Here is a 60948-nt window from a genome sequence, read left to right as displayed (position 1 = left end):
ACGGCGTCGTTTTTACTGAAAACGACGCTGTTTTAACTATAAAAAAAAAAATTTGTTCGAAAGGCCGTTAACGGCATATTCGTTATGAAATTATGAATATACAGTTATGACATTATGAATGTACAGTTATAGAATTATGAATGTACAGTTATGGAATTATGAACTTACAATTATGAACATAGAGCTTCGAAAATTATGAATGTTCGGTATGGAATTATGAATATACAGTATGGAATTATGAATGTACAGTTATGGAATTATGAATGTACAGTTATGAAATTATGAACATAGAACTCTAACATTATGAACTTACAATTATGAACATAGAGCTTCGAAAATTATGAATTTACAGTTATTGAATTATGAATGTACAGTTACGGAATTATGAATGTATAGTTATGGAATTATGAATGTACAGTTATGAAATTATGAACACAAGCTGTGAATATATGCACCTATAACGAAGCGGTCTAAAATTATTAAAAAAAAAAAAGGAAGATAACGGTGCCTGACGGCACCGTTACCGGTGCCCATGATACACGCTGGGCACGAGTCCACAGCATAACGACTCACTCTCGTCATTTATGAAAAAAATTTATTTATTAAAAAAAAAATAGGGAAGAAATAGAAATTTTGATGATGGTATACCTATTGTTAAAATTTAAAAAACTCGAAAATAGTGGGAACAACAAAAAAAACTGAAAATAGAGAATAAAAGTCCTTAATTAATTCTATCCTTAAAGTTTGTAACGAAATTTTAGGATCCATGAATAGGAATCGGAAACATCTAAAGCCGAAGGATTGATTAACTTTGAAAACTTATTAAGGTTTCGGTTTCTTTCCGCAAAGCTCCTTCATTGATGAGTAACAATGAAGAGTCAATGTTATCTTCAAGAAACAATGAAGGGTCAATGTTTCTTTTATATATTATTTTTAGAGTGAATTCTATTTTTGGTCATATTGTTATATGGGTGTTTTCAATTTTAGTCCACTTTAATTTTTTTGTCACTTTATGACCACTATTATTGAATGTGTTCCACTTTTAGTTCACCGTTAGTATTTTCATCAAGAGGCCGTGTAATCTAGGGGTATTTTGATCTTTCTTCTCATCCAAGACTATGTTTGACTAAAGAAATGAGAACATTAAACCTAAAACCTAAGAAACCTCGCCGGCCCACGTTGGAACGAACGAAAAGATGTAGCTTTGGCTTCCCATTCTCGTTGTTCGAAGAGCCATCTTCGAATATTGGAGGAGGACGAAGCGCCTGGATTAAAAGAGAAGAGACAACCATAAAAGACCAAAATACCCTTGAATTATACGGCCTCTTGACGAAAATATTAACGGTGGACTAAAAGTGAAACACATTCAATAATAGTGGTTGTAAAGTGACAAAAAAAATTAAGGTGGACTAAAATTGGAAACGCCCCTATAACAATAGGACCAAAAATGAAATTCACTCTTATTTTTATTTCCATTATATTCTAATACTATACACACGATACATACATTCTTTAAAATATTTCTATTTGATATAAATATAGTCTAACATTGATTTAACAAAAAATTAATTACCAGAAACCTAACCTCGTAGTAATGAAAGCGGAAACGATGTTGATCTTCAACTATAATGTTACATCTTGAACGATAGTACTAGTTGTGTTGCCTCTTGAACGGTAATATCGTGTTGTATGTTCTGTATCCCATATATTGTATGTACTCGTAATAGAAATTTTACTCCGTAAATTACCCCGACCATTTTTAATTATATTTCACCAGCAATTGGTTACAAAAATTAAAAAATATTAATTTAAATTCTGACTTTATTTTTTCTCACCAAATTACAATTTCTTTTTCCCATAATTCTTTCATTCGAATCAAATGCCCTGTAAGCATACAGATAGTGGAACGATTTCATCCTGTGTGCTGCCATGGTGCCATGTGTGTTGCTGCTTAAGGGCATCCTCAAAAGTTAGGGTTTTCCCCTAGTTTTTTGTGAGCCCCAACATCCACATCATCATTCACTATCTCACTCAATCATAAAAATCCTTCTCCATATTAGTTTGAAATTTTCTCAGTTTTTTATGGACCCACTAATTTACTATCCTATATTTATTTATTTATTATCGTTCTAAAAATTATATTTGTAATTATAATTATAAAATTGATCAAATGTTATTGATAATTATAAATTTAATAATAGTATTATTGATAATTATGAAAATTTAATTTAATTAATAATTATAAATTGAATAAATAAAAATAAAAAATAAAAATGAAAATATATTTAATAAAAGTGTATGTTAAATTAAATTTTAAAAAATAAAATAAAATAAAAAAAATAAATTGGCCGTTGCATTTTGCATGCAACGGCCCGTTGCCCAGTTCATTGAAGTAAAAGAAATAAATAAAACAAAGACGACATTCATTTTAGAGTGGTCGTCAATTGAAACGTTCCTGCAGGCACGTGTGTTTTGCAGTGAGACGCGTTTCTCACTGATGTTTTGTTTGTTTGTTTGTTTTTTTTTTTTTTTTGTAAGAGGACCCAACTTTCAAAAATTCCACCTCCACATTTGTTAAAAACTTCCCTCCCTAATTTTTACTATTCCAAAAACCAAAAACAATCTCCTAATGAGAATGCTCTAAAAACTTACTTTAATAGGTCCACATTCTACTTTAATTTATTTGGGTTGTTCTTCTTCAAAAAAAAAATTTTTTTTTTTTATTTGGATTGTCAACATTTCTAGTTGTGCCTTTTATATCCACTAGCTAATCAAGTACTTTAATTTTGTCCTTAGTTTCAACTAATATTTCATGATGATTATTGCTAGCTAGATGAGTTATATATAGCTTCATCAAGTACTTTAATGATGTAGAAAGAAAACTCCCATGCCAATCACCTTGTTTTGTACTCAGTTGACACATCTACAATAAATAGAGAAATATAAAACAGATACTACCTTGTAATACAATAAATAGTACTAAAAAAAAAAAAAAAACTCCCATATGTTGGAGATATATACCCTTATAAATTATAACATGGATTCCACTACTTTGAATTAGAGCCGTTAAAACGGACTTAGCCCATCCCGCCCCGCCAAAAGGACAGGGCGGGCTCGTGTTTTAAAAGCCCGTATTAAAAACGGGTTTTTTGCTCGCCCCCTCCTAGCCCGCCTTTTTAAAAAAAAATTAAAAAAATAAAATAAAATTGAATATAAAAACTAAAAGTCTAACTAAAAGCCCTAATCAGTAAACCTAAATTCCTAATTTTTTGTCCCTCCAGTAGTCCAGTAGTCCAGTAGTCCAGGTCCAGGTCATTTATTTTCCTTTTTTTTTTCTTTGTTTTTCATTTAATTAATTTTATAGTGTACATATGATTATATGAATGCTATGATTAGTAGTTAACATATGAATATATTATATATGAATATATGATTACAGACAGTTCCTAATTAGTGTATATAATTACTGTACTAATTTAGCAGTGTACTAACTACTAAATTAGCATTTTAGTGTAGTATGGCTTATGAACTTATGTAGTATGGTGTATTGGTTATTTGGACTCTATGGTGTTATTATATTGTTGTCATTATGTGATGAACTAATTTGTGTTATTTACATTTTTTAATGATTTGTGAACTTTTTATAACTATATACACATTAGAGTTTAGACTTTAGACACATGGTAAATAATTAAATCAAATAAATATAATAAAAACAAAAAACAAAAATTAACGGGCTTTGGCGGGGCCCACAGGCCTAAGGGGACATGTAATTTTCATCTTTGCTGGGATGGCAAATTATGCCCTGGACCCGTGTCCACACTGAATTGTGGACACGGGCCCAAAACGACGTCGTTTTTCAAAAAAAACGCGTCATTTAGTTAAAAAAAAAAAATTTCGCGCGCGTTTTGCCGTTAACGACATTATTATTATTATTTTTTTGGATTATGAATGTACAGTTATGCCGTTATGAATGTACAGTTATACAATTATGAAATTATGAACACAGAGCTCTAACATTATGAACTTACAATTATGAACATATATAGTGATAAAATTATGACCATGGAGCTTTAAAATTGTGAATATAGAGTTTCGAAGATTATGAATGTACAGTTATGGAGTTATGAATGTACAGTTATAGAGTTATGAATCTACAGTTATGGAGTTATGAATCTACAGATATGAGATTATGAAACTACAGTTATGGAATTATGAATGTACAGTTATTGATCGAATTATGAACAAACAGCTCTAACATTATGAACTTACAATTATGAACATATAGTGATAAAATTGTGAACATAGAGCTTCGAAAATTATGAATGTACAATTATGGAGTTATGAATGTACAGTTATGGAGTTATGAATGTACAGTTATGGAGTTATGAATGTACAGTTATAGAGTTATGAACGTACAGTTATGGAGTTATGAATGTACAGTTATTAACATATAGTAATAAAATTATGAACATATACTCCTATAACGAAGCGGTCTGAAATTTAAAAAAAAAAAAAGAAAAAAAAAAGAGATAACAGTGCCTAACGGCACTGTTACCCGTGTCCAGCAAGCATGCTGGACACGGGTCCAACGCATAACGATTGGCTGGGATTACCCCTGCAATTTTCATCTTTGCAAGCTGACATGGCTTGTAGTTTTCTTTTTCTTTTTATTTTTTTTATATGATGACAAGCTGAGGTGGAATGCAAATTTGCACTGCGTGCAAATTTGCAAAGTACAAAAAAGGCTGCCAAATTGCAGCCTTTTTGTACTTTAGTAATTCAAGGCAGCAAGGTTGCCGTCCTTTGCTTTATCATTTTATTATTATATATATAATATAAAATGAAAGTAGGACCCATTTTTGAGAGTGAGAGATATTTGTAGGGATGTAACGTGAATAGTAGATGATTTGTAAATGGAATGATATGGAAGTGAGACCCATTTTTGAGAGTGGGAGATATTTGCAGGGATAAGGAGAGTCTAATTATTTGACAGCTCTGAATCCCCATCAAAGGACATGTAATATCATGCAGATTTAATTTTATTTGGTGGAGCTTTATGTAATTATTTGATATTTTAATTCCCTTATCTTGTTGCTGTATATGTGCATGCATTGATATATTTAATCAGCACGAGACCATATTTTTATTTTTATTATTTGGATAACAAAAAAAAAATTCGTAGTCATTATCTGAAGATATGCACTAAGTAATAATTTTATTCTAATGTAATTTGTAATTTTTTTTTGGGAAAAATCTCTGACAAACAAAAATCACAGATCCGACACGGTTCACAAATACGAGACAATACACAATATCCCAAAATAAATGTCAACACAAAAGACACACGATTTACGTAGAGAACTCCAAAATCACGGGGTAAAATCACTGGACCACCACAACCAAAATATTTTACTATAATAAATATTGGGAGAAAATTTCAATTTTGGTCATATGACTATAGGGGCTTTGTTAATTTCAGCACATGACTTTTAAAAGTGTCAATTTAGTACCTTAACTATGTAATTTTTGTCAATTTTGGTCACTCCGGCCAAATTTCGTCGAAAAATTTTAATAGTAAAAATAATGAGGGTATTTTGGTCATTTCACACATCTTTTCTTCTTCTTCGGCGAATCTATCTTTTCCACCATTTTCTGGCGAGAACCAATTCTTTTGCTAAATAATATTTGACATTCTAGTTTAAATAATCATTCTATTTACTATTGTTTGGACGGGAAATTAAGTAAATAGGACTTTGTTTTTAATTATAGTATAGAAATATAGATTTGTAATATGTATATGCATGCTAGTGAAATGAAACTATAATTTTTCTCCCTATCAGTTTTGTCTTTACTCTCTATGTATAATTACCATAGTAAGATTAAAGTGTTAAATACAGGTTTGTAATATTGACGTAATATGTGTTAAATAAAGGTTGTCAAACTCATAATTACATAATACCATATAAAGAATACATGTTAATTCAAAAAATGTAAACGTTAATGCCTAATGCATTAATTAGTCTATATTCATAATATTCCATGTAATGTTAACTAATTTTTGAATATATATATATATATATATATATATATATATATATATATATATTACATAATACCATATAAGAAATACGCGTTAATTATTTCCTAATTCAAAAAATGTACACGCTAATAATATTTTCATAATTTATTCAATTGAATTAGTTATCGATTCCGTGTAATATTATCATAATAATATTTCCATAATTAATTAGTTTATATTTTGTCATAATTAAAATATTTTTTATTCAATTGACTCATTTATTATTTGGTTAAACCAATTCCGTGTAATATAACCATAATAATATTTTCATAATTAATTAGTCTATATTCTGTAATATTTAAAATATTTTTTATTCAATTGATTCATTTATGATTTGGTTCAAACAATTTCGTGTAATATTATCATAATAATATTTCATAATTAATTACTCTATATTATGCCTTATATAAAATATTTTTATACAATTAATATAGACATGCACAATTAGGCTCTTCCCATTCTTGTAATATGTCACGGAGCGTAATTAATTAATTAATACTTAATAAAATTTATTGTTAATTTGACTATTCATATTAGAAAATTATATAAATAATCTATATTATTAACTAGACCGTGTAACGCTGATGTGAGCATAATTAATATATTTTTTATTCTACAACAATATCATAAATTAATATTATGCTAATTAATAATTAATAATTAATAAAATTTATTATTAATTTGACTATTAATATAGATTGTATAAATATTTGTTATTCAATTGACTCATTTATGAATTGGTTCAATGAATTCCGTGTAATATTTATAAAATCGGAACTATATTGTTCAACGAATTCTGTGTAATAATATTTCTATAATTAATTAGTTTATATTTTGTAGTATTTAAAATATTATTTATTCAATTGATTCATTTACGATTTGGTTCAAACAATTCCGTGTAATATTATCATAATAATATTTCATAATTAATTAGTCTATATTATGTCATATTTAAAATATTTTTATACAATTAATATAGACATGCACAATTAGGCTCCTCCCATTCTTGTAGTATGTCACAGAGCGTAATTAATTAATTAATACTTAATAAAATTTATTATTAATTTGACTATTAATATTAGAAAATTATATAAATAATCTATATTATTAATTAGACCGTGTAACGCTGATGTGAGCATATTTAATATATTTTTTATTCTACAACAATATCATAAATTAATATTATGCTAATTAATAATTAATAATTAATAAAATTTATTATTAATTTGACTATTAATATAGATTGTATAAATATTTGTTATTCAATTGACTCATTTATGAATTGGTTCAATGAATTCTGTGTAATATTCATAAAATCGGAACTATATTGTTCAACGAATTCTGTGTAATAATATTTCCATAATTAATTAGTTTATATTTTGTAGTATTTAAAATATTTTTTATTCAATTGATTCATTTATGATTTGGTTCAAACAATTCCATGTAATATTATTATAATAATATATCATAATTAATTAGTCTATATTATGTCATATTAAAATATTTTTATTCAATTAATATAGACATGCACAACTAGGCTCCTCCAGTTCTTGTAGTATGTTACGGAGCACAATTAACTAATTAATACTTAATAAAATTTATTATTAATTTAACTATTAATATTAGGCCTTTATATAAATAATCTATATTATTAATTAGACCGTGCAACTCTGATGTGAGCATAAGTAATATATTTTTTATTCTACAACAATATCATAAATTAATATTATGCTAATTAATAATTAATAAAAATTTATTATTAATTTGACTATTAATATAGATTTGTATAAATATTTGTTATTCAATTGACTCATTTATGAATTGGTTCAATGAATTTCGTGTAATATTTACAAAATCGGAACTATATTGTTCAACGAATTTTGTGTAATATTAACAAAATCGGAGCTATATTGTTAAAATTGTATTTTTAAAATATTAAATAAATTATAAAAATTAAATTTGATTAAATTGTTTAATTATACATAGCAAAAATGCTAGTACCGGACCTTCGAAATTAAAAACATAGTGCATAATAGAGGACTTTCTCGACCTATTGAAACACAAAAAGTCAATAACACATTCACTAAGGTTCAATCTCATGACCTCCCATATTGGAGAGGTCACTACATGTCATCTGAGCACAAGGTGCTTGACTAGTAGTTTTGTTTCTATACTCATTATAAACCAACTCAAATCTATTAATTCGATAAACTTTGTCTTTTTTAAAAATTTTTGAGCCACTTTTCAACATACATTCGAGTAGGGGTGGAAATAGGCTAGGCCGAGCCGGGCTATAGAAAATTAAGCCTGGGCCTATTAGGAAAATCTAAAGCCTAAGTTTGGGCCTAGGCCTGTATGTAGGCCTAAGCCTGAGCCTGCAGTTGGTCTGGCCTTGCCTGAAGCCTTTTTAAAAGCCTATTTAATAAATAGGCTTTTAAAAATGCTTCAAAGGTAGGTCCTAAATAGGCTTTGAGCCTATGTAAGGCCTACATTTTAAAGCCTTTTAATATATACCTGTTAAAAATAATCATATTATTAAATTACAATCAACCCGGTTAGGTAATTATATATACTTGGAGTTATATTGTAAATATAAAAATATATTAGGTATAAAATAGAATATATAATAATAATAATAATAATAATAATAATAATAATAATAATAATAATAATAATAATATTATTATTATTATTATTATTATTATTATTATTATTATTATTATTATTATTATTATTATTAAGGTTCAAGATGAGTGGAGGTTCAACAAAAATATAGTGGATATAAAATAGGCTTGGTCCAAATATGGGCTGTTTTTCACATAGCGAATTGAAGCCCAACCCAACAAACCCCCCTCCCGACTATGTGGAAAATATCACCATCCCGACGATACAACAACAAACCACTGCTCCCTTTCATAGGACAAACTCAGACTTGAAGTGCCTAATCCCAGAACCCACTTCACAGCATCCCAATATTCTCTTCCTGGATTTGAGATAAATCTGCAAACAACACCTATTGCATGAGCAATATCAAGTCTTCTACATACCATGTCAAATATGTCCAATCAACAACCTTAGGCTCTAATACCACTTTGTTGGAAAAAATCCCACATCCTGTTACAAACGAAAATCACAAACCCGACACGGTTCACAAATACAAGACAATACACAATAGCCCAAAATAAATGTCAACACAAAAAGACACACGATTTACGTAGAAAATCCTAAAATCACGGGGAAAAACCACGGGACCACCACAACCAAAATATTCAACTATAACAAATGTTGGGTACAAAGTTTCAGGATACCACACGAGCCAAATATCCAAAAATCATCAAATACAATAACTCTAGACCAAAGACTTCTATTATGTTTCATAGGCTTAAAAAGGAATACTAACTCGTACTTAAAATATTCAACCACCTAAATACACGATGAAAGTGAATACAAATATTACGAGATTATCCAAAAATGCCTGGAACAAACAAGTTGACCTCTACAAAATATCGAAGATAACACCCAAAAACCTCGACAAACACTGCACGCTGCCGTCAAAAATAGTGGAGAATTGAATGAACAAAAGAAACGAAGAGAAGTTTTCTCGCATTCGCCTGGACTGGTTGCTCTGGCTGGTCAGTCGTATTCCATCTATAATCTCTCATATATATAATGACAATCAAACAAGAAAAGGAAAAGGTTTCCTTTCATAATTTAGCAGAAGAATTGGTTTCCTTTCACTACTGCCGCCTCAACTTCTTTGTATATAAATCCATTCCACTTCCATAATATATATTATATTATATATAAATAATAATAATAATAATAATAATAATAATAATAATAATAATAATAATAATAATAATTAGGGTTCAAGATGAGTGGAGGTCCAACAAAAATAATGGATACAAAATAGGTTTGGTCCAAATTAAATATGGGCTATTTTCCACATAAGAGTGAAGTTCAACCCAACACTTTTTAATACAATAATCATATTTTACTCATTTCGTCACCTTTTCGGGACTGGAATGAAACCATATTAGACAATATACATGCCATTTCAAGCAAACATGATTGTGGTGGGTGACAATCGCAAATTATGCCGTGGAAACGTGTTCACCATGCTTTGTGAACACGTTTCAAAACGACGTCGTTTTTACGAGAATTTTTTTTTTTAGTTAATGTGCTGTTAACGACGTTTTGCATTCTATGTTCAGATTATGAATTAACATTTATTAAATTATGAATTTTCTGTTATGAGATTATGAATTTACAGTTATGTAATTATGAATTTTCTGTAAATTCATAATCTCATAACAGAAAATTCATAATCTCATAACAGAAAATTCATAATCTCAAAAAAGAAAATTCATAATTTCATAACTGCACATTCATAAATCCATGCATGCACATTCATAATTTATGAGTGTTGAAGAAACTTGCGCGAAAAGGAAGTGAAACCGCAAAATGTGAAAATGAAGAAGAAAAGTTGCGCTGTTAATTAAAAAAAAAAGATTGGTGGAAGATAATGGTGCCACTTACGGGCACCGTTACCGTTTGAGACCGTGTTCACCATGAATGGTGAACACGGTACCATGGCATAACGATTGGGTGACAATATATGTTAGGATTTGAATTAAGAATAAACATTGGTAGGACCTACTTTTACCCAAAAGCGAAAGCTAGCAAATGTATACAAATATATACTCTCTCCGTTTCATTTTATGTATCTGGTTCGATTAACGAGGTTTGACTGAAGTTATTTTTAATTCTTTTTTTGAAAAGAGCCTGTGCGGCATTTATTGAAAGTAAGTTGAAATAGAATCTGGCGGGCCAGAGTCCGAATACATAGCAGCTGAGAATTAAAAGCAGAAGTTGCTAAAGTGTGAGCTAAGTAATTATCTGATCTAGGAATAAAACGGAGTGAACAATAATCAAAGGAAACCATTCGGTTTCTGCAGCTATCAATAGCATAGCCAAGGCATGAGCGAGGCGAAGCCTTCGCATGTGATAAATATTGTTGAAGTGTCAAGCAGTCTGTTAAGAGGTCGACCGATCGTTCTCCATGGTCCCATAGCCAAGACAAAACTTCTTTGCATGCAAACGCTTCTGCCATAAGAGGGGAGAAGCAGTCTATCATCGGTGCCTGTAGAGCTGAGATATACAATCCTTGTCTGTCAAGGAGGATAGCCCCGTCGCTTTGCTCGTGTTGTGGTAGTATGCCGCATCAAAGTAGCATCGGTTCCGCATGCCTCCATGGCTTACGGATGAGGGGATGGGAGTGTGACTTCCGGTGGCCAAGGCAGCTGGCATTCGGTTTGGAAGCCGAACAGTAGCAGGTTGGGCGATAGCCCCTTGGGCTTGTTCGGTATTGACCGTGGCAGTCCCTCCATCGGTCGGCTGCGTACGGTCCGGGTGTGCAAGTTGCCACGCCCGGATTGCTGTGGTTACAGTAGCAATCATCTTCTGTGGTCTGGGTAAGCATGCATCCCATACAACCCCATTCCTCGCTCGCCATATATAATATAATAGGGCCACTGCATAAACAATTCCATCATCATCTAGAACATTCAATATTTCATTAAACCAAACATGAAAAATATATGTGACACTATTGGGGATTGGAAGGTGAGATTGAGCCCAAATGTTCATTGTATAATCACATCTGACTAAAGATTGCATAGTATCCTCATGCATGATCCCACACATAGCACATGTTGGGTCAATTTCCACTCTCTTTATAATCAGGTTCTTTGTAGTGGGCAATATATCATTTAAGGCTCTCCATAAAAATGTCTTCCATCTTGGGGGTACTTTGAGCTTCCATAATTTGGGCCATTTATCAAACATCCCAGTTGTTTGAACATAGTTCCCCACTATTCGCCTGTAACCACTTTTGACCGAGTATTCACCTGTTATGTCTCCATACCAATACCACACATCCTCAAAATCCGGTGACACAGGTATTTCCAATATTCGTGTCACATCCGCTGGAATAAAAAAATCTGTTAAAATGTCATGATCCCATGATCCCGTTTCCTGATCCATTAAACCTATAACTGTTGCCTGCGCCAATTGTGGTGGTTTTTCAGTAATTATTTTCGCATTGTGCTCATCCTGAAGCCATGGATGATCCCATATCAGGGTTGCACTTCCATTCCCAATCCTGCGCCTAACTCCTCCACAAATTAATTCCTGCGCAGACATGATACTACGCCAACAGAAACTTGGGTTATTCCCTAAACAAGCATCAAAGAAAGACCCTTTAGGATAATACCTGGCTTTAAATATTCTTGACACCAACGACTCAGGTTTTGTGAGTAAACGTCAGGCCTGTTTCCCCAACATGGCTAAATTAAAGGCACGCAATTCCTTAAAGCCCAATCCCCCATACTTCTTAGGGATACACAACTTATCCCACGCTTTCCAGTGGATGCCCTGGTCATCTTTAGATCTCCACCAGTAACGGTTCATAGTTCTCTCAATAGCTGTGCAAACATTCATAGGTAGTAAAAAGACACTCATTGAAAAGGTGGGCATAGATTGTGCCACACTTTTCAATAAAACCTCCTTACCTGCTTGTGATAGTAACTTCTTATTCCATGACCCAATTCTTTGTCTAATTTTGTCCTCAATATATGAGAAAACTGCTTTCCTATTCCTGCCCACAAATGATGGAAGCCCTAGATACTTCCCAAAATTTGGAGCCTGCACAACTCCTAAGATATTGGCAACCTCCTCCCTGTCCTCATCTCGTGTGTTTTTACTATAGCAAATACTTGACTTATAATAATTCAATGCTTGCCCAGACATTTCCTCATACACTGACAAACACTGTTTAACCACTTCAGCCTCCTGGACATTTGCTCTAAAAAAGAGTAAACTGTCATCTGCAAAGAACAAGTGGGATATAGGGGGGGGGGGGGGGGGGGGGGGGCTCCTCTAGCTACTCTGCAACCTTGTAATTCTCCCCTTAACTGCGCCTGTTATAGAAATAATGAAAGTCCATCAGCACAAATAATAAAGAGATAGGGCGACAGGGGGTCACCCTGCCTCAAACCTCGAGCTGGATTGATTTGCTCACTTCGTGTCCCATTAACCAATATACTATATGAGACTGAGGTTACACATAACATTATTAACTCCACCCACCTTTCATCAAATCCCAACGCTAGCATCATATTACGTAAAAAGGGCCATTCCATCCGATCATAGGCTTTCGCCATGTCCAGTTTCAAAGCCCCCCATCCTGTGATTCCACATTGCTTCCTGTTTAAAAAATGACCAACTTCGGCAGCAATCAAAATATTATCTGTTATTAGTCTGTCAGATATAAAAGCGCTCTGGGTGTCAGATATAATATCCCCCATCAGTGGCTTCATTCTGGCAGTTATGACTTTAGCCATAATCCTGTAGATCACATTACTTAACGCTATTGGTCTATAGTCTGAGACCAATTCAGGATTTTTCTTCTTGGGGATCAGGATTATGTTCGTATCATTTAGGCTAGCAGGAAAAGAACGAGCATTAAGACAATTCACAATATAGGTCGACACATCACCACCCACTACATCCCAGAAATGCTGGTAGAAACCTGGATTCATTCCATCTGGTCCTGGTGCTTTGTCAGGAAACATAGAAAATAGAGCATTCTTTACCTCAATAACATCAAAGGGTCGCAAGAGTGTCTCATTCTGTACATGTGTTACCCGAGAGCCTATATTTCCAAAGAACTCCTCATTATCATTAGGAGAGCCGGAGCCGAAGATATTCCGATAATAGTTCAAGATAATATTCTTCATGGCCTCTCCTTCAACCCAATCCCCACTATCATTCATAATTTTAATAATAGTATTCTTTTTCTTGCGATGAGATGCATACCTGTGATAAAATTTTGTGTTTGCATCCGCGTCCTTAAGCCAATGCTGCTTGGCCCTCTGCCTCCAGTATGCATCTTCCTGAGCTTCAATACGATTCAGGCACTCCTCTAATCGTTGAAATTCAGCCAACGATGTTGGGTTACTACATCCCCTCAGACGTAACTGCTCCTTCCGTAGGTTCCTTATTCGTTCACCAAACTTATGAAACTGATCTCCTCCCCAGCGCGCTAAACGATTTCCACAATAAGAAATACATTCCTGCAAATTCCTTCCTCCACCTTCATTCCATGACTTTTCCACCACTTCTCTACATCCTTCATCATGCAGCCATGCCATTTCAAAACGAAACCCTCTTTTCAAACCACCCCTCCTTTCACGAAGATTCAGAATCCCAAGGAAAAGAGCAGAATGATCCGACTTTCGGGTCAATATATTCTGCACACTAGCATCCGGCACTTTCTCACGCCAACTGATGGACAATTTAATTAAGTCCTCGCAAGTGCACGAGTCACGGTTTGTAATAGCGTGCAAAGGCAAGAGTCGATCCCACAGGGAATTGTATGATGCAATTTAATAACTTGAAAGTAATTGGAAGGAATAAACTTAAAGGGTTTAATAAAAAGTCGTCAAAAACTAAGAAACAAAAGGAAATCGCATGCAACTTGATAAGTAAAAATCTAGAAACACGAATCAACTACAATTACTAGTTCGCATTTTGGTTTAACTTTGCTAACCATTCACATGTGCTTAATTAAAGCTACGGCCACACTATATCAATTTGAATTGAAATTGCAGAAATAAACTCCTAATTAACTTTCAAAGACTAAACACAAATTAAATTAGCAATAAAGAAATAAAAGAGATTAAAGATGAAAATTTGCAACTGCGAAAGAAAAATTCATGTATTGTGTACAGAACAAATTAAATGTTGATCTTGGAAGCTAAACAATATCTTTGAATTATAGCAAAGGAGAATGAACAAAAGGAGCAGAATTCTAAAAGCTAGATAATAAATAAATAAAGAAATAGAGATGAAATTAGTGTTGCTATTGAGATAAGCTATAACGAAGATTGCCCAGAAATTTATTCGCACAGTCAAAGCTTAGACAGGAATTCACTACTGCAAAATTATAACGCCAAAGCCGAACAAACATAAAGAAAAACAATGCTTAACAGGAAAATTAAATATAATAAAGCTTACAACTAGAATTTGATAAATTGACAAAGTGAAAAAAACGAATCGCAATTTAAAGAAAGGGAAATAGAACCAGGGACAATGTGCAGCTATCAAGGATGTATTTTGCTGCTGCTCAATTCACTGCTGCCACGGTTTTCACGCCCAGAATTCACCGCCGACCGGACTTCGCACGGAGATCGCCTCCTTTGTTTATCACCTCCGGAAGTGGTCTTGGAGTAAAAACTGATTGTCCCCCTTCATTGAATCGGCCTCTATTTATAATACTCAGACCCAATGACTTCCGCTCAGACACCGCTCGCCACGGAGAATGCTCTGTGATCGCCTCTTCCGCTGTTCAGTCGGATCGCAGGACTAAGTTGTTGAAGAATGTCGTCCAGAGGTTCGCGATTAGCTCTATGCCTCTATTATTTCTCAATAATAATAATAATAATAATAATAATAATAATAATAATAATAATAATAATAATAATAATAATAATAATAATAATAATAGAGATCATATATAACTAATCTACCTTTATTAAACTCCTACTGAACATGTACTACTACAATTAATAATATTCTTATTAAATTAGGATGAAAGAATTATTGGACTGACAGAATTCAAATAATAAAATCAATTTAATAATTAAAACAACATAAAATTAAATAATATTATTAAAAACTAATTGTAGAAATAATAAATAAAAATAGATAAGAATTAATCAATTATTTGTAACTTAACTATGAAAAGATTATTTAAAATAATACTAAAAATACTGTTTATCAAATCTCCCCACACTTATTTATTTACTTGTCCTCAAGCAAAAACATTATTAAAAGGGAATAAAAGAAATTAAAAATAAAATCAAACATTAAACTGAGCTTTACCCGAATATGTTTTCAAATTTATTGCCAACAATGCAGGGTTAGTGCCAACTCAACGAATGTATAAAACAGTCGACTAGAAATTAAAAACTTTAACAACTAAAATAAATATAAAACGTGTGCTCATGTGCTGACACCCCTTATATGAGCTATACAAAATCTCAATAAACAAATATGAAAATTTCACCAAATTCAACCTAAACCAAATTCAGAAATATTCTATCACTGTGCAGGTGCAAAGCATGAAGGAAATAAGGATCAAGGCATTTATTAAAATTGAAATGCAATTGCTCGTCTTTTCCAAAGTTCACTCATTATTTTTTATATTTTGACTTTTTTCCAAGAGAACTTCCCCAAAAACCTCGCCATTTTACGCCAGACTTGTTTGGATTTTCATTTTCTGTGTACTCATAAACCAGAACACGACACTTATTTATTTATGGTACATGTGTATATGTGGCTGATTCAGCGGAGTAGAATCTCTTTATTGCAAACAAAATAAATAAATAAAACACTCATTTTAATTTTTCATTAATATTTTTTTAAATCTTTTTTTTTTACCTCACTTATGCCATAAAGATGATCCTTGAACCAACACACTACACCACAATTTATAGCACTCAAGAACTATTTAAGAATTTGAAAAAGGTAAAATATAAAGTGAAACCAACATATAAACCATTAAAAAAAATGCATAAAACATATAAGGGTATTTTTTTTATTTTCAAATTCTATATTTTTTGTGTGTTTTTTTTTTTTTTTTTTTTTTTTTTTTAAACAAATTTTCTTTGGCAAAATTATTCAAAATAAAAGAAATTAACAATTAGCCACATGCAATATACACACTAAGAGTTGACAAAAACATACATCATTTTCATCATAGGCTAGTCAAAATGCTTATTGGGTAAAGGCTCAAGTTCTTATTAATTTTTTTTTAAAAAATATTTTTCTTTTTTTTTTTTTTGTAAGAGATTAACAAATATTTCAAAATAAAACCCTCCCCTCACTTATTTCAAACATTGTCCGCAATATTGAGAACAAACAAAAAGTATAAGAGAAACACAAACAACATGAGAACTCTGGTTAGCCAAAACTTTGTCTAACCTTTCCTCTATCCAATTTGGTGTGCCTTTTTCTTTTTCCCAAGTAAACGGATATCCAGTCATTGGCATCTGCGCTAAACCACAATCCTCAATAGCCTCACCAAAACCATGAAGCAAACTATCAGGATGGGGGTTTCCACCTCACTTCTCAGATTGGAATAACAAGTCATTAAAGTCACCAATCATTACCCAAGGTAGATCTGATCTGCCAGCTAAAGTACGAATAAGGTCCCAAGAATCCCTCCGTTGACCCTTCTGCGAAAAGCTATAAAATCCCGTCATTCTCCATTTATCAAATCCCGGTATACTCACTTCAACATCCACATAGTTTTTGGAATAACTCATCAACCTTGCCGTATTATTTGCTCTCCACAACAGAGCCAAACCTCCACTCAATCCAGAACTATTAATACAAAAAAGACCATCGAAACCAAGTTTAATCCGAAGTCGTTCAACATGATCTCGGCTAACCTTGGTTTCCATTAGAAATACAAAGTCGGGCTTCTTATAGGACACCATGTCCTCAATCTCGCGAACTGTCCGTGGATTACCCAAGCCACGACAGTTCCAACTCAAGGTACTCATTGGGACTGGCGGGCCTAATCCACAGGTCCCGCCGTATACAAAGAATCAGAATCAACTACCATATTTCCATTCAAAACGCTCAACGCCCCACCATCCGTCCTTCGCCTTTTCGGATCTACCCGAATACCCTCCCCCTCTCCAACTACTCCCTCGCCCCTCACACCACCCACTCCTTCGACTTCCGATTCCATCTCAGAACCGGCCACCCTTTCCTCCCGAACCTGCACACTCCCTCTACTCTCGAACCCCACTGCCGGAATCTTGCCTTCACCCCCATAACCGATCTCACGGCGTCTCTCTTGCCCCAAATAGAACCATTTATCTCCCAACATCTTCGCTGGACTAGAACCCCCCGCCCTCATACTCACGCCAAATGGGTACTGTTCCGATTTCAACAACGACCGACGAGCTTGTAAGCAAAATTTATCCGTGTGCCCCATTCTCCCACAGAAAAAGCAAAACATATGGAGGCATTCATACCTAAAGTTAATCCATGTCCACGACCCATCCCTTAAAATCATCTTCATTCGCCGCTTCAAGGGGTTAGACACGTCGTGAGTGATTCTAATTCTGTAGAAGGACGTCCACTGTCTCTCGAAGTTGCGTTCATCATACCGTAAAAAGACACCGGCATAGTCACCGATCCTCTCCAAAACTTTCACCCCGTACGGTATCCCGGAGGTATATCCGAAACTTGAACCCATTAGTCAACAGAATTCAGACTAACCTGCAACGGATCTTCTCCATCATTTAGGACTTGGCAGAGCAGCGTCGCATTCTCAAACGCCCAAGGTCCTTCCTCCAATACACGTCGCATGTCCGTTTCATCGAAGAAGGTGAACAAGAATAGGTTCGGTTGCACATCCGTTATCTCAATACCCATGAGTGGTCTCCAAGCCGAAGCCATAACACGCTTCATCACATCATTCTTGATGATTCGGTCCGTTAAAAAACGGCCAACGATGGTCCAGGTTAGCTTCGTCGCCGCCTCGCCGGTAGGACGGGGTCGCCAACTGCTTCATCTTCGAAACGAATTCCTTGCTCTTCATCCTCCAGCGTGATGTCGGCAGTGTGCGCAATAATCTCCTGAACATCCATGGCGCAGAACAATCAGCCTCGCTGTCTTCGGTCGGTCGTATGTAAGTAAACCAAACCCTAGATCTCAGGGAGAGAATAAGAAAACCCTAGATCCCAGGGAGAGAAGGAAGAAATTAACTTATTATTTGTAATTCAAATTTTCATAATATTAAGTTTAGTATTAGTATATAAAATTTATATATTTAAAAACTACACTAAAAGTACTATTAAACACAAAAAATTAAATTTAAAAATGAATAAAAAAAATACTAAAGAAAATAAACAAAGAAAAGAAAGAGTTGGTTTGACCAATAAATAGTAAATATGACAGATAAAATGGGATAGAGTGTGTATATATTAACGTTGTGAGACCTACATTCAAATGGTCCAATCCACATTTGATTGAATTAATTTCATCTTGTACGTAAAATATAAAATTGTGAATGGGGTGATGAAAGTGAACACTTGTTGCATTAATATTGTACTTATTGGCTAGGGTTTGGTATATATAATAAACTGAAATATTACTATTCTAGGATAGTATGATTAGTAAATATGCATTACATTTTATACATATTACCTAATTGTAATTTTCGGGAGAAATGTATGTTTGGTTTAAGTCCTTCAATTCAATTCACTCAAACTTAGAATCAGTAGAATCAAATATTTATTAATAATTATATTGAAATGAATCATTGTATACGAGAGATAGGATAGATGATAATGGGATGTCTAACTGTCTAAGTATTATTTGTACATGTATATATATGTGGATGGACCAGCTACTCTACTTAGTGACTTGCTTCTTTTGTATATATGAATAGAATCAAGTTTTTCACTTTACAATTCAATCCCATCTCTCTTTTATCTTTTTTTTTTTTTTTTTTGAATGCTACTGATTCTATTACATTGTAGTATCTGTTCAATCATCTCTCTTTTATCTACTTTAATTAAAAAAAAATACTTCAAATAATCTACCCATATCCTATGTAATTTTTTTTAAAAGTCCGGCCAAACATAGTACAAGGTATATACCCTTTGATTTACTAAAAAACTTGTAGTAGGTACACACCTTAAATAAAGAATCACCAAAAGGTAAATCAGTTGTGATCGCGATTCAAACCAAAAAGTCAGTTGACAGCTAACACAAAGAGCACAACTTGACACTCAAGTGAATTGTAACTTAAAGCTATCTGCTAGATGAAACTCGCATTATAACTTTAGTCGATAAAGAACTACGAAAAGGTAAATCAGCTGATCCCGAGGCTACAAATTTCGGCCTCGGGAGGAGCAACCCATGAAGTGGTTTTCCCTTTCATCACCTCAAAGTCGTTAACACACCGTCCAAAATCCAAGCTCTTGACCCGCTTCCTAGCCGAAGCCAGCTTCTTACCAACCCCTCGATCAAACAGCTTCTCCCACCCCTCCTCCCAATCCGCGTTGGCATCGCAAAGCCGCAACGTGTCATTACCCCAACCGCTCCAACCCCACCCGTCCTCAAGCCCGCCCATCACCGACCCAACGCACGACCCGCCGCAGAACGGCGTGCACGGCTTACATTTCGCGCCGTTCAACGGACTCCGGCTAAAAATCTCCGCCACCGGCACGTAAAACGGCGACGACGGAGGGAACTCATACCTATGATTCGTGACGACGCAGAAGGGGACGTGGCGAACCGAATACGAAACTTTCTGGGTTTCCAGTTGGGCCTTGAATGCATTTTCCGAGTTCAAGAGCTTATATCCGGCGGCGTCGAGCTGGGGGATTAGGGACAGGCGGGAGAGAGCCGCCGTTGAGGTATTGAAATCGCCGATGCCGAAACGGTCGTTCAATCCCCGGTATGATGAACCGGATGGGACAACGTACCGGCCCGGAATGAAGTGGTCTTCCCTGAGGGAACCGGACCAGTATCCGTCGACTCGGGTCCGAATAATCCAGTCGTAAGTGAAGTTATTCTTACGCTGGTGGTCTTCAATCATTGTCAGGCAACCTTCTACCAAGTTGAAATACTGTAACAAGCCCTGTAATATTAAAATGGAAAAATGGAAAGAAACAAAATTAATTAATTTTAAAAATAAAATGTTAATTATAGGGTGTACGGTAAATAACTGTTAGCTGATAGTTGTTAATGAGTTTGACTAGTTGATAACAATTAACTGATAGCTGATTACATATAAAATAATTTTTTTAACATTTTGATTGTTTAATCCAGTTAAACAGCTAATAGTATACAAATAAACCAAAATTAAGTCCCTCCACAACATTTTATATTTACATAAAATATGAAAAAGAATAAGTAATAATTAATAATAAGAATACCTGAATGCCATTGGGCGAATAGGCCGCCGTGAGAACTCGCCTTCGCGCCTCGGTCTCGTCGATCGGCGTGGGCTTAAAGATTTTCACGGCGGCGATTCTAGGGGCGGATTTGAGCAGGGAGAGCTTGTACGCATTCGAATCCAAAGGACTGTGAAGAAAAAGGTCAGAGTTGGGATACACACCGAGAATATTCTGGATAATGGACGGCCCGGTGAGCTCGAACCTCCGCGCCCCACCTACCAAGCAAACGGCGATCCTGGAGCGCCTCAATGTCGTCGATTCATTCCCAGGCGGCGGCGAGGCAAAACCGCCAAGGATCGACCGGACGGCGGCGGAGAAGGGAGAGAGGGAGGCGATGACGAGCAGAAGAGAGATTGGGAAGAGAATGAGCAATAGTAACCTCCGATCGAGATCCCACGCTCGTCGCCTCAACTTAACAACAATTCTAGGGTTTTTCAGAAAAGACGACAACGACATCGTCATCGTCTCTGGTTATTAAGCCAGCTTGGGGATTCACATATTCTAAGGTTTTGAATTTTAATTTGTTTTTCCGTTTGGTTCAGCTATAGAGTAGGCTGTGGTAGTTTACATGCAGTCTTATTTGACTATACTATACAATGAAAATTTTGATTTTCTAAATTAATTATTATATTTATATATACTATTTTTAAATCTTAACAATTATAAATTTTTCTTTTTTTGACAATACAATCAGGTTGGTCAGATTGTTGACTTGATAAGTAAAAAATTACAAGTTTCGATAACGTTCAACGAGACACTCTTATTGCCCTTCTTAGTCCTAAACTACTAAGGCTAAAATGCGAGTTTATCTATTGCACATTCAAGTAGTAATAACAAATTCTTTTCGTCATTAAAAGAAGGGAAAATGACACTTTTTCCCCCTATGTTATATACTTATAGCACTTTTTCCCCCTCAATTATTTAAGTGGCTCTTTTTCCCCCTGAAATGTTAAATGGACATATTTACCCTTAAAATAAATATTTCATTTATTTTTATTCTCCAATAAATTATTACTATAATTTGGTTCAAACCAGATACTATAGTAACCAAACCAAAATATTCCAATTACAATTTATAATCAAAACGCGATATTTAGAGTTTATTAAAATCGCGAACTGGAATGGCCGGTTCATGTTCCGAACTGAAAAAATAAAATACATTTATTGTTGAATTTAAACTATTTTAAAATAAAAAATAAAATTTTAAAATAAAGACGGTTCAAAATCACGAACGGGATCCGGAACCGCCGGTTCATGATCCAGTTTTTTTTTTATTCTTAAATTTAATAAATTGAAATCCAAATATTGGGTTCTAGATCTGAATCATAACTGAAAACTTTTAATTCGATTGCTATAGTGTCTGGTTCAGTTCGAACCGAACTGTGGTAATCGCTACATATACGCAATAATTTGTTGGAGAAGTAAAATAAATAAAATATTTACTTTAAGGGTAGAAATGTCAATTTAATATATTAGGGGGGAAAACCACCACTTTTAAAATAATTGAGGGGGCTAATGTGCTTACATAAATAATTGAGGGGGAAAAAGTGCTATAAGTATATAACATAGGGGGAAAAAGTGCCATTTTCCCTTAAAAGAAATTATAACTTTTAAAATTAATTTCCTAACTAATATGGTAACTCAATTAATTCTCACACTAATTAGGAATCGCAATTATTCTTATTAATGCCTTTCCTTTCTTTATTAATATAATTTTTAGCATCATAACAGGCAGGTTTGGATCTTGTTTGTTATACAATGAGTGAGAAGTCAATTGAAGCATGTGCTCTATCTTAACTTGAGGATTGATTACTACCATAATTTTTTTTTTTTTTTATCAAGTGACATGACATTTAGTATGAGTCTGATACCAAATTGACCTTTTAACATGATTCTGATACCAAATTGAAGTATATGTTTCATCTCAACTAAAAGTTTAAATTGATAGTTGGATTGTATAATTATATGCTCAACAAAGCCATCCAGATCCACCATTGGTGCATGGTTTATCGATTCCCATGAAGTGCATCTATCTATCACGTGCAGTTTAAATTTAATATTCAATATAATAATCTTTTTATGATTCACGAGAAATTGAACATACATCAGATTTTGTGCATTAAAATTCGGAACAAAATACTACATATGTACAAGTAGAACATAAATAAATATCTACACATTTTAAGCGTAGTCCGAGGGGGGATTTTTTTGTCTAGAAATGTTATATTGTATGAATATATTATATTTTTCCTTTTGCAAAAGATGCTTAATTATTATCGGCAATCACGGCATGATGAAACACTAGAGTATTATACGTGCGGCGAATTGAAGTGGTCCTAAGCTCGGTCGTGTGGAAGAGGAGAAGATGTTTTCAGTGGCAGTTTTCGATACGATGAAAGCCATGATGGTTGTGTTTAATTTGAAAAGTCATCAACTATGATACATCATCAAGAAAATTTCAATTTTGGTCATATGACTATAAGCTAAGGGCTTTGTTAATTTCAGCACCTGACTTTCAAAAGCGTCAATTTAGTACCTTGACTATGCAATTTTTTTTTAATCAATTTTGGTCACTCCGGTCAAATTGCCGGTCAAATTTCACCGGAAAATTTTAAGAATTAAAATAATGAGGGTATTTTAGTCATTTCACATCTCTTCCTTCTTCTCCGGCGAATTCATCTTTTTCGGCGAATCCGTCGCAGCAGCACACCTCAAAATACCCTCATTATTTTAACTGGAAACTGCGCTCAAAGATGGGATTTTGGGCGGCGGCGGTGGAGTGGTTGTAGTCGGGAAGAAGCTTAGTCGGGGAAAATGATTGAAGAGATGTGAAATTACTAAAATGCCCTCATTATTTTAACTGTTAAAATTTTTCGGCAAAATTTAACCAGAGTGACCAAAATTGATAAAAATTGCATAGTCAAGGTACTAAATTGACACTTTTAAAAGTCAGGTGCTGAAATTAACAAAGCCCTTATAGTCATATGACCAAAATTGAAATTTTCTCTATATCATCTTTGTGATGACGACTTTTTAGCACTTTCTCTTCCTTTTGGTCAACTCATTTTAGGTTGAATTATATTACGGAGTATTTTGCATTGTTTGGGGACCTAATTGTATTTTTTTTTAATTTAATAGCCTAATTACATTTTGTTGTATAGTTAATGATCTATTTGACCCTTATTTTCTAATTATATGATATTTTCCTTTCAAAATAAACTTTAATAATTGATTTTTTTTTTCCTTTCATTGCCTCTCTCCTTCACATTAGCTAGATTGCGAATTGCCTAAAGAAAAGCCATTTTTAAGAATGCTCTAATAAGATTTTAGTAATAACAAATTTGTCACTTTCTAAGAATTCTATTAGTGATTGTAAGTGGGGATATAATTAAAGTCCATGTTAATGGTTGGATTGAAAGGTACAAAGGGAGATTGGTTGTGAACGTAAGGAAAGGGGTAAGGGACAGTATAATACAATATAATTTAATTTTAATCTGGAGGGTGTGGTTGAGTGGAAAGGACTCATCCATTCTTAACCAAAAGTCAATGGTTCGATCCATTTTTGGGAATGGAGCAGCCTTACGGGCCGGGTTAGATGGATCATTTCTGCTGAGTCTAATTCAATGGAAACACCACACCGCTTGCCGTTCTCTCACCGGAGATCCCAACTCCGCTAGTCGCCACCGCGTCTCTCCTCAGCAACTCCAAAGACCGGCGGTGGCAATTCAACGAGCTATCCCACCCAAAAGAGGTGCCTATTTAGCGAGCTGTCCCACATAAAAAAGGTGCCTACAATTCAGCGAGGGGATTAGTCATTGTGTCCATACTCGGAAAAAAAAAGTTTTTTTGGAAATCTAAATGAGAGGATCGGATAAAAGGCATTTAATGCTATCATCCAAAATCATGGAACTTTATTAAAGACCTTTTAAGGAAGATCATCTTATTTCATACGAGAAAGAACAAAAAGAGCTGTTAGACAAATGCAACTTGTCTATCACCTAGAAGTCTACATACATGCAAGACAAATTGGTGATAAGTAGAGCAATTCTTTTTTACTAAAGTGTGCTTATGCACGGATAGGTAACGATCATTGCACTATGGATATTAAGTTGCCCAAGTTAAGAGATATAGTAATAGATTTTAAGAAATTATGACAGCTTTTGGACGGCTACCAATAACTGAGTGACAATGGACAATATTCGTTGGCACTCATCCCTCCTCATCTATAAAATGAGGATCTCAAGCTAGCTAGCTTAGAAGAAAAATATTGGTTGTAAAAAGTATTCTCTTGTGACCAAGTGTTTAAAGCTTTGCTGCTACAGCAAGTCTTATAACCTAAATAGGAATCAATTTGATTCTTTCAAGTCCAACATACAAAGAAAACCATATTTCAAGGTGAAGGAAGTTGGGATTATTATATTGCAGATCAACTTAGCTAGCTAAGATAGCAAGGTCACTTCGTGAATGACCCTTGGCTAGCTAGCTCTGGTTAAGCATTGAAGGATAGGATCGAATGACTTTGTGGTTGACCTCTGTCTCAAGGACTGTCAATCGGTAAAAGTTGTAGGCTTTAATTCATTCGGCTTTGTATCTGTGTAACCAAAGTGAAATCCTCTTTGGATTTAAGGAGAAAAGTAGAGTAGAAAAATTTTCTAAAACACTATAAATATCTCTCTATCTCTCTCATACATAATGTGGCCCCTATAGCTCAGTGGTAGAGCGTTAGTCTTGTAAATTGAAGGTCTGTAGCTCGATCCTACATGGGGGCAAACATTAATTGCATTGCAACAAAGTCAATACTATTACACAAGCAGCTATAAATATCATCGTGGAGTCTTGTTGTAACTATCAAGAGAGAGTCAATACTATTACACAAGCAGCTATAAATATCATCGTGGAGTCTTGTTGTAACTACCAATTTTGTCTACACAGAGTCAATACTATTTTGCAAGAGTGGTTGCTAACTTGGTGCCTAATTAAGGCTTTGGTCCAATGGATTGGATAAAAAAACTTACAATGGTATGATAGGAATTTTGAAGCCTAACTTCTCGTCATTATAAATATTAAAACACATCATTTTTGTATTACGACGAAACCACATACAAATACATAAGAAAATAGAATAAGAACATACATACTGTGATTTAATATAAAATTTTGACTTTGATTAGAATATTAATTTGATAAACACTCCTTATTAAATTTGACTCCTACAAAAAGATAAGACCATCTTGGTTATATTATAATAGAGTTAATACCCAAAATCGTCCTCGACTATAGTGGTTTTTCTCAATTTCGTCCTAAACGACTTTGGTGACCTAATATCGTCCCAGACTTTTGTGTTTCGCTCAATTTAGTCCTCCATTTGTTTTTTCGTCAAATTGGTGTTAAATAAAGGGACAATTCAGTAATGTCAATATTGATCTCTCTTTACTTTCAACTTGTGAAGTGCGAAATTCCTCTTTCTTGTACGAATTACACCCAGAATTACTCCCGGACCTGCAAATCAAATTTTATATTCGCAGTTTTAGGAGTAATTCTGGGAGTAATTCGTAAAAAAAAAAGGATTTCGCAGTTCACATGTCTATGAGTAAAGATATGTCAATATTAAAATTACTGAATTGTCTATTTATTTAACACAAAATGGACAGAATAACAAATGAGGGACTAAATTGAGCAAAAACACAAAAGTCTGGGACTAAATTGAGCGAAACACAAAAGTCTGGGACGATATTAGGTCACCAAAGTCGTTTAGGACGAAATTGAGAAAAACCACTATAGTCGAGGACGATTTTGGGTATTAACTCTATTATAATACTTATCAAAATGATAGAATCAATCAATATTTCTAATAAATTCTTTACAAATTAAACGACCAAACTGTTTACATATAATTCCTTTATGCTATATTGACTAAAGTTAAATCCTTTCCGGCAACTTGTCAGCAGTGATGACCGGATTTTCCATAGCCAAAATCTTACGTCCTAAAGCCTTGAAATCAAAATCGCATTTGTGTTCTTCCGGGAAGCGATGACGCCCACAAAACGTTCCTCCACAGCGGAACCCAAAGCTCATCAACCCAACCTTCTTCTTGCAGCAGAAACACCTCTTACTCTTCGTCGGCGCCACCTCAAACTCGGCGGCCAAATCGGCATTTGCGGATGAATCCTGCGGCGTTTTGCATGGTGACGATGTGAGAGTAACGGCGGCCGACTTGGCAATCTCTTCTTTCAGATAGTCGGCGTAGCACTTGGAACAGAGGAACTTGTTTTCCGGGTGGCCGAAGAAGCCGCAGCCGCGGGCACATTGCCGGGGACTTGTCGGCTGGCAACTTTGTGAAGTGTGAGTCCGACATGTTTGATTGATCTCCTTCAATTCCTCTTAAATCTCTACGAATTATTGAAGAATGTTTGTTTTTGAGGTATAGAGGCTAGCTAGGGCTTGGTATATATAAACTGAAATACTCGGTATTAGCTAGCTAAGTAGCTAGTATAATAGTACTCCGTATGCCTAGGCGCGAAATAGGAATGGATTATTTAACTATTCATAAATTATTACTCGGTATTAGCTAGCTAAGTAGCTAGTATAGTAGTACTCCGTATGATTCTCGGTATTAAAAACACAAATCACTCACCTTTAAGTACACAAATTAAACCACGCATCTTAAGATAAATAAGTAAATAAATATATAGATACATAGATACATAGGGATGAAAATGAGTCGGGAGAGTACTACATCTATCTATCACCCGACACACCACATACTTTCTCCACCTACCACCTTCCCCGACCTGTGGCATTGGAAATATTTTAGTACACATTTTATTAAATGATGAGACATATGATTAAGTGTTGTTGTTGGTGTTATTGTTATTATTTTGTGATGAGGAAAACCCACATGCACTACATAAGGCCACGTTGAGCACAGGGTAAACCATGCTCCAGCACAAGGGAGGTTAACCATACTAACAAGAAGACCATATGTAGGACTGTGCATTGGACGGGTTCTGGCGGATCCGATTTCAGAACGCCTAAATCGTTCGGATTTCGGATTGACATATTACTCCCTTATCCATTTATTTTATAGGGTTCAACTCATCGGATATTTGAATGTTGGATTACGGACGGTTGTGTTCGGATTTCGAACTGAGTCGGATTGGATAAAAAATACAAAGAGAAAATTTCAATTTTGGTCCACTGACTATTGGAGTTGTGTTAATTGCAACACTTGACTTTCAAAAATGCTAATTTAGTACCATGACTATGCAATTTCTATCAATTTTGGTCACGCCGGCCAAATTGCCGGCCAAATCTCACCGGAAAATGTAATAAGTCAAATAATAAGGGTATTTTAGTCATTTTACCCATTTTCTTTCTTCTCCGATGGGAACCTCCATTTCCGGCGACCGGCGACGTTCTTCTCCACCTGTTTGGCCTGCTGTGTTTGAATAAAAATGGCGTCATGTTCCACCTATTCGGCCTGCCAAGGGATGGCAAGGATTTAGATCTAGTGGGGGAATCAACTTAGATCTAGGTAAGGATTTAGATCTAGATCGGGTTCCCAAGAGGGGGCATTAATATACAGACCCTGTGATAAGTAAATTGATTGATTGAAGTGATGAAATGGGATTGCACCATTCCCTCCAGAGAGTGGTGTGGATGAGCCTGATGCAGCAAGAGGACTTGATATTGGTGATGGGGACATCCTTCCATTTAGGTGTTGAGGTGACCTTGGATGTAAAAGAGGGCTCCCAATCGGATGAGAACCTCCATTTCCGGCGACCAACGACTTCTCCAATTCTCTTAAAACGGCCGGAAAAGAGAAAATAAATCAATATTCCCTATTACTTCTCCCTCTAAAACACTCCGACTTCTCCAAATCCCCAGCTTCCACAAAATTGAAACAACATAGCTCTCATCTAAAAGACTCATAAAGCTCGCCACCACAGCGCCATGGAAGCGAGAACAAATCTCCAGCTCAAACCAGAGCCGCTATCTCCACCGGCCCTCTTTCGGTGTGGTTAAAGCAAATGAATCATCATCGAACATCAGCTAGAAAGAAAATTAATGGTCTAACAATTACATTAAAAAAAAATGTGAAACCTACGAGAAAACGCAAGAATCCACGAAAATTGAATACGATCTGCGTGTCCATAGGTATCAATAAAACGGATTTGATTTCGCATCGTTTCGTATCTCCTCTGCTACTGCTGGTCTGAATCGGAGACGAACGTCGCCGGTCGCCGGAAATGGAGGTTCCCATCGGAGAAGAAAGAAAATGGATAAAATGACTAAAATACCCTCATTATTTGACCTATTAAATTTTTCCGGTGGGATTTGGCCGGCAATTTGGTCGGCGTGACCAAAATTGATAGAAATTGTATAGTCAAGGTACTAAATTAGCATTTTTAAAAGTCAAGTGTTGCAATTAACACAACTCCAATAGTCAGTGGACCGAAATTGAAATTTTCTCAAATACAAATTAAGTATTAAATAAGTAAATCAGCAAAAATTGGTTTAAGTAAAGCTAAGTTAGCTAACTTGCTAAGTAGTAAGTACTAACTACTAAGTAGTAACTACTAATTACTTAACAACTTACAACTTAAAAATTAAAACTCATACAACTTAATGAACTTATAGACTGAACATACTACAAAACTTTAATTGCATTTTTCAAGTTTACAAAAAATAGTTCAGCATTCAGGTCTGGAAGTCTGCAACAGCAAGTCAGCGAATCAAGTCTCAAGCAATTCAGCATTTCTTATCCTCCTGCTTAAGGTGCAAACTTAAAACATAGTTAAATAACATTAAAAAACTGAAAAGAATAACTGTTAACATTTTTGCTCAGAAACTAAAATAGGCTTAGATTGTTGTGTTTTCATATAAAATTAAGATTGGGAGGAAATTGCTTCTAAAGTTTTGGAACAAAAACCAAAACTTGAGCAACATACCATCCCAAAGTCCTTTGATTCAGACAAAGGTGGAAGCATCATCATAGCCCATAAAAAATTAATAGGTAAAAGAGTAAGGTAGAATCAAAGTACCAGATCAGATTTGGCTAACATATGCAAACAGGATTCATAAACGAATCAAGGCAAAATGCGACAACACATACTGAACTGATATTGTTATACCTTTAACCTGTTATTGACTCAAGTGGAAGGGGCCAAGGATTCAAGGCAGTAACAAGTTAATTGTTGCCAAGCCAATGAAGTCATTGTCATGTACTTCTAAAATTCACTTACATAATTGAATTCATAAGTCAAAACTCATAACAAATAATGATAATCTAATCTTCTAAGAGAACAGAATAACAGCTAAATATAAAAATGAGAGCAGAATGAATGAACATTACTGCAATGGTAGGTAGGGAAGTTCCAGCACTCTTAGCTCTAGTAGGCAACTATGCAAATCAAAAAGACAAAAATACATAAATTAAAACAGTAAAACATAGTATTATTTAATATTTTAAATACAAAGTAATGAAAGTTTCAATTAATTACCTTTTTCAAGTCTTTCACAATCATCAATATTTTCTTCAATTTGTATTGATTGATTTGGTAATCTCAACCAATCTTGTGTACAAATTAAAGCTTCCACAATCTTAGGAGTTAAAGAACTCCTAAAGGGATCTAACACTCTACCACTTGTAGAAAAAGCACTTTAAGAAGCCACAGTGGATATTGGAATTGCAAGAATATCCCTTGCCATTTTTTAGAGAATGGGCAGTCTCTTAGAGTTCACCTTCCACCATCTAAGGATATCAAAATCATCATTGTCTTCCACAACAGCCTCACTCAAATATAGCTACAGCTCAATCTGTCTAATGCTTCCACCACTCTCCAACATTTGCCTTTTGAGTTCACTTTTCAACCTAGATTGTGGCTTTGTAGTAGCACTAGAGTTCACTGTCACTGGTTGAGAAGGTTGGGCAACAGCAGCTGGTTCAGTGCTTACATTCACAGAGTAAGTGGCTGCATAATCATTGAACAGCTCAACCAGTTCAGATTGGACCATAGAAAAACAGTCTTTGTCTTTATCTTCACCATAAAGTTGAGTAAACTGGGCAGACATATACTCAACTTTATCTCTAGGGTTCAAAATATTGGCAAAGAATATCACACAGTTCTCTTATCAGCCCGATCGAGATGGAAGCGATGAGCAGAAGAGAGATTGGGAAGAGGATGAGCAATAGTAACCTCCGATCGAGATCCGACGCCCGTTGCGTCAACTTAACAACAATTCTAGGGTTTTTCAGAAACGCCGTCGTGGTCGTCACCGTCGGGTTATTAAGCCAGCTTGGGGATTGACATATTGTAAGGTTTTGAATTTTAATTTTTTTTTTCCGTTTGGTTCAGCTATAGAGTAGGCTTTGGTAGTTTGCATGCAGTCTTATTTGACTACTATATCAAAGAATACATTGAAAATTTTGATTTTTTAATTAATTATTATATTTATAGTATTTTAAAATCTTAACAATTATAGCTTTTTAATGACAATACGGTCAAGTTAGTCAGATTGACGACTTGATAACTACAAAGTTATAAGTTTCGATCACTTTCAGCCGGACAAGCCAATCTTATTGGCCTTCTTAGTCTGAGTGCAGCTATGCAAGTTTACTTAAGGCACACTCAAGTAGTAATAACTAATTTTGGTCGTTACTAAACAAAATTATTACGTTTAAAATTAATTTTGTAACTAATATGGTAACTCAATTAATTCTCACACTAATTAGCAATCACAATTAGTTTTATTATTGTCTTTCCTTTCTTTATTAATATAGTTTTTAGCATCATAGCAGGTTTGGATCTTGTTTGTTTTACAATGGGTGAGAAGCCAGATCCACCATTCGTGCATGGTTTATGGATTCCCATGAAGTGCATCTATCACGTTCAAGTTTAAATTTAATATTGAATATAATAATAATCTTTTTATGATTCACGAGAAATTGAACATCAGATTTTGTTCATTTCTAGAAATGTTATATTGTATGAAAATATTAGCATTTTAGCATTTTCTCTTCCTTTTGATCCTCTCATTCGGAATGAAGCATTCTCAAGGAAAGGGGAAATGAAGAAGAGTAGTCCAGAAGAAGTCTTTTGGAATTTGGAGGGTGTGGTTGAGTGTAAGAGACTTATTCATCTTGGTTTTGGGAATAGAGCCGCTTTAAATCTTCAGGTCAGCTGTCCCACCCGAAAGAGAGGCCTACAATTCAACGAAGGGATTAGTCACCGTATTCGACGGGGGAAACCCTGGTTATACCCAAAAAAAAAAAAAAAAGTATTTTGGAAAACTTTCAAGCTGAAGGAAGTTGGGATTATTATATTGGAGATCAACCTAGCGAGCTAAGCTAGTAAGGTGACTTCGTGAATGACCCTTGGCTAGTTAGCTCTGGTTAGGCATTGAAGGATAGGATGACTTTGTGGTTGACCCCTATCTCAAACCGGTAAAAGTTGTAGGCTTTAATTCGTTCGACTTTGTATCTGTGTAACCAAAGTGAAATCCTCCTTGGATTTAAGGAGAAAAGTAGAGTAGAAAATTTTTCTAAAACACTATAAATATCCCTCTATCTCTCTTATTCATAATGCGACCTCTATAGCTTAATGGTAGAGTATCAGTCTTGTAAACTGAAGGTTTGTAGTTTGCTCCTGCATGGTTTCTAGACTTTTAGCTTGGGGAGGAAACTAAATTCGTATCGCGAATAATTGAGAGATGATGAGTAAATTATGAGTTGGTTTATCAACTATATAATGATGATTTCACCTTTTTTACACATCAACTTCCATTTTAATTTTTTGATGACGAAGGTAACTCTCAGTCATTATATATCTAATGGTGTGCACTGGATAAACTCAACTTTGTGATTCTAACCCGCAAACGACCACAATGAGGTAAATCAACTTAGGTTGTTCATAACTAATCGACTTAAACTAAGAAGTTCAATAGATCATTTATATTACGAATAAAACGCGGAAGCTTTTTGTTACTAAGATGAACTTTAATTTCAATTTTGTCTACACTATCAAACATGTATTGAAAAAGTAAAAAATAAAAAAAATTCCTCTTGCAAGAGAGGGGGCTAACTTGTGCCTAAGGCTTTGGTCCAATGGATAAAAAAATTTCATTTAAAAACCTACTTACAATGATAGGGTAGGGGTTCGAATCCTAATTTCTCGATTATAAATATTAAAAAACTAAAACACATCATTTGTCTATTACGACGAAACCACATACAAATACATAAGAAAATATAGAATAAGAATATACATCCTGTGATTTTAATTTGATAAATACTACTTATTAAATTCGTAATACATATCAAAACGATAGAACCAATATTTCTAATAAATTTTTTACAAACCAACAAACTGTTTATATATAATTCCTTTATGCTATATTGACTAAAGTTAAATCCTTTCCGGCAACTTGTCACCACTGATGGCCGGATTTTCCATAGCCAAAACATTACGTCCCATAGCCTTGAAATCAAAATCGCATTTGTGTTCTTCCGGGAAGCGATGACGCCCACAAAACGTTCCGTCACAGCGGCACCCAAAGCTCATCAACCCAACCTTCTTCTTGCAGCAGAAACACCTCTTACTCTTCGCCGGCGCCACCTCAAACTGGGCTGCCAAATCGGCATTTGCGGATGAATCCTGCGGCGTTTTGCATGGCGACGACGTGAGAGTAACGGCGGCGACGGGCAACTTGGAAATCTCCTCTTTCAGATAGTCAGTGTAGCACTTGGAGCATAGGAACTTGTTTTCCGGCAGGCCGAAGAAGTCGCAGCCGCGGGCACATTTCCGGGGACTTGTCGGCAGGGAAATTTGTGATTGTGAGTCCGACATGTTTGATCGATCTCCTTCAATTCCTCTTAAATCTCTACGAATTATTGAAGAATGTTTGTTTTTGAGGTTTAGAGGCTAGCTAGGTCTTGGTATATATAAACTGACTGAGATATTCCGTATTAGCTAGCTAGTATAGTAGTATGATTATAGGAATCCTAGTCTGGTTCGAAATCGTAAATTAGTAGATATGTTGTTTATAGGATTTCCATATTGGCGTAGGAGTAGGATTGTTGTTTGGATATATATATATATATATATATATATATATATATATATGGGAAGGGTTCAGGTGCGGTAAAAGTTTCGCGTGCGGTTGACGTACTTTAAGGATTAAAATCTAGATCAATAGCTCAAGTCAATGAAAATTAAAAAAAAAAAAAAACCGCGTGTCTAAAATAAAGAAGCATAAGCAAAAAATGACGCACAAGTGATACAAAGACGCACCTTCAGTGTTATAACAACGAACCAAAGTGTTAAAATGGCGCACCTTAAGTTTTGTTCAAATGTTTTGTTCTTCAGAGTCTCAGCAAGGGGTCTGCCAGACCCCTTAGTTCAAAAGTTTTATTCTTGAGGATTTGAGCTACTCGTGACTTCGACCCCTTAGTTCAAAAGGGAGAAGGGTGCGCGGGCAAGGAGTGCCCGTTACCCTCTGTCGCATTCTGTTCGGTTCAAGATTTGAAGAAGAAACACGATATGATGCACCTTAAGCACGAAACTCACGCACCTTATACACAAAAACCACGCGCCTTAAGAAGAAAACCCATGCACTTTAAGTTTTAACAAATACTCACATTAAGCACACAATCCACGCACCTTAAGCACAAATTAAAACGCACGCAACTTAAGAAGAAAAATCACGCACCTTAAATTTGACCTAGATGCAAAAATTACTAAATTGTCATTGCATTTTTTTTAAAATTTTGATAATCCTGGACGTTGATTTAAGCAATATCTATGACTAAGATTTTACCGCACAATCGCACCAGGACGCACCAACCGCATTTGAATCTAATTATATATATATATATATATATATAATTTAGTTCCAGTGTGGGTGGCCTTCTCAGGTGTGGTTGTTAAGGTGCGAGGTTTTCTTTCTTGAGGTGCGTGAGTTTCTTTCATAAGGTGCATGATTTGTATGCTTAAGGTGAGTGAGTTGTTGAAACTTAAGGTGCGTGGTTTGTGTTCTTAGTTGTTAATGTACGTGGTTTTTCTTCTTAAGATGCGTGATTTATATGTTTAAGGTGCGTGAGTTGTTGAAACTTAAGGTGCACCATTTTAAAACTTTAAGTGTGTGCTTTGTGTTCTTTAAGGTGCGAGGTTTGTGTACATAAGGTGCGTGATTTGTATGTTTAAGGTGCGTGAGTTGTTGAAACTTAAGGTGCGTCATTTAAAACCTTAAGTACGTGGTTTGTGTTCTTAAGGTGTGGTTTGTGTACTTAAGTTGCGTGGTTTGTGTTCTTAAGATGCTATGTTTGTGTTCTTAAGGTGCGCCATTTTAATGTTTAAGGTGCGTCAACCGCACCGGAAGTCATCCCCGCACCTGAATCCTTCCATATATATATAATGGGAATATATAAATAAATAAGTAAACAAATAATCACTAAAAAAAGAAATTAATTACATTTGTGTATGCAACTATAGGGATGACATTGTGTCGGGAGAGTACTACATCTATCTATCACCCGACCTACCTCATACTTTCTCCACCTACCTCCTTCTCCGACCTACATTGAAAATATTTTAGTACACATTTTATTAAATGATGCGACATATGATTAAGTGTTGTTGATGGTGGCGTTATTGTTATTATTTTGTGATGAGGAAAACTCACATATATAGTCACATGCACTACATAGGGCCAGAGTGAGCACGGGTAAACCATGCAACAACACAAGGGAGGTTAATCATACTAACAAGAAGACTCTATGCGATTGCTGCGATCAATTCAAGAAGGTTTTGGCAAGAATCAAACCCATAATTCATAACCTTATAGTACGAGAATCATGTTCCACCCACATGACCACCCATTTCAAAATAATGTTATAATTATTTAATTCACATATCATGATTCTTTTTTTTTTTCGTTGTTGTTGTTGTTGTTGTTGTGAAACCATGATTCTTTACTAAATTAAAGGAGAATTGACATTTTGAGTCTCCCACTCCGTCATGGTGTGAATTTAATCATATCATTTAATTATTTGTGGGTACATTTATTCTTTATGTTTTTAGAAGGATGACAAATTAAACTAACCCCTTGATTTTAGGGTTTTAATAAGCACTAGATGCATCGCTTCAACTAAAACTTATAGGGTGTTTGGTTGGAATGAGGGTGCGACCAATTCTAGTTAGGCTTCATCAACCATCTCACTGAAATAAAGCAACTTAAGAAGGAAAAGCTTCGAAAGGAAGGGTTTCGAAAGAAGGCGGTCGAAATGAAAGGGTTCGGAATCAAGCATCCTCAAGGAAGGGGGATATGAAGAAGAGTAGTCCAGAAGAAGTTTTTTGGAAATCTAATGAAAGAATAAAAGGCATTTAATGCTATCATCCAAGATCATGGAACTTTATTGAAGACCTTTTAAGGAAGATCATCTTCAGAAGAAGCTCATACAAGGAAGAACAACACGAGCCATTAGACAAATGCAACTTGTCTATCACCTAGAAGTCTACATACACGCAAGACAAATTTGTGATAAGTAGAGCAGTTCGTTTTTACTAAAGTGTGCTCATGCACTGATAGGTAAACGATCATTACCCTATGGATATTAAGTTGCACAAGTTAAGAGATATGTCAACGGATTTTAGGGGATTGTGGCAGCTTTTGGACGGCTACCACTTGTTGAGTGGCAATAGACAAATTCAAATTTCAATTTGGCACTCACCCCACCTCATCTATGAAATGAGGACCTCAAGCTTAGAAGAAAAAGATTTATTGTGAAAAGTATTCTCTTGTGATCAAGTGTTCAAAGCTCGCTGTGCTGCTACACCAAGTCTTTTAAGCTAAAAAAGAATCAATTTGATTATTTCAAGTCCAACACATACAACCAAAACCATCTTTCAAGCTGAAGGAAGTTGGGATGGGAAATCAACCTAGCTAGCAACGCGACTTCGTGACTGACTATTGGCTAGCCCTGCCTGGTTAAGCATTGAAGGATAATATGACTTTGTGGTTGACCCATGTCTCAAGGACTGTCAATCGGTAAAAGTTGTACGCTTCAATTCATTCGGCTTTGTATCTTTGTAACCAAATACTTAGTGGAATCCTTCTTGAATTGAAGGAGAAGAGTTGAGTATGAAAGTTTTCTAAAATACTATAAATATCTCTCTTATTCATTTTCATTATATTACTTTTACGTATAACTAACCTCATCATAATTAATACACACTATCACTTCGAAATCGCAAAACTTAGCTACATTTTTTTATTGGAAAGCTTCAAGAACTTCGCTGCAAGAAAACTTGTTTCCTAGATTTGATTTGCAAATTCAAGCTCATTTAGAGCTATTTCAAAAAGTTTAAAAATACTCAAAAGTCTATTCAATCCCACCCCCCTCCCCTCCCCTCCCCATTTCTAGATTTTTAACTTGCTTGGAACCAACACTTAGAAACTAAATTTGTATCGCGAATAATTGAGAGATGATGAGTAAATTATGAATTGGTTTATCAACTATATTATGATTTCACTTTTTCTACACATCAACTTTCATTTTTCAGATGACGAGGAAAACTCTCAATCACTATCCGATGGTGTCCACTGGATATACTCAATCTTGTGATCCTAACCAACAAACGACCACAAGCAGGTAAATCAACTTAGGTTATTCATAACTAGCTAACTGCCTTAAACCAAGAAGGTCAATATGTCACTTATCTTAAGAATAAACTGTAGAAGCTTGTAATTGCTATGATCAACTATCACTTTTGTCTAACGATGTTTTTCACTATCAAACTTGTATTAAAAAAAATCCTTTTGCAAGAGAGGTTGCTAGCTTGGTGCCTAAGGCATTGGTCCAACGAATAAAAAATACTCCGTATCATTTAAAACTTACTTACAATGGTAGAGTACAGGTTCGAACACTAACTTATTTTCATTATAATATTAAAAAACTAAAACACATAATTTGTCTATTATGATAAAACCACATACAAATACATAAGCAAATAGAACAAGAACATATATACTGTGATTTTAAAATAAAATTTTGATTAGAGATTATTCATTTGTATTAAAAAAATAATAATAATAAAAAATCATTACTCATTAGATTCCACTCTCAAGGAGAGATCAGATCTTCTTGATTACATTAGAATACTCTCATTAAGATCAATATTTCTAATAATTTCTTTACCAGCCAAACTGTTTACATATAATTCCTTTATGCTATATTGACTAAAGTTAAATCCTTTCCGGTAACTTGTCTGCAGTGATGGCCGGATTTTCCATAGCCAAAATCTTACGTCCTAAAGCCTTGAAATCAAAATCGCATTTGTGTTCTTCCGGGAAGCGATGACGCCCACAAAACGTTCCTCCACAGCGGCACCCAAAGCTTATCAACCCAACCTTCTTCTTGCAGCAGAAACACCTCTTACTCTTCGCCGGCGCCACCTCAAACTCGGCGGCCAAATCGGCATTTGCGGATGAATCCTGCGGCGTTTTGCATGGTGACGACGTGAGAGTAATGGCGGCCGACTTGGCAATCTCTTCTTTCAAATAGTCAGCGTAGCACTTGGAACAGAGAAACTTGTTTTCCGGGTGGCCGAAGAAGCCGCAGCCGCGGGCACATTGCCGGGGACTTGTCGGCTGGCAACTTTGTGATTGTGAGTCCGACATGTTTGATTGATCTCCTTCAATTCCTCTTAAATCTCTACGAATTATTGAAGAATGTTTGTTTTTGAGGTTTTGATCGAGGCTAGCTAGGGATTGGTATATATAAACTGAAATACTCCGTATTAGCTAGCTAAGTAGCTAGTAGTACTCCGTATGATTATAGGAATCCTAGTTGGTTCGAAATCGTAAATTAGTAGATATATGTTGTTTATAGGATTTCCGTATTGGCGTAGGAGTAGGATTGTTGTTTGGATATATATATATATATATATATATATATATATATATATATATATATATATAAAGGATCAAATGATAACATTTCCCCACATGAGAATTGTGAGCTAATTTTGGCCCTTGATTTTGTGTTATCTATATGGTGGTGATTTTTTTAGTTATTTATGATTATTTGTTTGGATATATGTTTTTTTTTTTTTTGAGAATAAGAATTTAATGTATTAAATCAGAATGAAGAATGTCAACAAGATAGTGAGGAGGATCATCAAACCATTCCCCGCAACCTGACATAGAAACGGCTTCCTGGGCAATTGCGTGGGCAGCACGATTGCTTAGCAAAACAGAAGTCTACTACATCTATCGTGGAAGCAACTTCTTTAACATCATCAACAATAAAACCAAAAGCTGAATGAAAAGAGTCTGAATGTAAAGCATAATAAAGTAATTGGGAGTCAGTCTCAACATCAACATCTCACATGGCTGTATTCTCTATCCAACTAAGAGCCTCACGAACGGACACTGCTTGGGCCACCTCAACGCTATACTGACCCAACATGCGCATTCCTTTTGCTGCCAAAAAACAACCACCATTGTAACGAAGAATCCAGCCTAAACCCATTGTTTTATTCATCATCTCATTAAAAGCCGCATCCGTGTTTAATTGCAACCGGCCTATAGCTGGCTTCACCCACTTTGTCAAATCAGTATGCACCAGATGGTTTTCGAATACTTACAGGGATATTTAGGATAATATTAGTATCACGATCATCAAACACGTCCTTGACGCATTCTACATCCCATCCTGAACCTTGGTTATTAAATAAAGAAGACACAGGGGCCTCCCTAATTGAGTCATGCAAAGTCGTATGCACATAAGGGTCATCAGCAGGAACAAGCCATGGATCACGTCCAATTATAGTGTTGTTACCATCCCCTACACTTCTTCTGCATCCTTGTTGAATAACATTTTTGGCCTCCAAGAACCCTCTCCATATAAAAGAAGGTTTGCTCCCAATAACTGCATCAAAGAAAGAATAATGAGGATAATAACGACCCTTATAGATCCGGGCAACAAGTGAATCCCGGTCTAGTAATGAGTCTCCATGCCTGCTTTCCTAGTAGCGCAAGGTTCATTTCATGTAATCTTCGAAACCCCATTCCTCCTTTCTCCTTTAGCCTGCAGAGTCCATTCCAAGATTTCCAACGAAGCCCTTTTCTGCTAGCAGTTGTTCCTGTCCACCAATAACTATTCAAAATTGATTCAATATCTCTGCATAAGCCAATAGGCAACAGAAACACCATCATTGCATAACAAGGCAAGGCTTGGAGGACATTCTTTAAGAGCACTTCACGTCCTGCACGGGATAAAAATTTAGAATTCCAGCTGCGAACACGGTTTAACACCTTCTCTTTTAGAAACCCCAATATTGCTTTTTTATTTCTTCCCACCAAAGAAGGCAGTCCCAAGTCAGTCAAGGAGATACAACTGGGAAATACTTGTTTAGATGTATTTATGTAGGGCTTGTTTAGTAATTATGGGGTTATATTTATAATCTAAATATAATTATATTTTGATTTTAGGGGTGTAATTTTGGTAGGATTCTATCGTACGTATCTTATATTTTCAAAATCAAAATATAATATGCCTTCGGGTAATATGCATGAGAACTATAGACTAATTATATTTTGATTTTATGCATGATTTCAGGCTCCATTTGTGTGCATTTCATTTGCCAGTTGTGTGCATTTCAGGGGTGTCGTCATGCCACTATCGATTCTAGGTGTGGGCACTTCTGGATCCTTTCATGCGACTCAGTTGTGTGCACTTCTGGCATGTGTTTTATGTGCACTCCCTATGTGCGTTGTGTGCAAATATACCTTGTGGTAATGTGCACCTCAGTGGGTCTAGAATGTTTGTTGTATTTGTGAGTACCTTACATATTGTGTGTGCATTTTCATTGTTGGATGGTGACAGATTGTGTGCAAATGTTGCACCGTAAATATTTAAAAAAGATAATGTTAGGTCATTAGTCAAAGAAGAGATATTCTTGGTCATTTTCTTAATTACTGGTTTACTGCATGCAAGTTACACACATGAAGACAAATTTGCCTCTTAGACAAGTCTTACATGGAAAGTTAACACCTCATTAATTATGTGCAATTTGTATGGACCATGAATATATGGTACATTTTTAATATACTAAAGGTACATTATTTGTGTACTGAAGATACATTATTTGATATTATTTGATAGTATATATAAAATAATGTACTTTTAGTACTAAAATAATGTACTTTTAGTACTAAAATAATGTACCCTCAAATAATGTACTTTTAGTATAAAAATAATGTATCTTTAGTATATTAACAATGTACTTTTTATTTATGGTCCACACAATTGTGTGGACCATGGTCCATGCAATAATGATTGGCTAAGAACTATTGTCATTTAGGTAAGAATCATTGTCATGAATGATATTACAAAAGATATCATTAACATGAATAGATGACTAATGATAATTTACTACATTAGGCTAAAATCCTACACCAATTATTGATATTCAACAATCTGAATTTTGAATTTTTATTGTGTTCAATTTTATTCTAAAAACTAGCATAGACTTCTTTAATTATGATTTTTGGATGTTATTTTATCATTTTATGGAGGTTATAAATTGAAAATTTTTAGTTTGTTTGATGGATTGAATTGTAGGTTTTATTTCTTTCATATATAAGTTAACTTTAAATTTTAGTTTTTTTTTTAATATATTAATAGGTTTAGCGGGTTTAAACGGATTTCGTGTCATATCGTGTCGACACGATCCGCAATTAGTTAACAAAACGTAGCTATTGTGTCAACCCGTTAACAAATCATGTTCGTGTTAAAAATTTGAACCCGTTAACCTCAACGTGTCATGTCCGTGTTTAGCCTTATCGTGTTCGTATCGTTATCGTGTCGACCCGTTAACGAACTTGTATACACGAATTGTCAGGTGACTCAGGTCTAATATATAATGCAGTCCTATAGTACCACCTACCCACGTGTACTGGACTACTGGTTCATGTCTTCTCATTTACTTTATTGCATATTCGGAATGAGATGAAAAGTGTTTGAACAAAGGGAAAATTTCTGATTAGTTTCTAATTGTCTTTACAACAAGGTTTATATACACAATGTAAAAAAGGGAGGCAAAAGCAGTTGAAATAAACCAACAGATATAACAACTCTAGCTACAATTTTCTAATTGCTGAATGATGAGATGCTGCCAAGTGGCTTCAATCTGGTTGTTCTCCTGAAATCCCCCCACAAGCTGGATTGTATAGATCTAACAAGCCAAGATTGGAAATGTAGCAGTTAAAAGATCTAGGACAATGAGTCTTTGTGAAGGTATCTGCTAATTGGTTTTCAGAAGCATCATGGAACAATCTAATGAGGCATTTTTTAACTTCCCCCTTACTAAATGACAGTCAAGCTCTATGTGCTTTGTCCTCTCGTGAAATACTAGGTTTTGAGCAATAGCAATAGCAGATTTGCTATCACAATATATAGCTACTGCTTCTGTGTTCTTAACTTCAAATTCTGTAAGGAGGAAAGATAGTCATTGGACTTCACATGTTGTTGTTGCTAGGGCCCTATACTCGGCTTCTGATGAAGACTTTGAGACTGTAGGTTGCTTCTTAGATTTCCATGAGAGCCTTGCCTAAGAAGATGCAGAAACCAGTGACAAATCTTCTTGTATCAACACATGCTCCCCAATCTGAATTTGAAAATGCCCTTAGCTGTAAATCTGAATTGGATGGAAAGAACAATCCCTGGCCAGAAGCACTCTTCACATATCTCAGCACCCTATGTGCAGCTTGTAAATGTAGGTTGGTAGGTATATCAAGAAATTGAGATAATTGTGAGTAGCAAAACTGATATCAGGCCTTGTGATGGTCAAGTAGAGAAGTTTATGTTGGTCCCGATAGAATGAGATGAGAGTCTAGAGGGGGGGGGGGGGGGGGGGGTGAATAGACTCTTTTCGTTAGAAGCCCTAAACGTCACCTTTCGGTGTCTTGACGCAGCGGATAAGATAGATTCGTTTTAAATACTTTGCACGAGTTTGCGTAATTAGACAAACTTTCGGTAATGATAATGAAGAAATGATATGAGAGCAAAATGAAAAGCGTAAGTAAGGAGATAAGTAGGACACGAGATTTTATAGTGGTTCAGCCAATGTTGCCTACTCCACTCTTCTTCCACAACTGTTGGAAGGATTGCACTATCACTCTTAGTACAATTACACAAAGATTTCCTTGATCACTAAGCCGGAGAGCCTTCGTAGGTTTTTCAACTCCTCGAGTTTACTCCGCCTCTATCAACTTCTTCTCCTGAGTTGAGGTTGGTAGAAAATGATTTCTTGAATTCTCCAACGAAGAGATCTTGACTCTGAGATATGATAGCTTCAAACTGATGTCAAGACTTCATTGAGGTGTAAGACAAGTGATTCTCCAAGTAACTTAACACCTCAAAAACTAGTTCACAAAATCTTTTTGTAAATCGTAGACGTTTCAAGAGCTTTTGTAAGTGAGTAAGTCGAGTGATAATGAACCAGCACCTTCTTAGTTGATGAAGGTGAGTTTATATAGGTGATGAAAATCCATCCGTTGGAGGGAGATGAAATTTTCGAACCTTTTAACCATTGGACAAGGACCGGGGAGCTTCATGCATTAAATGCTCCATTAAAGAGGTTGTACCATGTAGCCGTTGAAGGTATGGAAAGCATTAGGGTTTTGTCCTTTAGCTCCAAGAGATAGTACATCTTCATTTAATGCTTCTTGAAAAGTGAGTCCCATAAAATGAAGTCCTTATTGTCCTAGGATGTTGTCAAATCAGACAGGTGAAACATTCTTCTCGTTGTTGAAGAGAAGTAATGTTTAATAAAGATCGTCTTTTACAAACACTGTCCTTTCGTGTTTGTTGACAACTCCTGCTTGACTCTCGTTGTTGTTCTTCATGTCTCGTGTCTTCTTTCGCCTTAGAGATCCTAACATCTAGTCATAACTCATCTTCGTGTGTTTGTCTAGCTTAACACGAATTACAAAAGAGTTATGGCAACTCTCGTCTAGGACGAAAGTAGCGAAACAAAAACAGCTAATGGTTAGGGGTCTACTTTTCTACATTACATTGGTATCATCAAAATCCTAATACAATGTTCCTAACAGTTTACTAACAATTTTTCTGTACTGGCTGTTGTCCTCAAGAAACTCACCCTCATCTTTGCTTAGTTTGTGTGAGGAAACTGTAGGACGGTGGACAGGCTTTGAGTTAGTGAAACTAGTGTCTTCAAGAAGTTCAATTGCATACTTCCTTTGACACACTGAAATGCCTTTCTTTTGTCTAGCTACCTCTAAGCCAAGGAAGTACTTTAGAGGGCCTAGGTCCTTTATCTGAAACCTTATATTGAGCTGACTTTTCACTTCATGTATAATCTGCAAATCAGCACTAGCTACCACAATGTTATCTACATAAACCAATAAGGCTACAAAGGAGTCTTCTTTACCTCTAGTAAATAGGGAATTGTTAGCCATGGCTTGGTGAAATCCCATGTCTTGTAAGGCAATGCTCAACTTGGTGTTCCATTGCCTACTAGCCCGCTTCAAGCCATATAAGGACTTGATTGGTCTACACACTTGTCCCATTTTATTTCCTGAAAACCCAAGGGGTAGTTGCATATAGACTTCCTCTTCTAGATCTCCATTTAGACATGCATTATTTACATCTAATTGATGAAGATGCCAGTCCCTTGCTGCGGCAACTGCCAACAATGTTCTAATGGAGGTCATTTTTGCAACTGGACTAAAGGTGTCTAGGTAATCAACTCCAAGAACTTGGTTATAACCTTTTGCCACAAGCCTTGCTTTGTACCTTTGTATTGTGCCATTAGCCCTATGCTTGATCTTGTAAACCCATTTGCAGCCAATGGGCTTCTTGGAATGAGGTAAATTCACTAACTACCAAGTATTATTTTTCTCTAGGGCATTGATCTCATCTTGCATGGCCTTTCTCCAACACTCATGCTTGGCAGCTTCTTGGTAGTTCTTGGACTCAGAATGAAAAGTGATGTTCATCACCAAGGACTGAACATGTGGTGCCAATCCTCCATAATCTAGTACTTTGCATATGGGATGTGGAGAAGTTTTTACTTCTACATTCTGACAGACATATTCTTTCAGGTAAGCAGGAGTATTTCTGTGTCTTGTGGACTTTCTGGTGGCCTGTTGATGAGGAGCCTCTGTTATAAGGGAGTGTGTATTATTGGGCTCACCAGACTCAGGAGTGCCATTATGAGGAGAAGGCCAGGTCTGTTCAGTCTGGTTGTTCTTCTAATTATGTGATTCACCTGGTGGCTGTTCAGGGGCCAAGTTATGATGAATATATAGGTCTGCTCACTGATGCTACTGTCTTGTCTTTGAGCATGAGAAACCTCAGGAATTTCAAGAGGTATATTGTCCATTGTAGTAAGTATAACTTGAGAAGGCCCATTTTCTAGATTATCAGCTTGTTGGAAAGGAAAGACCTGCTCATAAAAAATTACATCCCTGGATATATACAATTCTTTAGAGACAAGGTCATAAACTTTATACCCTTTTGTGTCACTTGCATGGCCAAGGAATATGCACTTCTTGGCTTTAGCATCAAACTTAGATCTAGGCCCAACTATAGTAACATAGGCTAAGTAACCAAAAACTCTCAAGTGTTGGTACTGAGGGATTTTCTTGATCAAGACCTGGTAGGGGATCTGGTTGTTGATGGCAGCAGATGGAAGCCTATTAATTATGTAGGCTGCATGTAGCACACATTCACCCCAAAAGTGATCTGGCAGATTGGCTTGAAATTTGAGAGCCCTAGCAGTTGAGAGTAGGTGTCCATGTTTCCTTTCCACCCTACCATTTTGTTGAGGTGTGTATGTGCAGGATGTTTGGTGCACAATTCCTTTATGTTTGAACAACTCAACCATGTCAAATTCCATCCCATTGTCTGACCTTATACACTTCACACTTGTTCCAAACTGATTCTCCACAATGTTGCAAAACTCAGTGATCAATCCTCTAGCTTCATATTTCACTTTCATCAAGCAAACCCATACAACTCTGCTATGATCATCCAAAATTGTAAGAAAATAATGGTGGCCATGAATAGTAGGTGTTTTGTAAGGCCCCCACATATCCATGTGCAACAAATCAAAACAATTAAATGATATAGAATTACTGGACTGAAAAGGAACTCTTTTCTGTTTTGTAAAATGACAATTGTCACAAACCAAATCTTTATTAACATGAATCATAACTTCTAATCCTTTCAAGAACTGAAGTTTGGAATATGATGCATGCCTTAACCTAGCATGCCATACAACACATTTGTTGGCAGCTGAAACAGAATTACATATATAATGTGTAATAGGAAACACTAAATGATATAATCCACCTTGCAGCTCAGCCCTTCCAATCACCTTGCCAAGGATAGCATCATATATGATGCATTGATTAGAGAACATCTTTATAGCATAGTTATAGTTCTTAATGAAACAGCCTACTGAAATCAGATTGTAATGGAAGCCATGACATAGAGCACATTATGCAAGGTAAGATTATCTGATAAATAAACTGATCCAATGAGGTAATTGCTGCTTGCTGACCATTTGGCAAGTTAACATGAAGATTATGAACTCTTTTCTAGCTTCTTAGTAGCCTCAAATCACACACAATATGGTGTGTAGCACCACTGTCAATGATCCAGTCATTAATACCACTATTAACAATATTGATTGTATGAATCATACCTTCATTTTGAAAGTCAGATGACACAGTGTTGATCAGTGCTTGTGAGGGTTGATCTAGAGGTGAATTCATGCTCTCACCAGCAGGTATTTTAACTTGCATGAATTCCAAGAACTTCTTAAAATCCTCCTGAGTGAAAGGCATACTTCCATCAGTGTTGGACTGCTGTGTTACTGATGGGGCTTGAACTTGATTTATTGAACCTTGGTTTTTTTATCTTGGCTTCCAACCGGGGGGTATCCATGCTTCTTATAACATTTGTCTTGGGTATGACCTGTGTACCCACAATATGTACACACAGGCTTTTTGTTGGCAGCTGGATACTTCTTGAAACCTTGTTGGAAATTGCCATCAATTCTGGCCAAGAACACATTCCCAGTGGCACTGTTCTCACCTGCTTGATATAACTGACTTCCAAACCCATTGCTAGCCATATGAAATTGCCTATCTTGTTGAGCAACCATAGAGTAGGCTTCATTAACATCCAGCAAAGGTCTCATTAACATAATCTTATTTCTGGCTCCTGTGTATCTCTCATGTAGGCCAATAAGAAAGATGGAGAGTTTGTCCTTCACTAACTGTTCATTTAGATCATTTAACTTCTTGCCACATTCACACTTTGTACTACAGCTACAATGCATTAGAGGCCTAAGGATGCTCAATTCATTCCAGAGAAACTTCTTCTTAGTGAAGTATTCATTAAGAATGTTCTCTTGCTGCTTAGTTTGATAGATTTCACATCTGATTTTTGCTATCTGGGAGAGGTCTTGTTGACTGAACCTCCTTCTCAAATCATCCCAAATCCCATAGGCTGTGTCGATCCATAGGCACTACGACCGATTGTAGGGGACAGTGTACGCACAATCAACGAAACCACAATGTTATTGCACCTTTCCCAGGCGAGATACCTTTCTAGATTATCTCTGGGAGGTTTCTTGATCGTTCAATTAACAAATGCAACTTTGTTTTTGCAAAATCATTTGTTTTTGCAAAATTTTGCAAGATTATGTCTGGGAGGTTTCGTGATCGTTCAATTAACAAATGCAACTTTCTTTTTGCAAAATTTGAGCTGGCCAAGCTCGGGACCGGCCCATAATATTCAGTCGGTCCCGGGCCCGTAATTTGTTACGGAGTATATTGTTTATTTTGTTTTAAATATAAAAAAAAATTTATAAATTGATATATTTTTGTTTGAAATGATATTTGAACCGTTAACCTCTTAATCTTAGTTACCAATTTAAGTTTTTTCCAATTAAACTAATTCAACCTCTTAATACGTTAATAATGTATATATATATATATATATATATATATATATATATATATATATATATATATATATATATATATATATATATATATATATATATATATATATATATATATACACACACACACACACACAACACACACACATTACACACAGTCACACACATTTCTAAAATTAATATTTTTGTTATTAATCTCAAAATTTAAAATTAACATGATTTTCTACCAAATTAAAAGTTATAAATGACGTTAAATACATTTGAACTTGTAGTCTTGTACTATTAAAACTTTATATAAGACTTAATATTATTTGATAACTTATAAATATTATAAAATGTAGTATAGTTTATAAAGTTCATTTGATTTTTACTCACTAAATTATGTTAGATGATAAATTAAAAATTAATAAAAGACTTTTAAATTGGGTTTGCTTTTAATTTATGGAGAATTGTTGTGAGTAGAAGTAAGAAAGTGTAGGATTAAGAATTTTGGTGTGATAAAAATAAATTGGATAAGAATATTTATTGGGTAAAATGGTAAATAAGAAGAAGAAAAATAAAAGAATTTAGTCGTTGCACTGGCCGAGAGGCAAGAACAGGAGTAGCCTCTACCGGAGGCCAAGCCTAAACTAGCCTCCAGCAAAGGCCGTTGTATGTTGCAGGGTTGAGTAGTAAGTAATAAGTCCAGCTGCCACAATCAAAATTACTAATTTTTTTTAGAATTTTAAGCTTTTAGCCATGGAAGCAAAGCTGGCATGCTTTGCTGCCATGGCTGTGTTTGCCCGGGCCTGGGCCGGGCTCGTGCCTGGGCCATGGGCCGGTTCCGTGCTAGGCCTCGAATTTCTTTTAAAATGACCTGAACCGGCCCTTAACAAGCCGGTTCCGGTTCAAGCTAAGCCTGGCTCAAGCCCAGTGAGGCCCAGACCCATTATTTTCCGGGCCGGTTCAGGGTTGGTTCGACCTTGAACCGGCCCATGGCTACCTCTATTGCCATGGCCCATGGATGATAATTTGTTCCGTCAAGGGGAACGGACACCAGTTCTAAGGTTGGGTTCTCATTTACGTGCAGGTAGTAAGGATTAGACTGCAATTGAGGCTAGAAAGTTACCTCTGCGGTGTTCAATCCGGTTGCCGGAGCTGAGGAAGAAGGCGTTGCCTGAGGAACTGTATTAGCTGCCTGAGGAACTGTATTGGCTGCCTAATTGGGCATTCCACTCGGTGCTTGACTCCCTATTGGATTCTCGATCAGTGTTGTTCGATTGCTTAGGGGTGGCCACGCAGCCATGGGAGCAAGAGTTAGGGTTACAAGTTCTCTCTCTGCTCTGATACCATATTGCAGATTTGGAAGGAGATGAAAAGTGTTTGAACAAAGGGAAAATTTCTGATTAGTTTCTACCTGCCTTTAGAACATGGTTTATATACACAGTGTAAAAAGGGAGGTAAAAGCAGTTGAAATAAACCAACAGATATAACAACTCTAGCTATAGTTTTCTAACTGCTGGAATGATTATATGATGCCAAGTGGCTTCAATCTGGTTGTTGTCCTGAAATACTTCCCCGTTATTACCTTAGATAAAGTTTTACCCAACAATTTCAGCATACCATACGCGGACTTCTGGGTGCATGCTTACAACCTGCATGCTTATGAGTTTTCACAACAGAAAGACAGCAGAAGCTATATATCGGCTCATTTCTAGAGGAGTTCATTAATGCGAATATGAATGGAGTATATATATATATATATATATATATATATATATATATATATATATATATATATATATATATATATATATATATATATATATATATATATATATATATATATATATAGGTTCCGGATCAGGTGAGAACTTATCCTTAGGTGAGGACGAGAGGAATAATCCAGATCATCCATTTTGAGTGATCTAAAGGCTACGACAAAACAAAAACGCGTTGCCCAAAAAAGTGGGATGGATGTACAATAATCACACTATGAATGCACAACAAACCGGGACAGAATGCACAATAAACTAACACAGAATGCACAACAAACTGAGAATAAATGCACAACAAACTGAGTACGAATGCACAACAAAATGAGTACGAAAAATTAAATTCATTGCATATAATTAAATCACAACCGTTGGCTTAATTAAATGAAAGGATCAGATTAGTCCTCACGTCCTCACCTGATCCGGAATATATATATATATATATATATATATATATATATATATATATATATATATATATATATATGGACGTCACCATGCCTCTCAAAAGGAAAATGAAAATCAAGCCAAACAAGGGAGAAGTGTTCTACGTCGAGTTTAAGTACGAGAGGCTATCCACATTCTATTTTCTATGTGGAATCATTGGCCACAGTGAGAGGTACTGCAGCAAACAGTTTGAAGGAGTAACGGAGGACCCAGGTCGCCTTCTTACTGGACCGAAGAAGGCAACACTAGGTTGCCTTCTCCAGTGAGAAAGTAATTGGGTTGCCTTCTCTGACGATAAGGCAACCCAGAAAAGGCGAATAGGGGTAGGGGTGGGGTTTTTTTAAAAAAAAATTTAAAAAAAAATAAAATTTATTAAAATAAAATTAAAAAAAAAAATTAATTCAGTAACCACCGCATCAGCATATTATTAGACCAACGTGTCATTTTAGGTTGAATTATATTATTTTGAATTGTTCGGAAACCTAATTGTAATTTTTTAGTTGGATAACCTAATTACATTTTGTTGTGTAGTTCAATAGTCTATTTGACCCTTATTTCTTAATGATATGATATTTTCCTTTCAAAATAAACTTCAATAATTGATTTTTTTTTCTCTTTCATTGCCTCTCTCCTCCACATCACCTAGATTGCGGATTGCCTAAAGAAATGGGGAAGAACCCATTTTTAATAATGCTCTAATAAGATTTGAGTAATAACAAATTTATCACTTTCTAAGAATTCTATTTGCGAGTGTAAGTGGAACTTTATTGAAGAACTTTATTAGTGAGTGTAACAAATTTGTCTCATTTTGAAAATCTAAATGAGAGGATAAAAGGCATTTAATGCTATTATCCGAGATCATAGAACTTTATTGAAGACCTTTTAAGGAAGATCATTCGCGGAAGATGCTCATAGAAGGAAGCAAGAACAAAAAGAGCCGTTAGAAAAATGTAACTTGTCTATCACCTAGAAGTCTACATACATGCAAGACAAATTGGTGATAAGTAGACCAATTCTTTTTTTACTAAAGTGTTCTTATGCACTGATGATAGATAACGATCATTGCACTATGGATATTAAGTTGCACAAGTTAAGAAATATAGCAATAGATTTTAAGAAATTGTGGCAGCTTTTGAACGGCTACCAGTAGCTGAGTGACAATGGACATATTCGTTGGCACTCGTCCCTCCTCATCTATAAAATGAGGACCTCAAGCTAACTAGCTTAGAAGAAAAATATTGGTTGTGAAAAGTATTCTCTTGTGATCAAGTGTTCAAAGCTTTGCTGCTACAACAAGTCTTATAAGCTTGATAGTACTAATTCCCCCGTATAGAAGGGTGTTTGTACTGGATGAATATGCATATGTATAAACATGAGGAAGAACACAAGAAAATAGTTCAAAATCCCTCTTTTATTAAACTTGTTCTTCTGTGTAAAATAAAGAGAGAGGGAAGAGAGAAAGAGCTGAGAGTGAGAGAGAGGGCTCATGGCTCCAAATGGGCCAAAAAAAATCCCATGCTCAGAGGGCTAGAAACCCTTTTAAAGGCCTATCGAGGCGGCGGGTTTGACCCACCTCGGGTTTGACCCGTCGCCTTTGACCCCGACCCGTAGGCCAAGACCCGAACCGCGAGACCCCGACCCGGCTGTAAGCGATGGCACGGACCCGGGGTATATAACGTATCAAAAGCCCCCACAGCCTGTGCCCTGACGACGAGCTAACGAGGAAGAAGGGTTCGGGCTGGAAAAAACGGGTCACACGGTCCGTGACATATGCCGGTTGCCTCGTTAAAAACCTTAGGCTAACAGAAAACCCAATGGGAAAAACTTTAGCCAAAGGAAAAAAGAGTGCAACGTTTAGACATAGTCCGGTGGACCGAAAGGGAGCGCCCGACCCAGTGGTCGAACTTGCAACGCAGCTTGCGAAAGGTCGAGCCCAACCGGTTCACGACTGGATTGCCGGGCACGACCGGGTTGTCGATTCGATTGCGATCTGGAGATCTACTAACCAACTATGGGGTTGGATTCGCTTGTGACCGAGAGACTGGATTCATTCGGGCGAAACGTTATTTGGGCGAAGCGAACGCGATTCGACCGTTTCGACCGACGAACGTGCTACTCGGGCAAACTAAAACGCAGACGAGCTGCTCGGGCCAGTGCAGCCCCCACTCCCGCAGGTGCAAGAACCGTCAGCACAAAGGAGTGGATACGACGGGTTACCGTCCGGGAAACGACATCGCGGTCGGGAAGTGCCTCGACTGGGTCCGCAATGTGAGTGCACCCGGCTATAACTACCGCGCCGACGATCGGGCACAACACCGCTAACGAGCGGTACACACACGTTGCTAAAAAAAAGCGGTAAAGCATCACACAAAGATAGTAAACACATCGCTAAAAGCGGCATCGCCAAGAGGCGGTAAACACATCGCTCGGCATCGCCTAAAAGCGGAAATATCATCACTAAAACGCGGCATCGCTAAGAGGCGGAACAAGCACATCGCTCGGCATCGCCTAAAAGCGGAAACATCGCTAAAACGCGGCATCGCTAAGAGGCGGAACAAGCACATCGCTCGGCATCGCCTAAAAGCGGAAACATCGCTAAAAGCGGCTCCGCTAAAAGGTGGAACAAGCATATCGCTCGGCATCGCCTAAACGCGGAAATATCATCGCTAAAACGCGGCATCGCTAAGAAGCGAAATACATCGCTGAAAAAGCGGCATCGCTAAGAAGCGGAATACATCGCTGAAAAGCGATATATGCATCGCCGGAAAGCGGAATTCATCGCTGAAAAGCGGCATCGCTAAGAAGCGGTATCAACCGGTATAACCGGACTCATAGACCCGGTGGTGGCAATGCCAACCTAACCGGTCATAGAGTGCCAGTGGTGGTGAGGCCAACCTAACTGGTCTTTAGAAACACCGGAGGCGGCAGTGCCAACCTACTCGGTCTAACAAGGCGCGTGGCTCACTTCCCCTTCTCGTCGGAGGTGGCAGTGCCGACCTACTCGAGGTGGGAAAGCGCGTTGGACGACCGGGCTAATAGCCTCCAGGCGACCCCCATGCCAGCATCGCCTTACCGCGCCGACGGGTTGAACCAGCCGCTCTAGGCCGACCAGGCGCATGGCCTCGGGCGACCCACATATCATATGTTATCCGAGCAGACGATTCGACCTGGCCTATCCTGCCCAGCCCCCCACTGTCGGACGTACTTAAGTATAAGGGCGTGTGACAGTGAAACTAGCGGCCGGGCGAACTTAGGGCGCGGTCTTCGGTCTTCGGGTGGGCCGTTTAGGACCGGATATTCCCGACCTTGGGCCCAAACTGCAGTTCCCGACTCGTGGGCCTTGGAACCTTTCTTAGCCTTAGGCTTGCTTCAACTGCTGCTTGGACGTCACGATCGGGGGTTTCCCGAGTGCCGGCCAGAACCGTGATTCCCGGCCTCCGGGCCTCGGAATACTTCTTCAGGCACTGTTTGGCCGCCTCGATCGGGGGATTCCCGAGTGTGGGCCTAAACACTTCACGAGGGCCCGCTGCATGGGGTGTTCCCGAGCATGGGACCTGTGGCGCTCCTTTCCTATTTAGCCCCCACTGTGCGCGCTCGGGGCGCGAGTGAGTGCAGTACCGGAGAGGAGCGGGCGGATCGGGGAATATGCCGTGGTGTCGACCTCCCCGATCGGCGATATGACCAGTCGATTGCCTCGCCCGGTCAAGGGTCAGTCGGCTATTAGAGCCGCAAAACTGAGGCTATTAGAGCCCGATTGCACACCCCTATCGGTGGGGACCGAGGGAGAGGTGTGTTGGGCATGGTGCCCGTCTTCGATCTTCGTTGGAGCGTCGTCCGATTGGTCTGGAGACCCAAATTTGCCTACGTGGTAGGGCTTGGTGCCGGGGCTCTTCCCGGGCTTAACAATGCCGGTGCTGGCTAGGCCAACCTGACCGGGCTCTTAGTGCCGGTGGTGGGAGTACCAACCTAACCGGACCTATTACAATTTCTAAGTATAAATTACAAGGAAATAAATCCTAATACAATTTATACTACGTAATACTACTATTATAAGATGACATTTAATCACCCTGGAAGTTTAATAATTCACAAATTCTTAAACTTGCTTTTATTTTTTCCAGAGTTTTGCATGCAGCCAGCTTTGTGTCACCATCTCTTTCCTTCCATTGTCTTGATTCCTGCGCTCCACCACCATCAGCCATTATTCTTTGCCTTTTGGGATTCCACACACCACCGCCACCATCAATGAATCAAAATGCATGCAAAGCTTCACCACCATTTCTACCAATAACACAACATGCAACTTAAAGCCTTTTTAATTTTCTTTTGCTGCTACATGTCGTTACTTACTGCCTTGCGACTACCCCTCTACCGCCTCCTTCGACTTGTGTTTTCTCCATGAAGAACTGGGAGAAATACACAAGAAGTGACATGGTGGACCTGGCGCTGGCAAGCGCGACGAGAAGATAGGAACTTGGCTCCGGCTTGAATGATCTCAGAAGCCTGATTTCCCTGCCGGCGGCGATCCTCTGGAACTGCGATGGAAAGGACGGTGGTTGCATGTGTGGTTAAACCTTCAAATCCCTCTCAAGCCCAAGTAAACCTTTTATTTATTTTGCTGGAATTTCTGCTGTGGATAGCCGATGAAGATGACGATGGCGATGGCAAGCGAATGGCGCTGCACCGGCGGCTGATCGACAAACTCAACGAGGCTGATCCTTTCGGCGAACTAACTCAGCGACGCATCGGAGCAGGTGTTCAAGATTGGCGGTTACGTGCGGCGAATGGCGGCCTTGGAATCTCCGGCCTTAATCGGGAGTGTGAGGATGGTGATTGAACTTCTGGTGGAAATGAAGTCTGATGGACGACTGACCATCTGCATGCAGTTGGTTCTTTATCCAGATTATGCCTGGAAACAAAAATGGCCTCCCCTCTCTGGACATCCGCATGCAGGAGGGATCTGGAAGCAGCAAATTTAAATATCAGTTGCACCGGATCTCTTAAATGGAAAAGAAAATAGAAGATAAATAAAAAGGTAAAACGGTGGATTGATCGGAGCGCCAGTCAGGTAATTCGAGCGTCCAGGTTCAATCCCCACTTCATGTCCAAAATCTTCATTCCAGACTTCTTCGTGGATTTTTCTTCAAATTTCCAAAATTTTCCGTAGCGGCTTCAGCTCATTTTTTTCTTCAAATTTCCAAAATTTTCCGTAGCGGCTTCAGCTCATTCTCTTTGATGGTAGGACCGTAGCTTCTTGTTTCCTTCCCCACGGACGGCGCCATTTGATAGTACTAATTCCCCCGTATAGAAGGGTGTTTGTACTGGATGAATATGCATATGTATAAACATGAGGAAGAACACAAGAAAATAGTTCAAAATCCCTCTTTTATTAAACTTGTTCTTCTGTGTAAAATAAAGAGAGAGGGAAGAGAGAAAGAGCTGAGAGTGAGAGAGAGGGCTCATGGCTCCAAATGGGCCAAAAAAAATCCCATGCTCAGAGGGCTAGAAGCCCTTTTAAAGGCCTATCGAGGCGGTGGGTTTGACCCACCTCGGGTTTGACCCGTCGCCTTTGACCCCGACCCGTAGGCCAAGACCCGAACCGCGAGACCCCGACCCGGCTGTAAGCGATGGCACGGACCCGGGGTATATAACGTATCAAAGCTAAAAAAGAATCAATTTGATTCTTTCAAGTCCAACATACAACCAAAACCATCTTTCAAGCTGAAGGAAGTTAGGATTACTATATTGGAGATCAACCTAGCTAGCTAAGCTAGTAAGGCGACTTCGTGAATGACCCTTGGCTAGCTAGCTCTGGTTAGGCATTGAAGGATAGGATGACTTTGTGGTTGACCCCTATCTCAAGGACGGTCAACCGGTAAAAGTTGTAGGCTTTAATTCATTCGGCTTTGTATCTATGTAACCAAAGTGAAATCCTCCTAGGATTTAAGGAGAAAAGTAGAGTAGAAGAATTTTCTAAAAGACTATAAATATCTCACTATCTCTCTTATTCATAACGCAGCCCCTATAGCTCAGTGGTAGAGTGTCAATTTCGTAAACTGAAGGTCTGTAGTTTGATCTTGCATGGGGGTAAACATTAGTTGCATTGTAATTGTAATTGAGTTAGTAATTATTAAGCAATAACGATGATTTCACAATTTTACACATCAACTTCCATTTTAATTTTTTGATAACGAGGGTAACTCACAGTCACTATATATCCGATGGTGTGCACTGGATAAACCCAATCTTGTGATCCTAACCAGCAAACGACCACAAGGAGGTAAATCAACTTAGGTTGTTTATAACTAATCGACTTAAACCAAGAAGGTCAATAGGTTACTTATACTATGAATAAAACGTGGAAGCTTGTTGTTACTAAGATCAACTTTCAATTTTGTCTACACTATCAAACTTGTATTGAAAAAAACAAAAACAAAAACAAAAATCATTTTGCAAGAGTGGTTGCTAACTTGGTGCCTAAGGCTTTGGTCCAATGGATTGGATAAAAAAAAAAAACTTACTTACAATGGTATGGTAGGGATTTCGAACCCTAACTTCTCGTCATTATAAATATTAAAAAACTAAAACAGATCATTTGTTTATTATGACGAAACCACATACAAATACATAAGAAAATAGAATAAGAACATACATACTGTGATTTAATATAAAATTTTGATTAGACTATTAATTTGATAAACACTCTTTATTAAATTGGACTCCTACGAAAAGATAAAACCATCTTGATTATATTATAATACTTATCAAAAGGATAGAATCAATATTTCTAATAAATTCTTTACAAACGACCAAACTGTTTACATATAATTCCTTTATGCTATATTAACTAAAGTTAAATCCTTTCCGGCAACTTGTCAGCAGTGATGGCCGGATTTTCCATAGCCAAAATCTTACGTCCCGTAGCCTTGTAATCAAAATCACATTTGTGTTCTTCCGGGAAGCGATAACGCCCACAAAACGTTCTGCCACAGCGGCACACAAAGCTCATCAACCCAACCTTCTTCTTGCAGCAGAAACACCTGTTACTCTTCGCCGGCGCCGGCGCACACTCGGCGGCCAAATCGGCATTTGCGGTTGAATCCTGCGGCATTTTGCATGGCGACGACGTGAGAGTAATGGCGGCCGACTTGGCAATCTCTTCTTTCAAATAGTTGGCGTAGCATTTGGAACAGAGGAACTTGTTTTCCGGGTGGCCGAAGAAGCCGCAGCCGCGGGCACATTGCCGGGGACTTGTCGGCTGGCAACTTTGTGATTGTGAGTCCGACATGTTTGATTGGTCTCCTTCAATTCCTTTTAGATCTCTACGAATTATTGAAGAATGTTTGTTTTTGAGGTTTAGAAGCTAGCAAGGGCTTGGTATATATAAACTGAAATATTCCGTATTAGCTAGCTAGTATTGGAAGAATAATTATAGGAATCCTAGTCTGGTTCGAAATCGAAATTAGTAGATATGTTGTTTATAGGATTTCCATATTGGCGTAGGAGTAGGATTGTTAGTTTGGATATATATATATATATATATATATATATATATATATATATATATATATATATATATATATATATATATATATATAGAGGATCATACGAGAACACTTAGTTAGGTGAGAACGTGAGAACAAATAGTGTGCATCCATCTAATATTTTTTTAATGGTCTAGATTAGATTAGGTGTGTGCGAACGCGAATTAAATGTGTGCAAACACACTTAATTCGTGTTCGCACACACTTAATCTAATCTAGACCATTAAAAAATATTAGGTGGATGCACACGATTTGTTCTCACGTTCTCACCTAAGCAAGTGTTCTTATTGGAACCCTACTAAACACTTAAATGCACTGGAACTTAATATATATATATATATATATATATATATATATATATATATATATATATATATATATATATATATATATATATATATATATATATATATATATATATATATAATTTGGATCTAGTGAGACCACCCCAATTAGGTGAGATCTCATCTCATACATTAATAAATTTTAAATGGATTGATAGGATTGTTGTTCTTTGGTCTACTTAAGCATAATGAACATATCATATACCATTAATGCACACTCATTATCATTACATTCCTTCCTCCATTGGACCACACGCTCCGTAGCCGCTCATGCACACACGCCCAGCATGACGCACACACTTACCATCATGTGTGCACACGCCATCAAGCTGTGTAAAACGAACTACTTATGAAAAACGAATACTTATCACAAGCCAAAAACAAAAATGCATACACCACATATACACAGCATTACGTATCACAAACAAACTTAACTCTAAGCAACAACCACAACATTACCATATTTGAGATTTACCCACCACTTCATACCCACACACTAGGATCCACAAACACACACGGCTCTGCACATATCAAACACAAAACCATATACCAAACTCAAATAGGGGAGTTTAATTGGATACATATTTCCCAGAACTTTACACATGCCATACCTCACACACGCACACACCGCCGCGACATAAACAAAATTAAAAATTACAGAGGCACCAGCCAGAAGTTTCATTACCGTGCACATCATATGCACCCACTACCCACCCTAGATTTTCCGTCAAGACCATATTCCCACCTCAAATAAGTATGTTTAATTGCATACGTAATTCCTAGAAATTTGCACACGACATACCACACACATTGCACGCACACACCGCCGCGACATTAACCTAAATAACAATTACAGATGCACTTACCCGAAGTTTCATTACCCTACGGGTCATATGCACCCACTACCCACCCCAGATTTTCAGGTAATATGGGGTACCGAACTTAAATAGATGTGTTTAATTGGATACGTAATTCCCAAAAATTTGCATACACCATACCACACACCGCCACGAAATTAACGTAAATAACAATTACAGATGTTTTTACGTTTGTTTTTAAAACCCAGAATAAAAAAATTAATTATTACCATGTTTAGGATCACTTATAATATGGTAAAGATTCTATTTCAATTATAACCAAAATTAAATACCATAATCGAATTACACTTTCAGCCTTCTCTTTTAATTCTATTATTAATTAATTGATATTTGACTTTAATTTCAATTTTATCCATCCATTGAACATTTATTAATGGATGAGATGAGATCTCATTATCTCATCTATCAAGGTGATGTCATTGGATCCAGCCCTCTATATATATATATATATATATATATATATATATATATATATATATATATATATATATATATATATATATATATATATATATATATATATATATATATATGAGTAAAAGACATTTTTGGTCCTAGACTTATAGTGGCTTGGACAATTTTAGTCCTTTATAAAAAAAATTTGCCATTTTATGGACAGAGTTATTGTGGCGAGGACATTTTTGGTCCTCCGTCTATAGTTCGAGAACATTTTTGGTCCCCCGTTTATATTTCTGTTAGATAACCGTATGAGAGATGGGCAATTACGTCAATTTAGGCTATCTCCTTCTATCTATTATATCAATGTGTGTTTGGCGGCTTCGATTCTCCTTCTATCTATTTGATTAGTAACCTGTTTGGCGGCTTCGATTCTCCGGCAATTTCTTCGTACAACTGCAACTTGGACTCTCCGATCCTTCGAATTATGACCGAGAAGAAAACAAAACACACATAGATATAATAGATAGAAGGAGATAGCCTAAATTGACGTAATTACCCCTCTTTCAGACGGTTATCTAATATAAATATAGACAGAGGACCAAAAATGTCCTCGCCACAATAACTATGTCCATAAAATGGCAAATTTTTTTATAAAGGACTAAAATTGTCCAAGCCACTATAAATTTAGGACTAAAAATGTCTTTTACTCTATATATATATATATATATATATATATATATATATATATATATATATATATATATATATATATGGAAGGGTTCAGTTGCGGTAAAAGCTTTATGTGCGGTTGACGCACATTAAGCATTAAAATATAAATCAACGGCTCAAATCAATGAAAATTTAAAAAAAAAAAAAAAAAAAATGCATGTTTGGGAGAAAGAAGCATAAGCTAAAAATGGCGCACCTTAAATGATAGAAACACGCACCTTAAGTATTAAAACAACGCATCTTAAGTGTTATAACAACGCACCTTAAGTTTCAACAACTACTCACATTAAGTACAAAACTCACGCACCTTAAGCACAAAAACCATGCACCTTAAGAAGGAAAACCACGCACCTTAATTAATTTGACCATTATACAAAATTTAGCAAATTGCCACCACGTTTTTTTTTTAAAAATTTTGATAATCATAGACGTTGATTTAAACAAGTTCAATGGCTTAGATTTAACCGCACCTGGGCTCACCAACCTCGAACCAATTATATATATATATATATATATATATATATATATATATATATATATATATATATATATATATATATATATATATATATATATATATATATCTATATATATATATATATATATATATATAGATAAATAAGTAAATAAATAATCACTAAAAAAATAAAATGATTACATTCTTGTGTATGCAACAAGGGATGACAATGAGTCGGAAGAGGGCTACATCTATCTATCACCCG

The 60948-nt window shown here is 36.4% G+C and overlaps 6 protein-coding genes and 1 non-coding gene across 7 annotated transcripts; 1 reads left to right on the top strand and 6 right to left on the bottom strand.

Annotated features, from left to right (window-relative positions):
- Window positions 1-12406: 12406 nt before the first annotated feature.
- Window positions 12407-17712, bottom strand: LOC109184427. Its single transcript, XM_019334429.1, has 5 exons — window positions 17317-17712; window positions 17129-17196; window positions 13232-14428; window positions 12655-12947; window positions 12407-12567 (listed from the first exon to the last, which is right to left on the bottom strand). Exons 1-5 carry the CDS (start codon window positions 17710-17712, stop codon window positions 12407-12409), a joined length of 2115 nt encoding a protein of 704 aa, XP_019189974.1.
- A 2143-nt stretch (window positions 17713-19855) lies between these two features.
- Window positions 19856-21649, bottom strand: LOC109184412. Its single transcript, XM_019334411.1, has 2 exons — window positions 21109-21649; window positions 19856-20810 (listed from the first exon to the last, which is right to left on the bottom strand). Exons 1-2 carry the CDS (start codon window positions 21589-21591, stop codon window positions 20040-20042), a joined length of 1254 nt encoding a protein of 417 aa, XP_019189956.1. The 5' UTR covers window positions 21592-21649; the 3' UTR covers window positions 19856-20039.
- Window positions 21650-25826: 4177 nt separating this feature from the next.
- TRNAT-UGU lies at window positions 25827-25898 on the top strand. The gene has a single exon. It is a non-coding gene; the product is annotated as a tRNA-Thr (tRNA).
- A 1150-nt stretch (window positions 25899-27048) lies between these two features.
- Window positions 27049-31203, bottom strand: LOC109184426 (zinc finger A20 and AN1 domain-containing stress-associated protein 5-like). Its single transcript, XM_019334428.1, has 2 exons — window positions 30941-31203; window positions 27049-27460 (listed from the first exon to the last, which is right to left on the bottom strand). Exons 1-2 carry the CDS (start codon window positions 31201-31203, stop codon window positions 27049-27051), a joined length of 675 nt encoding a protein of 224 aa, XP_019189973.1.
- A 2333-nt stretch (window positions 31204-33536) lies between these two features.
- LOC109184425 (zinc finger A20 and AN1 domain-containing stress-associated protein 5-like) lies at window positions 33537-33977 on the bottom strand. The gene has a single exon (XM_019334426.1). It carries the CDS (start codon window positions 33975-33977, stop codon window positions 33537-33539), a length of 441 nt encoding a protein of 146 aa, XP_019189971.1.
- A 4396-nt stretch (window positions 33978-38373) lies between these two features.
- LOC109184424 (zinc finger A20 and AN1 domain-containing stress-associated protein 5-like) lies at window positions 38374-38808 on the bottom strand. The gene has a single exon (XM_019334425.1). The coding sequence runs from the start codon at window positions 38806-38808 to the stop codon at window positions 38374-38376; it is 435 nt and encodes a 144-aa protein (XP_019189970.1).
- Window positions 38809-57185: 18377 nt separating this feature from the next.
- On the bottom strand, window positions 57186-57620 carry LOC109184423 (zinc finger A20 and AN1 domain-containing stress-associated protein 9-like). The gene has a single exon (XM_019334424.1). The coding sequence runs from the start codon at window positions 57618-57620 to the stop codon at window positions 57186-57188; it is 435 nt and encodes a 144-aa protein (XP_019189969.1).
- Between the last annotated feature and the right edge of the window lie 3328 nt (window positions 57621-60948).

The sequence above is a fragment of the Ipomoea nil genome, unplaced genomic scaffold (genome assembly GCF_001879475.1).
Source record: "Ipomoea nil cultivar Tokyo-kokei standard unplaced genomic scaffold, Asagao_1.1 scaffold1262, whole genome shotgun sequence".
In the NCBI taxonomy this organism is placed as follows: domain Eukaryota; kingdom Viridiplantae; phylum Streptophyta; class Magnoliopsida; order Solanales; family Convolvulaceae; genus Ipomoea; species Ipomoea nil.
Note: the sequence above shows the minus strand (reverse complement) of the source record. Positions and strands in the feature narration are given on the sequence as shown.

What these genes read in the sequence shown, in the direction of transcription:
- LOC109184412 (XM_019334411.1), bottom strand. Translation starts at nt 21,591, where the DNA reads ATGACGATGTCGTTGTCGTCTTTTCTGAAAAACCCTAGAATTGTTGTT. An exon ending in ATTCGCCCAATGGCATTCAG is followed by an intron (nt 20,811 to 21,108) that starts GTATTCTTATTA and finishes TTAATATTACAG; the next exon opens with GGCTTGTTACAGTATTTCAA.
- LOC109184423 (XM_019334424.1), bottom strand. Translation starts at nt 57,620, where the DNA reads ATGTCGGACTCACAATCACAAAGTTGCCAGCCGACAAGTCCCCGGCAA.
- LOC109184425 (XM_019334426.1), bottom strand. Translation starts at nt 33,977, where the DNA reads ATGTCGGACTCACAATCACAAATTTCCCTGCCGACAAGTCCCCGGAAA.
- LOC109184427 (XM_019334429.1), bottom strand. Translation starts at nt 17,712, where the DNA reads ATGAGTACCTTGAGTTGGAACTGTCGTGGCTTGGGTAATCCACGGACA. An exon ending in GCGTTGGGATTTGATGAAAG is followed by an intron (nt 12,948 to 13,231) that starts GTGGGTGGAGTT and finishes ACTCTTTTTTAG; the next exon opens with AGCAAATGTCCAGGAGGCTG. An exon ending in GAAGTTACTATCACAAGCAG is followed by an intron (nt 12,568 to 12,654) that starts GTAAGGAGGTTT and finishes ATGTTTGCACAG; the next exon opens with CTATTGAGAGAACTATGAAC.
- LOC109184424 (XM_019334425.1), bottom strand. Translation starts at nt 38,808, where the DNA reads ATGTCGGACTCACAATCACAAAGTTGCCAGCCGACAAGTCCCCGGCAA.
- LOC109184426 (XM_019334428.1), bottom strand. Translation starts at nt 31,203, where the DNA reads ATGTCTGCCCAGTTTACTCAACTTTATGGTGAAGATAAAGACAAAGAC. An exon ending in AGCATTAGACAGATTGAGCT is followed by an intron (nt 27,461 to 30,940) that starts GTAGCTATATTT and finishes CACTTCACAAAG; the next exon opens with TTGCCAGCCGACAAGTCCCC.